At 29.4% G+C, this 60,948-nt stretch overlaps 2 protein-coding genes across 5 annotated transcripts; both read right to left on the bottom strand.

Moving 5' to 3' along the window:
* Positions 1 to 2,695: 2,695 nt before the first annotated feature.
* LOC122272281 (glucose-6-phosphatase catalytic subunit 1) lies at positions 2,696 to 17,502 on the bottom strand. 4 transcript variants are annotated; one of them, XM_043055744.3, is made up of 7 exons: positions 17,318 to 17,502; positions 13,549 to 13,627; positions 11,772 to 11,936; positions 9,572 to 9,687; positions 9,199 to 9,292; positions 7,610 to 7,731; positions 2,696 to 4,748 (listed from the first exon to the last, which is right to left on the bottom strand). In XM_043055744.3, exons 2-7 carry the CDS (start codon positions 13,623 to 13,625, stop codon positions 4,249 to 4,251), a joined length of 1,074 nt encoding a protein of 357 aa, XP_042911678.2. In that variant the 5' UTR covers positions 13,626 to 13,627; positions 17,318 to 17,502; the 3' UTR covers positions 2,696 to 4,248. The 4 variants fall into 4 exon arrangements, with proteins under 4 accessions (XP_042911678.2, XP_042911676.3, XP_042911677.2 ...); XM_043055742.3 differs by lacking the exon at positions 17,318 to 17,502 and adding an exon at positions 13,945 to 14,021; XM_043055743.3 differs by lacking the exon at positions 17,318 to 17,502 and adding an exon at positions 13,859 to 13,984.
* A 4,130-nt stretch (positions 17,503 to 21,632) lies between these two features.
* LOC107445146 (glucose-6-phosphatase catalytic subunit 1) lies at positions 21,633 to 35,500 on the bottom strand. The gene is made up of 7 exons (XM_043055745.3): positions 35,323 to 35,500; positions 31,487 to 31,565; positions 30,214 to 30,378; positions 28,958 to 29,073; positions 27,821 to 27,914; positions 27,017 to 27,138; positions 21,633 to 23,664 (listed from the first exon to the last, which is right to left on the bottom strand). Exons 2-7 carry the CDS (start codon positions 31,561 to 31,563, stop codon positions 23,165 to 23,167), a joined length of 1,074 nt encoding a protein of 357 aa, XP_042911679.1. The 5' UTR covers positions 31,564 to 31,565; positions 35,323 to 35,500; the 3' UTR covers positions 21,633 to 23,164.
* Between the last annotated feature and the right edge of the window lie 25,448 nt (positions 35,501 to 60,948).

The raw sequence follows: 60,948 nt of genomic DNA, 5'->3' as shown, positions 1-60,948 counted from the left end.
ATCAATATGCGTATGAAGTCTTGATAGAAATCTGACTTTCTGTGCCTTAAAGTAAATGAAATTCAAAAATACTATATCGCGATGCAAAACTGACGATATATCACGATATATAATTTCTAATATCGCCCAGTCCTACTCTTCATTATCTTCGACATATAGAGAGGAATTTTACATCATATATGTAAGAGTTTAATAACCACTTCGTTTACTGTAAAACAAATCCGTGTTGTATGTTTTTTTACTATTTTCTTTGATTAAGCAAAATTTGACGAATATTTAATTAACTATAATTAGTTACATGCGTTTCTTAAAATAATAAATTACTCTGATGTTTACTTGAAATAATAAAACAAATAATTCAGCATTGTGAGCATTGTTTGTGTAAAGTATAGTGCATAGTACAGAGTAAATGCTAAGTATAGTGTTAAGCTTTTAGTTATTCTAAAGGGTTATTAGGGCATTCTTAATTTAAAATAAACACAAAACAGTACATGATATTAATGTGATTTTTTTCTAATTTAATTCTTGTCTTCTGTATGACATTATTACTTAAAAATGATTTCAAGTAAACGCCCAACTCTGCATTTTTTTCGTTTGCTTTTAAATTAATCTCCAAATTTTTGGGATCTTTTCCACATAAATCAACAGTTATTTACCAAAGTATATAATGTTGATATTTTAAGATTATCGAGTATTAGTAATTATTTAGGAGGTCTTTATTGTTACCTAACTAAACTAAACTCAGTGGCTCGACAGCCCATACTGGGCCAAGGCTTACTGTGCCGATCTCAGTTTTCTTGACATTGGGCTCTGGAGTGCAGGAGCAGATGTTCCGGTTAGGTGGTCAGCCGAATGCGAAACCCCCAGTGCTTAGTTCCCAAGCAAGCTTGGTACTCATTTATCGACCCACTGAAGGGATGAAAGGCTGAGTCAACTTTGCCCTACCCGAAGATCGAACCCAGGACCTGTGGCACAGGAGCGCAAGGCGTTACCACTCAGCAAGTCTTTGTGGACAATAAATTCAATTCATTGTCTAAAATGAAGCCCGAATAAGTTCATTAGCTTTCGTAATTACAAAAATGTCTATATGCTGCGTATTGCAAATATTTTACTTTCTATGACGATTTTTCAAACAATGCAAAACATAAATGTCAATTTTGGGCGAGAATCAAAGAAAAAACAGGGTTGTTATAGTGTTCAAAAAATATTCGGTATTATCCCAATATGCGATTTAACTGTGCAATAGACATTTATATTTAATAGTTGAGTTTTTTTTCTTTTAGTTTTGCTCTTTAAGTTTCAATGCCCTTAATACATTTGCCTGCGATAAACTGCACTGATGTATTTTTTAGGTTAAGTACCAGTGTTTAGTATATGATGTTTTTAAGCACTGATGTTTATAAGAGTAAATGCAACCAACCGATATACACAACACTGATGTTTTTTAAGGTATAAGGATAAAGGTTTCTTAAGGTAAGTACCACGGTTCGGTATACTCTACCATACTATACTATAGTAGTAAAACTATACTACAGTAGCCGTACTCTACCATACTATACTATTGATCCGTAAAAAGATTAGATCGCATATTGGGACAATACTAAATATAAAGTAGTAATTTGATCACATTTTGTTACTACTTTCTTATAGCAATATCTGTTTTTAAGAATATCACTAATAAGATTATACTTCTAGTGAGTTAACATTATTTGCTATTCCTTTGGTAGAATTTTTTCGAGCTATCTGCGAAGAAACTCTCTAGCACTAATATATTTCTTCAAGATACTTTTAATAATAACAAACATATATGGTAGTAATTTAAAATAACAACCGCGCTGTGTTTACAAAAAAGAACTATATAATTAATTTTTTTTTAAAATTGAACATGTAATAATTTGCTGTTCTAATATTATGAGTGATATTCTCGCATTTTGTTGTGGGGGGGGGGGAGAAGCCCAATTTATTTCCTTCTTCGCATTTTGTAAATAATCATCACAATAAAGAAAATTATTAAACATCATGAAATTCGTAGTAGGAATTTGCCGGAAAAAAAGGACGAAATGATGCGAATCGGACTCCTCAAATGCATGTTTCTTTTCAAGATTAGGTTGTTGTAATGAATAATATGGTAAAAAAAAAATATCGGATTTGAAAACTATGGCAAAATTAATAGCAATAACTGCCAAAAATACCGTAGAATTATTGCTTTGATAAGTAAATACACAAATGCACGATTCGAATTGTCCATACTGTTTGAAATATATCGGGATAGTTTAAATCCACGTGAAAATCAATATCAATAACTGCAAAAAATGCGATCGAAACATTACATCGATTTACGATACTATCGGTGTAAATTGAGCGCGTCAAAAGGTGATTATCTAAATACGTGATTGAAATAGTGAGTGTAAATTTCTTTAGAAGAGGAAAGTAATTTTTTTTTTAAACTTATCAAATGAAAACTCTTTCTGCAACATTGTGCAAGAGTGTCACCGTGTCACTGTGATTTTGCCTCGGACAAAGAAATTTAAGCAACGTTAAGAATTAATCAATGTTCCATTGACATAAATGAAAACTTATTAAATTCATTTTCATTTTGCACAATACCCTTACTCTCTCCTTTAAAGCTCTCTTAATAAACTAAAATGTAACTTTTCAAAACACACAGTTTCTTCATTGAATAAATACATTTACAAAAGTTTCCAATATTTATTTACAGTTTAATAAACAGCACTTTTTTTTATATGTATCCTTGGTATAACAAGAAACATAAGAAAAATGCTTAAATAATATTTACTCTATATTACACAAATACAAAAATGATTTTTCTTTCAATTGACAAACTCATAATCATTTTGATATCGATATTCATCTAATTGTTTAAAAAACTCTGACATTTTCCTGGACATATTTCAAACATTACCAGAAGTAAAATTATAAAAATTTATGAAAATAAATTTTTCCTTAACTATGTTTCAGAATGTCTTGAAAATTGAGATGAATTTATAAATCCTTACTTTTTTTGATTCATTATTAAAATAATTTATTCACAAAACGAAAATTTTATAGTAGTTCATGACAATTTTGAAATTAATGAGTGTGTGTGTCTATTATTAAATTTTAAAACCACAAAATATTTTAACTTTATGAAAGAAGCGTACCATTTCATTTAAAATTAGGGTTGCTTATACAACCTGAGGCCATAAAGAAGCTATAACTCACAAATTATACAAATTGTACCTTAGCACTGACAGTTTCATACATTACAAACAATTAGAAATATGTACAATATTTACATAGATACAAAAAAAGATAAGTAAATAATTGTGCGATGCGGAAACAACTTTCCTTATACTCATGCTGAATGCTTATACTCACACAATTTTAAGTCTACTCAATAAGTACTTAAGCAAACATAAGAAATTTTAGATATTGAATATAAAGTAAATCCATCAACTCTTATATGAACTATGAAATACGACCGAATATACCAACTAAACTGGCCTTTTGTCTTATTATTATGGGTTTGATTCAAAGATAAAATGCTAATAAAAGTTAAAATGTACTTTTTTTACACTAAAATTTAAAAAAAATCAATGTATGCACACACAATTTAAGAGTAACACCAGTTCCCACTCTGATCATTAGAGCTTGAAGAGTTTTAAATAAGTTACCGATTCATTTACCATTACAAAAAAGTAAATTTTCACTTGTAATACGTTATGTTAGATTCTTTAAATTTACCCTGTGAGAAATTTTGGTAAGCGGGAAAATCCAATGTACTGCTACCTTAAAACATTCCAAAATTAACTATATCATCTAGTTCTTTAATCTAATTACGATACTGTGGGGTTCAATTTAGGCGGAAATATGGTTCAGCTTAACATTTTATTAAAGTTTTAGCAACTTCACACAATATTATAGTTCAAAGTATCAATATTATGGTTTAAAGTTATATTGATTTTTTTAGCGAAACGTTCAAGTTATTCAGTATTCTTAGTCGTTGCTTCCAATAATAACTGTTCACATTAGGTAATGTTTATGGTTATGTGAACTGACTAAAAACAATTAAAAAACACCTAGACATCCTTACACTAGAAATAATAGAACAGAAAGAAAAACTAAAAACGAAACAAATAATAACATTCATGAACTAAATAAAGAAACAAAAATAAAATAATTTCAACAATGCCTTCCTTCTTTTAGGAACTTTACATCACTAATTAAAGAACGAAAAGTTTCAAAACTCTATTGCGACTTAAGCTTCTTGGTGGAAAATTTGGCAACAATATTAGGTACGATGGCAACCATTATATATGATAGAAAAGAATTTAGAAGGAAAGCTTGAACGTGAAGCAAGAGCATGCTGCCCGGAATCAGGCTAACCTTTTCTGATAGTTTGCAAACGCCGACAGAGAGTATGGCACAGGCGATTTTCATGACTAATGAAAACTTTCGCTTAGAATTGTCTTCAAAGCTGTTGCTGTTAAATCCAAAACCCATACCAAACATAAAACCACAATAGCGCATCATTGAGAAAAATGGCGATGTATCTAGAAGGACATATTCTCGTTTCACACACCATTTGATGGCTCTGTCCACTGACCACATAGGATTAACACCAATGGCTAGAAGGAATGCGTACATAGAAAGTGCACTGCCCAGGATACCGGCCGTAATAAGGCAGTAATGGAAGATGTTCAGTCGTCGTTGGTCTATGTTGTCAAGGCTCATTGCTACTAAGCATCCTGTAAAACAATAAAACTATTTAAATACGCATATAAAACATCACATATAAAACACACAAACTAAAAACGTCACAATTTAAATACACTGCTTAAACACTTTAAAAACAAGAAAACAAATTTTAAATAGAAAAATTATAGAATTCCATCTTGATTTTTATGAAACTCTATTCCATAAAAATTATAGAATTCCATTCTATATTTGCACGAAGTTTCAGTTTGGCAAATTTCATCAGTATGAAGAACACAAATAGGAATGCAGTAAGACTTGTTGTCAACTTGCGGTGCATTGCTTTAGCAATCAACTAAGACAGATGGTCAACTTATTAAGGAGGTTAAGACATTTTTTTCAAACATTTCTAACATCATGCTATTTTTATATGCCTCTTGCTTTTTCTTTATTTTTTTACGTTTTTCGAATTAAAATAAAGATGAAGATAATAAAAAGTTTTTCAACTGACTTTAATTTTTCATTTGTAACGTGTAATATTAGCTGTAAAAAGTACATACATTCCCGTGCGCCAATACTTTTCACCATAATTTAATCTGGAATTTTTCAGTCTATCACAATCTTTCTAATTTTACTATCATTATTTAGCTATTACATCAACTAAATTGTCACTGCTATTGTGTCATTGATAATAGTATAGTGTAGCGAAACAGATCATTTTTATTCATTTTTATTAGCATTACAATGTTTACTTGTGTACAAGTAAAAGAGATTTTTTTTTTTGTTTCGTTGAAGCTATTTCATTATTTGGTTCGATATTCAAATTGTAGTTTTTTTTAAATTTGGTATACAAAACAATGTTATTAAAACTTGTGCATCATTTCGGAATGTTAACATAAGAAAACTTAAATATGTAGCAATGATTAACTAATCGTTAAGACTTGTAATGATTAACTAATCGTTGATAACACAGAGGAACAAATTTTTTGTTGCCTATATACAAATGCTTGATCTTGTCTAAATCGGGTGTGGGGATTTCAAATCTGAAATTAGTGTTGCTCCTGAAGCTGCAGATTTTTTTGAATGACATTTTTAATCTATTTTTTGTCAAAATGTACAATTATAAAAACTTTTATAGAACAGGGAGTCACGTAAATTTTGTGACAAATTTCTAGGGGAGTTCAGGCATACGTAAGGATTAAAACTGCATAAAAACCTATATTTGTTAATGCCGCCGCATGCGGGTAGAGGTGCTTCCCTATTATGACCAGTTCAAAAGTCTTCGAAGAAACAGTTTATGATATGAAAGAGTCCCTAGTGGCCCGTATGACGACATTTCTGAGCATGAGTTCCTATGTAGTTCTAATTCTGACGATGAGTTCTAACTCCCCTAGAATCTTGTTGCAATATTTTTGTGATCCATTGTTCTATGTTTTTTTTTTATCTTTTACATTTCGACAAAAAGAGTATAAATGTCATTAAAAAGAAACTGTATGTTAGAAAAAGAAACCGATTGCAGACTTAAAATCAGCAATGTGAAAGTACACAAGAGCCCTTAAAAACTATACTGCAACTGAAGTAAAAAAAAAAAAAATTTTTTTGTCCATGGTGTAATTTTTAAACACAACAACAAATTTCTAATCTCATTCATACCTGAAAACCAATTATCACTTTTAAAATCCCTTTGGTGTTAACAATCAAATTTCATTCATGGCCTTATCAGTATTTACTTCATTCCTCTTAACATCAAATATATATATATATATATATATATATATATATATATATATATATATATATATATATATATATATATATATATATATATATATATATATATATATTATCGATAATATCTGATTCTGATTACTAGGATGCTTTACTTATCAATTAGGACGAGTAGGACAGTTGCGCGTTTTTATTTCGAAATTTATTGCCTCAAATTCGACTGATAAATGATGCTAAGAAGTCATTGAAAATATGTGGAACGATAAAACCTGTGCATAAATACAGGTGAGATACGGAAATTATGTTTCCCAAAAGCATGCTTCAGATATTTTGATTAGATAATGAGTATCGAATTTAAAATAGTTTTTATAATTTTTACGATACCATTTGTTGATTATTTGTTAGAACAGTAATTGTTTTATCTTATTGGTATATGTGATACAAAATTATTTATTAAACTTGTAAATGTTCTAAGAGATGTTAACGTAGTTACGGCCTGGAATTTAAAGAAAAAGAACGTGTGCAATGCATTTTATTTTTGCTGAAGATGGAGTTTCGAAATCTTAACAGAGAAAGTTGTAGTTTACAATTATTCACCATTGTTCCTGCTCTGAGAAGGAAAAAAAGTATGGTCAAAACTACCAGAATATGGTAAAATTTATCATGTTTCTGGCTTTATGGGAACACCAAAAAGTCCAGTAATTTTTACCAAATCGCTTTGGAAATAATTTCGTAAGAATTAACAATAAAATATGTGATAAAATTGGGTAAATTTTGTAAAATTTGGCCAATTTTATCATGATACATTAGAGCATGGAATATAAACCACTTTTTCGGTTAAATTTACTAAGTTTTGTATTTCTTACTATATATGTGGCTATAAGAACTATAATTTTAAAAATAAGAATTTTTAATTAGAAGGAAAATTATCAAATGAACGGTCCAAGTATTGTGTATTTTGGTTCTATTAACCAGTATTACGAAAGTTTATCCTGAATTTCCTTAGTTTATATTATTTTCAATTAATCTATATAGAATCAAAGAAAAAATTGATCGTAAATAGGAAACTTGTTCACTCAATAAGTAAATGGAATCGAATATATGATACCACTTACACTTCTTTAAAACAAGTTACAGAATCTGCAAACATAAGTCACACGTTAGGTATTAATTACATGTAACTTACCAACAGCCATTCCAATGAAACACTGATGAGGAAAATGAGCTGCAATGAACACGCGAGAAGCACTGACTGTCATGCAAAGAAGGAAGTAGGCAATCCAACAGATTTTGGGAACCAAGTTCTTGCTGGAAAAGGCACACAAAAAATGCGCATTAGACAGAGACAACAAAAACTATGTCTAACGCATTTTAAGAAATAAAATACATATGAAGAAATATGCTAGGTAAAAATAAATTATTTGTAACGATCAATCAATCCTTTGCGGAACAGCAAATTCTATTTGGTCAAAAGTATCTGGACACTCCTCAATGGTATGTATTTAGAGCGTCCTGAACCACATATTAATATTTTGTTGGGTTGCAGGCAAACGATGACAGCTTGCACACGTCTGGGGAGACTTTCCACAAGTTTTTGATAGGTGGCTATATGAATTGACTCCCAGGCTTCCATCACAGTTGACGTGAGGAGGGTCGATTCAGCTGGCTGGCTGCGTAATCTGCGTTCTAATTCGTCCCAAAGGTGTTCTATGGGATTTAGATTGGGGCTCTGAGAAAGCCAATCCAGTTTTTGAACACCCATTCCGTCAAACTAAGTCTGTGCAAGCCTCCATGTGTGTATGGAACAGTTATCCGGCTGGAAGAGATATGGGCCGAAATATTGCCATATAGTTGAGAGTGCAGCAATCTCCATAATGTCAACATACATCTCAGAGATGATGTTTCCAGTCACAGGAACTAAAGGACCCAGGATAAACCAGGAGAAGCACCCCCACACCATTATGCTTCTACCACTATAACAACCGAGTGTCCGGATACTTTTGGCCACATAGTGTATATGAAAAGCAGAAGTCTGAAAATATGGAATCTAATTTTTTCTGGGTGGGAATTTTTCTCACGACTCATAGTTTTCAGAATAATCTGCTGGTTTCTCAGATGAAAATACAATTCTAGTGGCAAGAGTTTTAAAAAGAGTCCTAAAACTTACCATCTTACATAAGCGTTAATAGGAAAACAGTGCAACGAGATAAAAAAAAATTAAGAGATGAGAGACAATTTTTGAAAGTCTTAGAGTTAGTTGTCTCTTGTTCAGATTGGTTTTTTTATTTGAAGAGATATAGTACATACTATATAATACTATATACTATATATACTATATACTATATATACTATATATACTATATACTATATATACTATATATACTATATACTATATATACTATATACTATATATACTATATATACTATATACTATATATACTATATACTAACTAATATGCGGGTTAGTATATACTACTATATACCCATTACGAGAATTGGAAATTACATTAACTTTGTTGATATGTGGTTGATGTTTCAAATCTATACTGTTTTATAAAAACTGTTTCATAAATACAGCTTGATTTCGTACAGGGAGAATATTAAGTTTGATCATAAATTAATTTTGAAGGTAATATCACGTGTCTATTTATTCTTTTAAACGGCATTTTAGTCAAAGCAGTACATACATCACAAAATGAATCTCTAAAATTTAATTGTAAAATTAAGTTTCGTAGGTATAAGAAAAACATATTTTAATAAAAACAAAAGACTCACCTGTTTTTCTTCATGAAACCAAACTTTTTGAGGTATGAATCAAAAATCACATACCAAACAGCAGCTGTCATCATGCAGTGGCCAGAAGGGCTTCCTATATAATTTCAATAATTAAATTTTAACATCTTGTTACTAACAACTGTAAATATTCGCAGCTCGTTATAAATATGTCATACGTTATATGAATGCTATCATAAATGTTCTTCGTATATGCTCTCACTTTGAATCATACTGACACTACTAAAGTTCAAAATCATCAAAATTTCGTAACTTATAGTAAAACAAAAGTTTGAAATTTATTTTAATTTGTAAAGAATAAAAAATAAATATAAAAATTAGAGACATAGTTACTTAGAAATAAAGTTCTACGTACCTGGGCCAGTCTCACATGTCATATGAAACTGCTGAATGTTAGGAAATTTAATTCCCGTCCGATTGTAAACTTGTGTTTCATGGATCCACCAATAAGGTCGTTCTCCATGAACAGTCCTGCAACAAATGCAGGTTTAAGAATTTACATAAAAATTTAAATAAATAAATCGAATATGTATGCATTTTAAGACCAGGTTTTAAAAATGAGGAAATAGTACTTTTGCATTCTTGAAGAAAATGAAACTATTGGGGCAGCAAAAAGTGGGCAAGGTTTCTTGCGATCGCTTCCAAAAATATGGTTCATTCATATCTGTTTTTACAAGACATGTTTTTATATTAATACTTTATCGTAAGCATAAACATGTTACATCTGATTAGAGCCCCTGAATTAGACTAATACTGTTAGATAATAATTAGAATACTGTTAAACCATCAGAGACACAAAAATCACTTTTAGCTGATAAACTAGTAAAAGATATTACGACCAGAAGTGGTCGGGTGATTAAGAAACCTATTAGATATTTAGATGACTGGAAAGAAAAAAAACATTTATTTTTAGGCTTATTGGTTTCAATGCTTATTTTGGAAATGTTTCTTTTTGTTCTTAGATATACTATATAATGCATTTAGTAATTTTATATGTAGTTAAAATTTATAATTATTGCTTGTTTACGCATTTTTAGGAAATGTTCTAGTTGATTAAATAATATTTAATCAAGGTGGGAGGATGTCTCGTAATAACGCTTGTAATGACGTCATCCTTCATAATCTGTAATATTTTATTCATTAGTTTAATACTTATATGAATCCGAATGGCAACAGTTTATCAGTTTATGTTTTGTGGAGAATGTTAAGAATAGAAGTGGATCACTTCATAACTTGTAAATATTGTAATAAAGGTTTATAGAAAATTAGTAAGAGTTTTACGATGCATTAGACATTGCATGACTTGTTTTTATATTAATATTTTATCGTAAGCCTAAACATGTTACATCTGATCAGAAGCTTATCTCGTATTGTCGTGTAATAACGCTTGTAATGACGTCATCCTTCATGATCTGTAATATTTTATTCATTAGCTTAATACTTATATGAATTCGAATGGTATCAGTTTATGTTTTATGGAAAATGTTAAGAATAGAAGTGGATCACTTCATAACTTGTAAATATTGCAATAAAGGTTTATAGAAAATTAGTAAGAGTTTTACGATGCATTAGACATTGCATGACTTGTTTCCATATTAATATTTTATCGGAAGCATAAACATGTTACATCTGATCAGAAACTCAAGATTTCATGCTAAGAATTTTTTTTTTTTAAATTACGTTTATCAATTGCTCTCTCGAGCATGAGAACTCTTGCAGTCCAATATAACAAAGAAATATCTCCAGGGGCGGAGAGCGTCTTGAAACTAGAAGAATTACGGGCCTCCTGGAGGGCAGAGCAGTTCCATAGATGCCCGCCATTCATGTGGGCCCTATTTGCACGTAGAGTATAGTTAGGAGAGTCAGAAAGACCAACAGGGTGCAAGTGAAAGTGTTAAGAAATTATAAAAACTACTTATTATTTATATTCTTTACTATACTTAAAAAGCATAATTTTTCTAGTAATTACCTTTTCAAATTTTAAAAAAAAAGTGAATGCATTTATATTTTAACGTTTGTACTCAGGACTAATTCTTATAATATTATTTATATTTTATAATAAAAAAAATTTTCCTTTATAATGGTACTAATGGTACAACAAAGTGTGAAATATATATTCAAATAATTTTATGAAATATGCTTTAAGGAAATTTAATGGAAATTTACTGCTTGAGACAGTATAACGAGCCCCATTTTTATAGTTATTTATGAGGGAATATTTTAAAAATAGTTTTGGGAGAAACAACACAATTATATACCATGCATGTCATAAGATATATCTGTGTCTTGTGCTACGTGCATGGACACTAGCAAAGTACCTATTAAGTCACAAAAACTTGTAACACTTTGATGTTATGGGGAAAAACAAGTTTTTATCAATATATAGCCCAAGCTCGTGAAAAAAACACGTCAGCTTTGGAAGAAATGTTTTTATTGCAATATTTCCTTAAGCCCATTATTGGTGAAATTTCAATACTGAATTTTGAGTTAGTCATCGTACAGATTAGAGGTAACGATAAAAAAAACTTTTTCGAAAAAAAAAACTGTCTCCTTACCATTTGAGCATCTGGTTAACCCATTCACATAACACAGTTACCCACATGATTTTCTTTCCCACTTTCCAGTCCAAAGCGAAGAAAAGGGGGGAAAACACTAAAAACGCATATCGGGGATCAAAAAGATTCGAAATCATGAAGAACACATCACTTTGTTGAAGAAATCTACAAGAAAAAAATCAGTCATTAAGAACTCAAACTAGAAATCAAACTTACAAATTTTATAAAACGAATTAAGAACGTCATGCTGTTCAATTTCCATAATTTATTCAGTATTTTTCGCTAATTCATTCATCGATTTAAAATAAGTTTAAATATTGCGTTGAATCATTTTAGGTTTAATTGTAAAATTAAACTTGTTAATGATAATTTAAACTAGAAGGTATATGTATAAATATAATATTATGCATTTTCATGGCTAAAGAAATTTTTGTCAAACATCATTCATTAGTATAAAAATATACTATCTGATCAACAGTATCTGGATACCCGATGGCATGGACTTAGAGTGTCCTGAGGCACATATTAATATGATGTTGGTGAGGATAATCGACATGGCTGGCTACGTAATTTGCTCTCTAATTCGTCCCAATGGTGTCTTACGCGATTTAGATCAGGGCTCTGAGAAGGCCAGTCTAGTTTCTGAACACCCATTTCGTCAAATCACGTCTGTTCAAGCTTCGATGTGTGAATGGAGCTGCTGGAAGAGAAATGGGCCGAAATATCGCCATAGAGTTGGGAGTGCAGCATTGTTCAGAATGTCCACATAAATCTCAGGGTTCATGTTTCCAACCACAGGAACTAACGAACCCTGGCTGAACCACGAGAAGCAACCCCACACCATTATGCTTCCGCCACCATAACAACCGGGTGTCTGGATACTTTTGATTGGATTATTTATTTGAGTGTATTATTTTTGTCTAAAAATCGATTCTCAATAGCTTTAATCAACTATTCAAGTTATCTTTAAAAAGTCTCCTTTTTCTTAAGGAGGGAAATTTCACCGTCCCGCCCACATTCGGGCATACGGAAGAGATGTCTCGCCGTCACGACAGCACCTACGAGGGCCGCCATCCGGACACCAGCACAGTGCCCAGCTGATCGACCAGATCGGCCAGCTCCACCCGTGTCATTTATTGAAACTTTAAATTTACGAAGATTACAAAAGATGGCAACACATATGTAAACTTATTCCGAGAGCGCCGCCTTATAGTGCAATTTGCCGACGGCACTCCCTTATAGTGAGCAACAACAGTGAAAACGATGATCTAACGGGAAGTGGAAGCAAACAAGGAGTGGGTCGTGAATCACAAAGATGATTGAAACCACAATTACATTGCTTAGGAGCAAGTAAGCAATAAATAGATACCGTTAAGGAAATGACAAAATTTGTACACTGAGAACAAGTGTAAACATAAACAGGACTTAACCCTGAAAATGGTTAAATTTGTACACAAATTACAATACAAAATTAAGGCCGAAACAAGCAATAAAATCGAACACTGCCCCATCCATACAAAACCAGACAGTGGTGATGCAGATTTTACATGACATTTGCACAAATGAACTATTATACAGTGTTCCTTTTTTTAAAATAAAAAAAAGAAGAATGAAACATGCTTTCTGAAAAATAAAATGTAGGAAAGATTTAATCTTAACGGTTATATGATAAAATTCTTAATGTAATTTAATACATTCAAATTTTTTGTACAGAAACGTTATTGTTAAAACGTTCTGGATTTTAAAATTTAAAAAATAAAATAGTAAAGCAATTTACCTTGCTTGTAATCCTTCTATTACTGGCACGCTATTTTCATATACTATGGCCATCGCCCCCTGGAGAATGGCTGCCATGACTAAAAATAAATGAAATATGTAATACAACAACCTAATGGTTAATTACGAACGTTGCATAAATCTACTATGTCAAATTTTAAAAATTAATAGTATTCCAATCTATTCTGGAAAATTATATAAACATTTAATTTTAAAAAAAACGAAGTCAAAACATATGAATATTTTTTCTTATTTTGAAAGCCATATAGTTTTCTGCTGTCTATAATTATTCAGATAGATCGTCTAATCACCATCAGCTTAATTATTGATAACTTATTTTAAAATTCCAAGATTAACAAAGAATTACGAGTTAATATTAAGAGAGTGAAAAGGCGACCTATATTTGTAAAAACATTGCCCAATGTTTTGTCCATAAAATATGAGATTGTTTGTTCTATTATACGTAACATGAATCGGACACGTGACTCGTTTATGCATAACGTGATCAGTGACATCAGCCTCGAAAAAATTCCGTGTGTCATACTGCGCAATCTCAATGCAAGAACAAAAAGAATACACGTGCTGGAATATCCGCTGTTGATCTTGAATTTTCTCTCGACATGATAATCTTTACTGTAGCGTTCCTTTTTCTCGGAGGAAAAAAAAAAGCAAACATTTTGGTGATATTTTAAACGCTTTTGCATTCTTTTTATTTAATTCTCAAATGAAGGTGTGCGGACAATTTATAAATGTTGTGGATATGCATTAGATACATAAAATTTCCTGTTTATTACACATCTTTAGATAAATTAAATATATTTAGAGGTATTGCATACATTTATTTACATTGCATAGGTTCATACATATTATATATGCTAATACAAATGATATAGAAAATTGCTTACATTTAAAAATGCAACACCGATCTTGCAGTACAGAAGTAAATGCTCGAAAATGGCTTAAAGTCATAAAGGCCATGTTCACAATTTTCTTTTAATTTCAGGGCAAAATTGCGAGAGAAAGTTTATATTTTGTTTAATTAAACTAAACTAGTTGCAAGTAGTAAACTTAAAGTAATCATATTAATTTTAAATAGCGAATAAATCTTAGGCTATCTTGTTTATTGAATAAAATAAGAATTTCTCGTCACCTTTAATTTTTCAGTGGTTTTAATTAAGAACAACCTTAATAATCAAAGTGCCTCAAATTTTCTAGAAAATCAATTTTATTATTTGAAAACCAAATTATATTTAGTATAATATATAAATGCTATAAATATACTGTCTCGTTCGCAACACAAATCACATTGAGCAGAAATTATCTTTATATTAAGATTGTGACATGAGATAGTGTGTTAAGATTGTAATTGTGTGAAATTTAGAGAGCTAAATATCTATCAAAACTTACTGTAGTATCTAATAATATGAAAAGTACGAACAATTCAATGTTAATTAGTAAAACTAAACGGCTATCAATATAATAAAAGTACGACTTATAAAAGCAGAGGGACAAAATAAGAGTATTATTATCACTATATAAAGTACATATGATTTTTCAATGAACCTCTTTATCATTCAAATTATTAAGTAAAATATATAGTTAGTTAAATAGTTAATTTTAGTTAAATATATATAGAAAAATGTTAACAACAGAATTGTGTTATTCTAGATTAATAAAATAATTTTTGATTTTTTTTCATTAATCATAGCTATTTTATATTAACTTTCGTGATTTCTTCTTTTTTAAATATTGAAAAAAAAATAGAAATAGAAAATAGTACGTAAATTTGAAACAAATTTTACTCTAGTTAATGAATAATAGGAGAGGAATCATGTTAATAGACAAACTGTATTGAAATGTAGAAAAATTTCAAAAAAAGTTAAGAATTCCTCTTACTATTTTTTTAAATGCTTATTCCTTATCTACTAATATCTCATCTATACTTTTTAGTGTGAGTTTAATTGTTTCTACTGTTTTTAATAAATCTGGCATTAATTTAATGATGAAACACATTATTAATTTTATAAAAAATAGGCTGCTAAAACTCGATTTATTAGTCTTTTTGTTGAATTACAAAAAGAAAATATATAACTTACAGCTATGAAAGACATGAATTAAGAACTAAATTATAAATTATTCAATCGATAAATGTTTTAAAATTAATAAATAATTCTTTTTAATGGTTGTATTTATAAAAAATGTATGTTTCATCTAAATTTTACTCTTTTTTTCGTATCTACATATTTGAAAGCACATAACCTTGTCTAATAAATATTTTTGAAAATATCTTTTATAATGTTAAATCAAAAATTGCTAAAATATTTCTGTATGCTTGAACTAAAAGCTGAAAATTTCATGGTTAACTGTTATAGTGATGAATGACCAAATAATTTTTTATACATTTTGCCAAAAGTTGAATGAACTACTGTATAAATATTTTTATATATTTTTTCTGAATAAAGAATATTTAAGGAATAACAATTAAGATGACAAATGGTTAAATAATTTTTTCAATATCTTGTGAGATGGAAAATATAATATGAATATAGCATAAATATTGCTTTATGTTTGAACTAAACAGTGAATAATTAAAGAATAACCTTATTAATGAAAAAAAGGTTAATTAATTTTTAAATATTTCGTTAAATGTCGAATTAAAATGTATAAATATCGCTATTAGTTTGATCTAATTATGGGTATTAAAGAATAACTTTATTGATGATAAAACATTAAGCAATTTTTTTTAAAATATCTTGTAAAATGTTGAATAAATAACTGCATAAGTATTACTATATATTTAAACTAAATAAAAAGCAATTAAAGGATAATTCACAATGAGGAATGGTTGAATAATTTTTAATATTCTTGTAAAATAACTAATTAAAAACAGCACAAATATTTCGATACGTTTGAACGAAACGGAGAATATTTTAAAGATAGCCTTAAAGGAGGAATGAATAAAACAATTTTAATTTTACAATAACGCGAGGTTAAAAAATTTTTCTAATTTTTTGCAAAATCTTCAATAAATAACTGAATAAGTATAATATTACTATATGTTAGAATTAAATAAAAAATATTAAATATTTTTCATGATGATGAGGGAAAAAATAATTTCTTAAATATCTTGTAAAATATTCAAGTAATAACGGCATAAATAATTCTATACTTTTGAACAAAACGGCAACTATTTTAAAGATAAGTTTAAAGACGAATGATCAAACAATTTTAAGTTTACAATGATAAGTGGGTGAATAATTTTTTAAATATCTTTCAAAATGTTAAATAAATAACTGCATAAGTTTCGTTTGAACTAAATGAAAAATAGGATAATTCATGACAAAAAGTTAAATAATTTCTTAAATATCTTGTAAAATATAGAATTTAATAACACCATAAATATTTATATACGTTTGAACAAGACGAAGAATATTTATTTGAAAGAAAACCTTAAGGAACGAATGGTTAAAAAATATGTAAGCTTACAATGACGTGTGGTTAAATAATTTTTTAAAAATCTTGTAAAATTTAAAACAAATAACTGCATAATTATATCTATATGTTTGAAAAAAAAATGCAGAAGGTTTAAAGAACAATCTTTATAATAAAATTCTTGATCAAGTAAAGAAAATAAAGCCATTACGAAAATCGTTTTCATTTATACTTTTCGTAAGCAGTGGTTTAAGTAAGAATAAAAATTTAATTACTGTTGTATAGAAATTATTTATTAAAAATTGTAATTAATTATTAATATAAAGAAGTATATTTACCGGCTTTAAAGAAGCAAAAACTGATGATGAGTAAATAACAGGAAATTCGTTTGATAAACCTTCTCTTTAATTGAGTTAACTCTCAACCTTTATAGCATCCGGTAAGAAGATGGTGAAATTTTTAGATATTTTTACACGAGATGGTTGGGATAGCTGTTTACGATATCCACAACTTATTGCTTGTCATTTTTTTTCTTCTTTCCCCTTCGATCAGATAATGGCTTTTCTTCCTTCATTTTATTATTCTTTTCACTTCTTTCGCTCTGATTAGGTTTGTTTGTTATTCGAAGAAAGATCTTTCTTACCATTTTGCTTTCTTTATTAATTGATTTTATTCCGCTGTTATTAAATTGCAACATAAAGCGGTGATGCTTTTTACTCAATTAATTTTAGTTTTTTTTTTTTTTCAAATGGGCATTTGAGTGATTTTTTTTTTTTTTTTTTTTTTTTTGAATTAGAAATAAAGCCTAATATTTCATGCATGATTCATTTAATTCAATTCGTTATTAAAACTAGTTGCATTACTTACGAATTTAATATATATATATATATATATATATATATATATATATATATATATATATATATATATATATATATATATATATATATATATATATATATATATATATATATATATATATATATACATGTAGTATACATGTAAATCATATGCATGTCCAATGTATACATGTACATAATATGTTCATGTTCAATGCATGTATCCAAATATGTGTACCACATTTGTGTATGATTGTACGTATTTATGTTTTACATACACACATACATACATTCGACATACATAAATTGTACAGATGTACATACATACTTTCGACATGCATTACATATGCACACGTAATAACTTCCTTAATTAACTCACTAATTCCATACTCTTTTTAAAACAATTTTACTATCCTGAAAAATTATTCCAATAATATTGCAACTATACGCTTCTTTAAAAAATTCACACTTCTCAGTTTTCAAAATTTAACATTGAACAAAGTATTATTTTTTACCCATTGTTGACTTTGATGATATTATACTATTTCTATCTCTTTGCAAGATGTAAGTAATTAAGAAAATAAAAGTACAAAATGAATAGTTGCATAATTTTGTAAAATTTTTGTCAGATAAGATATTTTTCATTGGGTAAATATGTGCGAAAATATTCCATAATATTCCAGACTAAATACTGCAGGTGCAATCTTCGTAAAATATTTTTAACCTTATCTGCTTCTGAAGATGAGAGTAAATATTTTTGAAAAACAATTGAGAATAAAATTTATCTGATTGTGAAGACATGAATTTTGTGTGGTGAAAAATAAACTTTAGTTGAATCTCAATTTTTTTGAAATTTATTTGCTTAATCTGGAACTGCCCCACCGGGTGCATTCAGGAATTATTAATCTTTGAGAAGTATATTTTCGATACAAAGGAGTTAAATGAGATTCTCAACATACTACGGTTAATTAGAATTTTAAAAAATATAATTTTTTTTTGTAACATCGCTCTACCTAAATGGGAGTACCTATGTGGTAGCATTTGTAATAAATTTAGAGTAACTGGCAATAATTTAGAGTATAAATTAACCGGAATCTCAGAAGAAAAAATAGTTTTGTCCCATTACACTAATTTCAATTTTTGCATATTTCGCCACACTTGTGGACTTTTTTTTCCACTCATTTATCTAAAGATAATTCGAAGTAAAAATTTACTTTTTATAATTTTTTACTGTTCAATTTTCCAATGGTCAAAAAATTTTGAATTGTAAGATATACAAGTTCCTACATCAATTTAATCTTCGCAATTTTAAATAACAAACTTCTAAATTTGGAAGGGATCGTTCGAATAGTTCATTGAGAAATGAAAAATTTTAAAAAGTCTTGATTTCTTTGAAAGGGCGGAATACGCAAAAAACGAAAATAGCACTAAAAGGGGCTCGAATTTGCGTTCGCTCTATCATCTAAACTATTGGTAAATATTTTCCATATTGCGGTTACCCAAATCAGTCAAAAACATGTATATTCATGCCGAGAAATTACGGTGTTAACTTGATTTTGTAACTTAAAATATCATATGCTCCAATTAATTAGGCATATTTAAGGTTGGACTTTCAAAGGTTGGGCACTATAATAAAACTTGGTGCATAGTTGTCACCACCATTTTTTGCGTTGAGGTAAACTGAATACATTAAGTACAGAATTGTAGTTATTGTGAGAAAAATAACAATTGTTTGAAAGAATTAGTGCAAATATTACTAAAATTGTTTTGTAAACAAAATGTTTTTGCAATAAACCCATAAATTGATTCTAATGCGTATGAAAATCTGTGTTGTCAGTAAACAAATGATAAAAAGTGAATAAATAAATAAATCAAACTATAACAGTGAAAAGTGAATAAAAAACATGGATATATGAACTGCAAAAAGTTTAGATTGCCTCAACGCAAACACCGGTGGCAACTACACTCTATAAGAAAAAAGTCGACGCACCAAGAAGGAATTGTCCGATTGAAACGAAAATTGGTAGATAGGAAGACAATGTACAGAATAGTAAATGATTGAAATTTCAGAACAATTGAATAATTTATTGCAGAGTTACAGTAACAAGTTCAATATGGTGTTGAGCTAGCCTGAATACAAGCTGCCACACCGCTTGGCATAGACTGATAAAGCTCACGGATGGTCTCTTGCGGTATTTCCTGCCAAATTCGATCCAATTGTCGAACGAGGTCATCAACATTCCGTGCCAGATGCAATCGCCTTCCCATCATGTCCCAGACATGCTCGATGGGAGAGAGAACTGGTGATCTGGCAGGCCAAGGAAGAGTTTGACAAGCTAGCAGATAGTTCATAGCAACACGTGCCGTATGTGATGTAGTCTGGCATTGTCCTGCTGAAAAACCAGCCCAGGGCGCTGCAAAAGGAACGGTAGCAAAACAGGTCTTAGGGTGTCGTCGACGTACCGCTGAGCAGTAAGTGTACCTCCAATGACGACCAAAGGGGTCCGGCTGTCAAAGGAAATGGCACCCCAGACCATAATGCCCCGTTGAGGGCTGGTGTGGAGTGCAATAGTGAAGGCAGGATCCCCCCTCTGCCCTGTGCGTCTCCAAACACGTCTTCGATGATCGTCAGGACACAGTTGGAAGCGGGATTCGTCGCTAAAGACTATACGTCCCCAGTCGGCATCATTCCCGCCATATCTGTTCAAAACATTCATGCAGACGAAATTTCAAAGCAATCGGATGATTGCTTCTTGGTGCGTCGATTTTTTTGTTATAGAGTGTATATAAACCAATTTTATTTTTTTCTAAGGATTGAGTCGTAATACGTAGACTTAATACGTAACTTAATACATAAAATTTACTTTTTATAATTTTTTATTGTTCAATTTACTAATGGTCGAAAAATTTTGAATTGTAAGATACACAAATTCTTACATCAAATTAATCTTCGTAATTTTAGATAACAAACTTCTAAATTTGGAGGGGATCGGTCAAATAGTTCATTGAGAAATAAAAATTTAAAAAAGTCTTGATTTCTTTGAAAGGGCGGAATACGCAAAAAGCGAAAATAACTTTAAAAGGGGCTCCAATTTGCGTTCGCTCTTTTATCTACTCGGTTCTTTCACTCAGCACATTCTAGAAATTCCTCTAAAAATTTAAATTCAAGGCTTTTCTTGATTGCTATATTAAATTCCGTGCATTTTTAGCCAGAGCTTTTTATACTGCTTAAGAAAATTACGCAAAATATCGCAGTTTATTATTGTAATAATGTTAATATTAATTTTGGTCCAATGTATTAATGTTCACCAACGCTGCAGCTCTTGGGCTTATGAAAATATTGAATAGTTATGAACTATACATTTATTTTAATAATTTTCATCCAGGTAGATAAATATTTTTAAATCAGCGAAAATCAATATCAGCAACTGCCGAAAATACAATCGGTAACTACATCGATTTGCGATACTATCGGTGTAAATTGAGTGCGTCAAAAAGTGATTATCTAAGTGCATGATTCAAATAGTGCGTGTAAATTTCTGTAGAAAAGGAAAGTAATTCTTTTTTACTTTTTTTTTTCACTTTTCGAGAGAAAAATCTTTCTGCAACATTCTGCGACAGTGTCGCTGTGATTTTGCCACGGGCTTTGCTATTTAACAAAATTAGGAATTAATCAATGTTCCATAGACATAAATGAAAACTTATTAAATTCATTTTCATTTTGCACAATGCCCTTACTCTCTCCTTAAAAGTTATCTTAATAAACTAAAATGTAACTTTTCAAAACACGCAGGTTCTTCATTGAATAAAAACATTTACAAAAGTTTTCAATATTTATTTACAATTCAATAGGCAGCACTTTTTTTGATATGTACCCTTGGTATAACAAGAAACATAAAAAAATGCTTAAATAATATTTACACTATATTACACAAATACAAAAATGATTTTTCTCTCAATTGACTAACTCATAATCATTTTTGTACAGATACTCATCTAATTTTTAAAAAAATCTGACATTTTCCTGGACATATCAAACATTACCAGAAATAAAATTATAAAAATTTAAGAACATAAATTTTGCATTAATTATGCTTTAGAATGTCCTCAAAATTGAGATGAATTTATAAATCTTTATTTTTTTGAATTCATTATTAAAATAATTCATTCACAAAACGAATATTTTATAGTAGTTTATGACAGTTTTGAAATTAATGACTATTATTAAATTTCAAAACCATAAAATAGTTTAACTTATGACAAAAGTGCACCGTTTCATTTAAAATCAGGATTGCTTATGCAACCTGAAGCCATAACTCACAAATAACATAAAATGTACCTTTGAAGGACAGCACTGACAATTTCATACGTTACAAACAATAAGAAATATGTACAATATTTACATAGATACAAAAAAAAATAAGTAAATAATTGTGCGATACGGAAGCAACTTTCCTTATACTCATACTGAATGCTTATACTCACACAATTTACTAACTAAGTACTTAAGCAAACATAAGAAATTTTAAATATTCAATATAAAGTAAATCCATCAAATTTTACATGAACTATAAAATACGACAGAATATACAAACTAAACTGGCCGTTTGTCTTATTATTATGGGTTTGATTCAAAGATAAAATGCTAATAGAAGTTAAAATGTACTTTTTTTACACTAAAATAAGAAAAATTAATGTATTCACAATTTAAGAGTAACGCCAGTTCAGGCTCTGGTCATTTGAGCGTGTGTAGTTTTAAATAAAATCCTTGCTTCTATCAACATTATAAAAAAGTTAATTTTCATTTGTAATACATTATGTCAGTTTCTATAAATTTACACTGTGATAAATTTTGGAAAGCGGGAAACTCCAATGTACTGCTATCTTAAAACTTTCCAAAATTAACTATATCATCAAGTTCTTGAATCTAATTACGATACTATGGGGCTCAATTTAGGCAGAAATATGGTTCAGTTTAACATTTTATTAAAGTTTTAGCAACTTCACGTGATATTACAGTTCAAAGTATCAATATTACGGTTAAAAGTTAAATCGATTTTTTGCAAAACATTAAAGTAATTTAGTATTCTTAGTCGTTGTTTCAGATTATAACTGTTCGAGTTAGCCTATGTTTATGGTTATGTGAACTGACTAAAAACAATTAAAAAAACACCTAGACATCCTCACACTTCTAATAATCGAACAGAAAAAAGAAACTGAAAACGAAACAAATAATAACATTCATGAACTAAATGAAAAAATAAAAATGGCGCAGATAATTTCAACATTGTCTTCCTTCTTTTAGGAACTTTACATCACTAATTAAAAACGAAAAGTTTCAAAATTCTACTGAGACTTAAGCTTCTTGGTGGAAAATTTGGCAACAATAAAAGGTACGGTGGCAACCATTACATATGATAGAAAAGCATTTAGAAGGAAAGCTTGAACGTAAAACATCAGCATGCTGCCCGGAATCAGGCTAACCTTCTCAGATAGTTTGCAAACGCCGACAGAAAGTATGGCACAAGCGATTTTCATGACTAATGAAAACTTTCGCTTAGAATTCTGTTCAAAGCTGTTGCTGTTAAATCCAAAACCCATTCCAAACATAAAACCACAGTAGCGCATCATTGAGAAAAATGGCGAGGTATCTAGATGGACATATTCTCGTTTGGCACACCATTTGATTGCTCTGTCCACTGACCACATAGGATTCACACCAATGGCTATGAGGAATGCGTACATTGAAAGGGCACTGCCCAGGATACCGGCGGTAATAAGGCAGTAATGGAAGATGTTCAGTCGTCGTTGGTCTATGTTGTCAAGCCACATTGCTACTAAGCATCCTGTAAACAAATAAAACTATTTAAATACACAGATAAAACATCACAAATAAAACACACTAACTAAAAACGTCACAATTTAAATACACTGCTAAAACATTTTAAAAACAAGAAAACAAAGTTTCAATAAAAAAAATTATAGAATTACATTCTATAATTTTTCCATTCTATAACTGCATGAAGTTTCAGTATGGTAAATTTCATCAGTATGAAGAACACAAATAGGAATGCAGTGAAACTTGTTGTCAACTTTGCAGTGCATTGCTTTGCCAGTCAATTAAGATAGGTGGTCAACTTATTGAGGAAGTTGAGACATTTTTTTCTAACATCATGTTATTTTTATATACCTCTTGCTATTTCTTTACTTTTTACATTTTTCAAATTGAAATAAAGATAATAAAAAGTTTTTAAACTGACTTTAATTTTTCATTTGCAACATGCTATATTTACTGTAAAAGTACAGACATGCTGTGTGCTAATACTTTTCACCGTAATTTAATCTGGATTTTTTTTTAATCTATCACAGTCCTTCTAATTTTAGTATAATTTTCTTTATCTATTACATCAAATAAATTATCATTACAATCGGGGCATTGATAATAGTATAGTGTAGCAAAACCGATCATTTTTATTCATTTTTTTTTTAGTATTACGATGTTTACTCGTATATAATTAAAAGAGATTTTTTTTGTTTCGTTAAAGCTATTTCATTATTTAATTCGATATTCAAATTGTAGTTTTTTTTAAATTTGGTATGCAAAACAATGTTATTAAAACTTGTGCATTATTTCTGAATGTAAACTTAAGAACACTTCATTATGTAGCAATGATTTACTAATCGTTACTAACAGAAGAACAAGTTTTTTGCTACCATTATAATGCTTCATCTTGTCTAATTCGGGTGTGGGGGTTTCAAATCTGAAACTAGTTTTTCTCCTAAAGCTACTTATTTTTATAAATGACATTTGTAATCTATTTTTTGTCCAAATGTGCGAATATAAGAACGCTATTTGGAACAGAGAGTCTTGGAAATGTTGGGATAAATTTCAAGATCAGTTCGGGGCTATCTTAAGGATTTAAACTGCATAGATATCTATACTTGTGAATGTCGTTGTTCGTGGGTAGAGGTGATTCTCTATTATGACCAGCTCAAAAGCTCTCGAAGAAACAGTTTAGGATATAAAAGGGCCCCTAGTGGCGTATGACGACATTTCTGAGCATGAGTCCCTATGTAGTTTTAATCCTGACAATGTGCTTAAACTCCCTTAGAGGCTTGTTGCAATATTTTTGCGACCCACTGTTCTATATAATGTTTTTTTATCTTGTACATTTCGACAAAAAGAGTATAAATCTCATTAAAAAAAACTGTAGCTCGGAGGAAGAAACCGATTGCAGCTTTGAAATCAAAAATGTGAAAATATTCAATAGCCCTTAAAAATTCTCCTGCAACGAAAGGCAGGAAAAAAATGTATTGTAAAAAAATTTTTTATATGTAATTTTTAAAGAAAACAACAAATATGTAATCTCATTCACACCTGAAAACCCATTATCATTTTTAAAATCCCCTTCTTGTTAACAATCAAGTTTCATTCATGGCCTTATCAGTATTTACTTCATTCCTCTTAACATAAAAAATAAAAATAAAATAGGTTATCCATAATATCTGATTCCGATAACTAGGATACTTATCAATTAGGACGAGTACGACAGTTGCGCGTTTTTATTTCGAAATTTATTGCCTCAAATTCGACTGATTAAATGATGCTAAGAAGTCATTGAAAATTTGTGGGAAGATAAAGCCTGTGCATAACAGGTGAGATGCGGAAATTATGTTTCCCAAAAGCATGCTTCAAATATTTTGATTAGATAATAGGCATCGAATTTAAAATTGCTTTTAAAATTTGTACGATACATTTTGTTGATTATTTGTTAGAATCGTAATTGTTTTATCATTCATTTGTGATATGAAATTATTTGTCAGAACTCTGATTGTTTATAGTTCATAAGTGATATAAAATTATTTATTAGAATTGTAAATCTTCTAAGAGATGTTAAATTGGCAACAAAATAAAAACGGTCATAATAGGATCAATAGTAATTTAGATACATATTTTCTTATTTAATTTTCTAAAGGTTAATTTTTAATTGTATGAAATTATACCTCGGTTTGCACGTTGATGATATGCACATTATACTTTATAAAGACACTTGATTTAGAGGTATACAATATTCACTTGATTTAATTTAATATGATCAGAAAAACCATAGTGGACTTGAAATAGTTCAGCAATTTCTTAACAGAGTTTGAGAAATAAGTTTAAAGAAAAAGAACGTGACCAATGCATTTTATCTTTGCCAAAGATCGAGTTTCAAAATCTTAACAGAGAAAGTCGTAGCTCACAATTATTCAACATTGTCCCTGCTCTGAGAACTACCGGAATATGGTAAAATTTATCATGTTTCTGACTTTATAAGAACATCAAAAATTCCAGTAATTTTTACCGGAGCGCTTTGGTAATGATTTCGATAAAATTAACAATTAAATAAGATTTTATAATATGTGATAAAATTGGGTAAATTTAGTAAAATTTTATCATGATACCTTGCCTTAGAGCATGGAATATGAACCATTTTTTCGGTTAAATTTACTAAGTTTTGTATTTTTTACTATATGTGTAGTTATAAGAACTATAACTTTAAAAAACAGAATTTTTGATTAGAAGGAAAATTATCAAATGAATGGTTTAAGTACCATGTATTTTGATTTCATTAACCAAAATTATGCTGTTTTTTTTTACCATAAATGTCATTACTATAAGGAGCGGTAATTTTACCAGATTTGTTTGCTCCATGTCTGTTTTCACAACGCTATGCCGCAGTGTATACTGATTCTGGTGGTAACCACCATGATCACCAAGTTTGAAACCCCTCCGTTTCTTTGCGTGGAATTTCGCAAAAGATCGTAATTACAAAGCTCCAAATCGTTGTCTTGAGTTGATATTCTCAATGATAAATTAGCTCAATCCCGTTTTCCTTTGAAAGTTATGTAAAATTTCAAATATTCGTTTTTGAATGCACAAAAATTAACCTAGCATGACCCAAGTGCTTCGTCATAACTATATATTTAATCTTGTAGTAAGAAAGTTTATCACATTATATGAAATTTCCTCATTTTATATTATTTTACAGATCAATCAATCTACATAGAATCAAAAAAATTTATCCTAAATAGCAAACTTGTACACTTATTGAGTAAATGGAATCGAATATATGATAAAGCTAACATTTCTTGAAAACAAGCTATAGAATCTGCAAACATAAGTCACACGTTAGGTATTAATTACATGTAACTTACCAACAGCCATTCCAATGAAACACTGATGAGGAAAATGAGCTGCAATGAACACGCGAGAAGCACTGACTGTCATGCAAAGAAGAAAGTAGGCAATCCAACAGATTTTGGTAACCAAGTTCTTGCTGGAAAAGGCACACAAAAAATGTGCATTAGACAAAGACAACAAAAACTATGTCTTACGTATTTTAAGAAATAAAATAAAATTTAGATCAGATGAAAAAATATGCTATGTTAAAATATATTATTTATAACGATCAATCAACCCTTTGATGAACAGCAAATTTTAGTTGCAAGCTTTAGTCAAGTCACGCATTAGCAACTGTGACCTCAGTCAGTGTATTCTTTTTGACATCTCTTTGTTGCTAAAAATTGCAGAACGTTTAGAAGTAAATAGATTTACATTTCTCACGGTTTGTAACATTTTTACATTAACTGCTACCAAGCTGGCAACAATGCACCAGGAATGTTTAATATCTACTGAAAATATGGAATCTAATTTTTTCTGGGTGAGAATTTTTCTCACAACTCATAGTTTCCAGAATAATCAGCCGGTTTCTCAGATAAAAATGCAATTCTAGTGGTAAGAGTCCTAAAAAGAGTGCTCTATAACTTACCAGCTTACATAAGCATTAATAGAAAAGCTGTCGAACGAGATTTGATTACAAATGAATTTTGAAAGAAATATCACGTGTCTTGTTATTCTTATAAACGGCATTTTAGTCAAAGCAGTCTCGAAAATTTGAATGTAAAATAAAATTTTGAAGGTATAAACAAAGCATATTTTAATAAAAGGAAAAGACTCACCTGTTTTTCTTGATGAAACCAAACTTCTTTAGGTATGAATCAAGAATCACATACCAAACAGCAGCTGTCACCATAGAGTGGCCAGAAGGGCTTCCTATATAATTTCAATAGTTAAATTTTAACATCCAGTTACTAACAACTGTAAATATTCGTAACTCGTTATGAATATGTCATACATTATGAATTACATACATTATGTATTATGAATGTTATCATATCATAAATGTTTAAAATTTAAGATTAAGTTTTCAATATTTTTAATATCATTTTAAAAAGTTCCTACTTTATTACTATGTATTTCATTCCCACCCAACATAATTGATCTTAACATAAAATAACAAATAATGTTTGCAGTATACGAAAAAATGTTTGTATTCCTGTTTGTGATCTTTTTCTTTATGACATAAATATTTCGAAAAAATTTCAAATTATTTCAAGGGCTGCAAAGAATTTTGTATCGCAATCTATCTATTAGAAAGAAAACTAATCTATTGAAAAATGTTTGAAAATGGATGGGTAAAAATAGAATAATAGTATTTTTTAAACACTTAATAACGATATTTTAATTAATATTATTTAATATTTTTTAACACTTAATCTCTCGAAAGGATAAATTACATCAATACTCTTTACTCAAATGCACTCAGGCAGAATTTGGACCGAAAAAATTCTTCGAAAAAAAAATTTTGCGTCAGCTATTAAAAAATCTCAAAAAGATATTTTCCATCTAAAATTGAATATTTTCAAGAAATCATAATAAAAATTTTCATATTCGACCCATTTTTATTATTATTTTTATTACTCTTTTATGCTGTTAACATTATTGCATTTTTGAGAGCACGTGAAATCAATGATATACTTTCGGAAGATTTATTTCCGAAATATAACTGAGATTTTTGTGCTATATGCGCTGGCAAAAAAAAGTATGAACAAAACTATCAGAATAGGGAAACTCTATGAAAACACCAAAAAAAGTCGGTAATTCTTATTGAAGCGCTTTGGTACAAATTTTGTCAAAATTAACAATAATCTATGCTTTTATAATACGTGATAAAATTTGGATGATTAATTTGCAAAGAATAAAATAGAAATATGAAAATTAGAAACATAGTTGCTTAGAAATAAAGTTCTACGTACCTGGACCAGTCTCACATGTCATATGAAACTGCTGAATGTCTGGAAACGTAATTCCCGTCCTATTGTAAACTTGTGTTTCGTGGATCCACCAATAAGGTCGTTCTCCATGAAGGGCCCTGTAACGAATTCAAGTTAAAAAATTTACATAAAAAATTAAATAACTAAATCACATATGTGGACATTTTAAGACTAGATTGTAAAAATGAGGTAGTAGTACTTTTGCATAATTCCTAGGGGAAAAATTTAAGCTATTCGGGTAACAAAAAGTGAGCAAGGTTTTTTGCGATTGCTTCCAAAAAAATGGTTCATTCATATTTGTTTTTACAAAACTTGTTGTTATATTAATATTTTATCGCAAGCATAAACATGTTGAATCAAATCAGAAGATCAGAATTTAATTTTAGAAATTATAAAAACTTCTTATTAATGTTCTTTACTATACTTAAAAAGCATAATTTTTCTAGAAAATACCCTTTTAAATTTAAAAAAGAAACAAAGTGAATGCATTTATATTACAACATTTGTACTTAGTATTAATTCTTATAATATTATTTATATTTTATAATAAAAAAATCAGCCTTTGTAATGGTACAACAAAGTCCGAAATATATATTCAAATAATTTTATGAAACATGCTTTGAGGAAAGTAAGTAGCAATTTACGACTTGAGGCAGTATAATGAGCCACATTTTTATAATTGCTTAAGAGAGAATTTTTTTTAAATATTGTTTGGAGAAACAGCACAATTGCCATCAATGAAATAAGATATATCTGTGTCTTGTGCTGTTATCTGGATACTAGCAAAGTACATATTAGGGCACAAAAACTTGTAACAGTTTTATGTTGTGGGGAAAAAACCTTAATTTTGGAAAACATATTTTTATCAATATATTGCTCCAAGCTCGTTATCAGAGTAATTTCAATGCTGAATTTTGAATTAGTCATCGTACGGATTAATAGATTCACACAAAAAAAAGAAAAAAAAACTTTAGCTTTGGAGGAAATGTTTTTATTACTATATTGCTTCAGGCCCTTTATTGGTGAATTTTGAATTAGTCATCGTATGGATTAACGGATTCACAATTTTTAAAAAAAAAAAAAATCTTAACTTTGGAAGGAATGTTTTTATTGCTATATTGCTTCAAACATTTTATTGGTGAAATTTCAATACTGAATTTTGAATTAGTCATCGTACGGATTAACGGTAACGATAAAAAAAACTGTTTTGAAAGAAAAAAAAGAAACTGTCTCCTTACCATTTGAGCATCTGGTTAACCCATTCAGCTATCACAGTTACCCACATGATTTTCTTTCCCACTTTCCAGTCCATAGAGAAGAAAAGGGGAGAATACACTAAAAACGCATATCGGGGATCAAAAAGATTCGAAATCATGAAGAACACATCACTTTGTTGAAGAAATCTACAAGAAAAAAATAAGTCATTAAGAACTCAAATTAGAATTTAAATTTACTAATTTTATAAAATGAGTTAAGAACGACATGCTGTTCAATTTCCATGATTTATTTAGTATTATTTGCTAATTAACGATCATCAATTTAAAATAAGTTTAAATATTACGTTGATTTAGTTTGGATTTATTTGTAAAATTAAACTAGTTAATGAGAATTTAAACTAGAAGATATATGTATAAATACAATATTATTTTCATGGCTAAAGAAATTTTTGTCAAACATCATTCATTAGTATAATACACTATCTGGTTAAAAGTATCTGGACACGCAATGGTATGGACTAAGGGAGTCCTGGGGCACATATTAATATGATGTTGGTCCTCCTTTTGCATCGATGACAGCCTGCAAGACTTTCCACCAGTGTTTGATAGGTGGCCATAAAAATTTACCTCCAGGCTTCCATCATAGCTGAAGCAAAGAATGTGAAAGCTGAAGTGAGTGCTTGCAGTGAGGATGGTCGATTTTGCTAGCTGCGTAATCTGAGCTCTAATTCGTCCCAAAGGTGCTCTACGGGACTTAGATCAGGGCTCTGAGAAGGCCAATCCAGTTTTTGAGCACCCATTTCGTCAAAAAACGTCTGTTCAAGCCTTGATGTGTGAATGGAGCAGTTATTCTTCTGGAAGAGAAATGGCCTTCCCCGAAATATTGCCATAGAATGCATTGTCCAAAAATGCCCACATACATCTCAGAGTTCATGTTTCCAACCACAAGAATTAACGAACGCAGGCTAAACCACAAGAAACACCACCACACCATTATACTTCCATCATAACAACCTGATGTCCGGATTTTTTTGACCAGATAGTGTATTATCGTTGTCTAAAAATCTATTCTCAATAGTTTCTACTAACTATTCAAGTTATCTTTAAAAAGTCTTTTTTTCATAAAGAAAAAAAATATAAAGAAACATGCTTTTTTAAAAACAAAACGAAGGAAAGATTTACGATTATCGATTATATGATAAAATTCTTAATGCAATTTAAATACATTCAAATTTATTGCAAAAAATAAAACGCTTTAATTATAAAATGAAAAAAAAGCAGTAAATCAATTTACCTTGCTTGTAATCCTTCGATTACTTGCACGCTATTTTCATATACTAAGTCCATCGCCCCCTGGAGAATGGCTGCCATGACTAAAAAAATTTAAAATATGTAATACAACAACCTAATAGTTAATTACGAACGTTGCATAAATCTACTACGTCGCAGTTTAAAAATTAATAGTATTCCAATCTATTATTATGCAAGCATTTAATTTTAAAAAAAGATGTCAAAACATAGGAATATTTTTTTATTTTAAAAAACCTTATAGTGTTTTTTTTGTCTGTAATTATTTAGATGGATTGTCTAATTACAATTACCTGTGTTATTGATAATTTATCTTAAAATTACAAGATTAACAGAGAATTACGAGTTAATATTAAGAGAGTAAAAAAACGACCTATATTTATAAAGACATTGCCCAATGTTTTGGTCTTAAAATATGAGATTGCTTGTTCTGTTATGCAAAACGTGACTCGGGCACGAAAGTGACATCAACCTCGCAAAAATTCCGTGTGTCAGTACTCCGCAATCTGAAATTATGCAAGAACATAAAGGCGAACAAACGTGCTAGGAGATACGTTGTTGATCCTGAATTTTCTCTCGACATGATAATCTTAACTACTGCGTTCCTTTTTCTTGAAAGAAAAAAAAAGCAAACATTTTGGCGATATAGTAAACGTTTCTGCATTTTTTTATTTATTTAATTCTAAAATGAAGGTGTGCGGACAATTTATAAAAGTTGTGGCATTAACTTTTAAACGCATTAGATGCATAAAGTTTCATGTTTATTGCAGATCTTTAAATAAATTAAATATGTTTAGAGATATTGCATATATTTATTGCCTATGTTCATACATATTATATATGCCGATACAAATAACATATAAAATTGCATGCATTTAAAAAGGGAACACCCATCTTGTCGCACTGAAGTAAATGCTCGAAAATGGAGTAAAGTCATTAAGGCCTTCTTCACAATTTTCTTTTAAATTCAGGGCAAAATTGTAAGAGAAAGTTTATACTTTGTTTCATTAAATTAAACTGGTTGTAAGTAGTAAATTTAATGTAATCATATTAATTTAAAATAGCGGAGAAATATTAAGCAATCTTGCTTATTAAATCAAAAAGAATAAGAATTTCTCGTCACCTTAATTTTTCAGTTGTTTTAATTAAGGACAACCTTAATAAACAAGGTGCCACAAATATAACTTTAGGAATGTATCGGTATGAAAAATCAATTATTATTTTCTAAAAAATCAATATTTTTATTTGAAACCCCAATTATATTTAGAATGATATATAAATGCTAGAAAAATACTGTCTCACTCGCAACAAAAATCACATTGAACAGAAATTATCTTATTAAGATTGTAACATAAGATTGTGTGTTAAGATTGGGATTGTGTGGAATTTAGAGAGCTAAATATCTATCAAAACTTACTGTAGTATGTAACAATATGAAAAGTACGAACAATACAAAGTGAATAAGTAAAACTAAACGCCTATACATATAAACAAAGTACGATTTACAAAAGAAGAGGGACAAAATAAGAGTATTATTATCACTATAAGAAATACATATGATTTTTCAATAAACGTCTTTATCATTCAATATATTTAGTAAAATATATAATTAGTTAAATAGTTAAATATATATAGAAATATTTTAACAGCAGAATTGTGTTACACTAGATAAATAAAATAGTTTTTGCTTTATTTTCATTAATGATAGCTATTTTGGATAAACTCTCGTGATTTCTTCTTTTCAAAATATTAAAAAATAGAAATAGAAAATACAATGGAAATTCGAAACAAATTTTATTCTAGTTAATGAATATTAAGAGGTGAATCATGTTAATAGACGAACTGTATTAAAATATAGAAAAATTTATAGTTAAAAAAATTAAAAAAATTCCTTTTAACAGTTAAAAAATTCCTCTTATTTGAAAAAGATACCTTTTCCATATCTGCAACTATATATCATGCATATTTTTTTTAGTATGAGTTTAATTATTTCTACTGTTTTTAATAAATCTGGCATTAATTTAATGAAAAAAACATAGTTTTAATTTTATAAAAAATAAATAGCTAAAACTCGATTTATTAGTCTTGGTGAAGTGCAAAACGAATATATAACATACAGCTATAAAAAAACATAAATTAAAAACTAAATAATAAAATATTCAATCTACAAATATGTAAAAATTAATAAATAATTCTTTTAATTGTAGTATTTATAAAAAAAATTTGTTTCATCCAACTTTTACTCTTTTTTCTTTCTTACTGACCTTGAAGCACATAACCTTATCTAATAAGCATTTTTGTAAATATATTTTGTAATGTTAAAATAATAATATTGCAACTATATTTTGTAATGCTAAAATATTTCTGTATGTTTGAACTAAATGTTGAAAATTTCATGGTTAACTGTTATAGTGATGAATGATAAAATAATTTTCTAAACATTTTGTTGAAAGTTTAATTAACTACTGAATAAAGAATACTTTAGGAATAACAATTAAGATGACGAATGGTTAAATAATTTTTTAAATATCTCATAAAATGGTGAATATAATATGAATATAGTAAGAATATAGCATAAATATTGCTATATGTTTGAACTAAACGAAGAATATTTCAAGCATAATTTTATGAATGAAAAATGGTTAATTATTTTTTTAAACATTTTGTAAAATGACGAATTAAAATGCATAAATATCGCTAGATGTTTGATCTAAATTACGAGTATTAAGGAATAACTTTAATGATGATAAACGATTAAGTACTTTTTGTGAAATATTCTGTAAAATGTTGAATAAATAACTGCATAAGTATTACTATATATTTAAGCTAAATAAAAAAAATTAAAGAATAATTCATCATGAGGAATGGTTGAATAACTTTTAATACTCTTATAAAATAGCTAATTAATTACAGCATAAATATTTCTATACGTTTGAACAAAACGGAGAATATTTAAAAGATAACCTTAAAAGACGAATGCGCGTTTAGTAAATGTAACATTAAAAAAATGTTACATTTACTATAACGCGAGGTTAAAAAAATTTTATAAGTGTTTTGCAAAATTATGAATAAATAAGTATTGTTGTATGTTAGAACTAAATAAAAAAAAATTAGCATTTTTCATGCTGGTGAGAGGATTAATACTTTCTTAAAGTAATAACAGCATAAATATCTCTATGCGTTTGAACAAAACGAAGAATATTTTAAAGATAACCTTAAGGACGAACGATTAAAAAATTTTAAGTTAGCAATGATAAATGATTAAATACTTTTTTAAATGTCTTGCGAAATGTTAAACAAATAACAGCATAAGTTACGTTTCAACTAAATGAAAAAAGGATAATTCATGATGACGAAAAGTTAAATAACTTCTTAAATATCTTGCAAAATATTGAATTAATAACAGCATAAATATTTATATACGTTTGAACAAAACGAAGAATATTTATTTTAAAAGATAACCTTAAAGAACGAATGGTTAAAAAAAAATTAAGCTTACAATGACGAATGGTAAAATAACTTTTTAAAAATCTTGTAAAACTTTAAATTAATAACTGCATAAATATAACTAAATGTTTTAAATAAATGCAGAATATTTAAAGAACAATCTTTATAATAAAATTCTTGCACAGGTAAAATAAATAAAGCCATTGAAAAATATTTAAAATACGATAATCGTTTTCATTTATACTTTTCGCAAGCAATGATAAAAAATAAGCATAAAAAATTAATTACTGTTGCATAGAAATTATTTTTAAAAATTTTAAATAATTATATTATTAAAAATTGTAATTAATTATTAATATAAAGAAGTATATTTACCGGGTTTAAAGAAGCAACCACTGATGATGAGCAAATAACAGGAAATTGGTTTGATAAACCTTCTCTTTAATTGAGTTAACTCTTAACCGCTTTAGCATCCGGTAAGAAGATGGGTAAAATGTCCATACCGGATAATTTTCAGATATTTATACCCGAGATGGCTGGGACAGCTGTTTACGATATCCACAACTTATTACGTCAGTTTCTTTTATTTTTCATTTTTCCCCTCCGATCAGATAACCGCTCTTCTTCCTTTATTTTATTATTCTTTTCACTTCGCTCTGATTAGAGTTGTTTGTTATTCGAAGAAAGGTCTTTCTTACCATTTTGCTTTCTTTATTAATTGATTTTATTCCGTTGTAATTAAATTGCAACATAAAGCGGCGATGTTTTTGACTCAATTAATTTTAGTTTTTTTTTTTGTTGTTGTTTCAAATGGGCATTTGAGTGATATTTTTATTGGAAATAAAGCCTAATATTTCATGCATCATACATTTCATTCAATTCGCTATTAAACCTGATCACACTACTTACAAATCTAAAAATTGTCTGGTTAAGTCTTTTTTTTTAATTACAAAACGTAATGTATTAAATTAACTTTCAGACGATACACAAGCGAAATTTTTTGAGTAAAATTTATAATTTCCCTTTTGTATCTTTTCATCGCTTGAAAAAAAATCCTTATATTTCATTCATAGTCATGCAAATTAATTCTTTATTCATAGTACTTGCTTAACTTACAAATTTAAAAAAGGTCTTCGTGAAAAATTATATATTTCTATTTAATGTTTAATTTATGTGCCTTTTTATATTTTAATAAAAAACGAGCAATTTTACAACAAATGTTTAAGAAAACGATTCTACATCTAACGCAGTTTCGAAATCGTTTTCGTATTCATAATTTAAGCTTTTGATCTGAAAGAAGTAAAATAAAATACTCAAATTCATTCTTTTTAGTTACAGTTATTTCACAAAAATATATTGTAAGTTGTGTTTAACAAATACAAATTTTGATATAATATTTCATTTTCATAAAAAATTCACATTTTTTTTCATGAAAATGTGTCTGTTTTTGCTCTTAAGGTATACATATATTTCTTTAGTTTGGATTTTTAATGATATAGAACAATATGCAAAGATATTACTACTAAACTTCATATTCTCATTCTACTGTTAAAATTCCAATTGGTAAGTAAAATTAATTTTATTACAAGAATTAAGTTAGAAATGAGAACTATAATTTATTATATATTGATTTTTCTCTTCTTGTTTGAAACTATTGTCATTTGATCATTCAAGACCAAGAAGTATGTGTGTGCGTGTTTCTTTTAAAAAATTTGTTTCAAAACATTATAATTTGTAAAGAGATATCATTTTAATCTAAATAACATTTTAAATAGGCAAACTATCATTTTAAAAACATATTATTCCATATTTAGTGCAAGTTATCGTTCATAATATTGTTTATTACTATATTATGTTAGGAACAATATATCAAACTAAAATTGAAGTTGATTTAAGTGAAAATTGGATATGAAGGATACGAAAAACGACAGTGTTTTCTGAAATAGTTAGTTCATTTAAGTATTATTGGTATTTTCAAAATAATTTATAACTGTAATTAAATTATCCATTCATATATTTAATTGTCAGTTTCAGACATAACTAATAAGAAGTTCGACATAAACTAATAAGAAGTTAATGTAAAGAGCTGCCAGCACGGAGAAAAATAATTCTGGTAAAATTACAAGAATGTATGTTTATAACATTTTTAATAATAATAATAATTTAAAAAAAGCACAACATAATTTTGTTTCATAAAATCCGAAATATACAGTATTTAAACAATTAATTTGGTAATTTTCTTATTAATAAGGTAACGGTATACCGGAAATTCTGGTTTTCAAAATTGTTGTTCTTATTTCCACACATTTAGTAAAAAAAAACTAAACCGAATAAATGGTTTTTATGCAAGCTCTAAGGTATAAAATTACCAAAATTTATTACTTGCTATGAAACCTTATTTTATTGTTAATTTTACCAAAATCATTACCAAAGTGCTTCAGTAGAAATTACCGAGCTTTTTTGTGTTCTATTAAACTCGAAACTCGATTAATTTTACCATATTCTGGTAGTTTTGACCATATTCTTTTTCAAAGTGGAGTGCTTTCTATATTTAATTAACTTCAACAATTGTATGATTTTTTAAATTTTTACAATTTTCTTATTCATTTATCTACATTAAATGTTCGAATTGTAATATTTAAAACACATTAGGATATAAAGTGTGTATTATAATGTTTATAATATTTTAATTGACATTAAATTATGTATGATGTAAATCTACTTCAATACTTCAAAGTAAAACTAAAATTTCCTTGAAAATAAAAATTAGACACTGGTGTTTTCTATTAAATAGAAGTCATTTGTTTTATTAGTATGATTTTCATACATTTTATAACTTTACTCAAACGCATATATCTTTTATTGCTATTTTAGTAAGATATATTATATATTCAATAACAAGGAACTGGTACACTGAGAAAAATATTCTGGTAAAATCACCTCACTGTATGATAATGACATTTTTGGTAAAAGTAACCATAGTTCTGGAATTAAAACCCAAAATATACGGTGTTTAAACTATTCATTTAGTAATTTTTCTATTTATATTGTAACGATTTATCTGAAATTCTGTTTTTTAAATTTATAGATCTTATTTCCACATTTTTGGTAAAAAAATTTCACATTTTTCGTAAAAAAATTTCACATTTTTAGTAAAAAAATGTTCTAAAGTATTATGATAAAATTACCAAATTTCACCTCATTTTCAAATTTTATGGTATATAATAAAATCATATTTTATAGTTAATATTACCAAAAACATTACTAAAGAGCTTCGATAAAAATTGCCGACCTTTTTGGTTTTCCTATAGGGCCTGAAACACGGTAAATTTTGCCATATTCTGGTAGTTTTGACCATACTTTTTCTCAGTGTAAGTTCTCTGTATTTTCTAAAATACTTATTTTTTCCTAAATTTTGCCATTATTCTTTCAAAATATTATAACTTTCTTATTAGTTTATATATTTTATTATTAGATTTAGATGCAATATAAATTAAAAGCAGCCAGTGCAACGAACTGGAACTTGTCATAAGATAGTTGCTTAAACAGCTGTGTTATTGTTAGTACCAGTGTCTATTAACTTTGTTTTATACTCATATTTCTGCGCCACATTTCCTATGTATGTCAGGAAAATATTTACAACTTTATTTGTCCTAGAAATAAAATACTACGCAGCTTTTCATCCCGGAAATATGATTGCAACTGGTTTATTTCTTTCATAACTGAATACATCATGTTATATATGTATTTCTAACATAAATTGTTCATAACTTGCAAACAAAACCTAAAAATCGTGTAGTAGCATAAATTAAATTAATCAAAATCATACATATTTAATCAAAAAGACATTGGCTAAAAGTAAGCTATGAAATCCATTTTTTAATGAGTTTCTCTATTAATATTGAAACGTAAACCACTTGAAGACTTGCATAAAAGCATAGGTTCTTAACCTATGCTATAGACCACGCAACAAACTTGGGTGATTTTGCTCTCCAAATGGGTTGGAGGATTTTCTCAAACAAATAACAGGAATATTTACGCGGTACACGAACTTAGTTGCTAAAAATATAATTACATGTTGAACTGTGATATCATTTCAAAGTGTAAACTTTTAAAGCACTAAATCAAACCTAGTTTATTACTATCGAAGTTGACATTAAATTTTGATCTTGCTAACACAAGAAATTTGCTTGAAGCTATAACTCTGGCGTATTATCCCATTATGTTTTGAGAGAACACCCAACTTTTTGCAATCAATAAATTAAAATATTTCCAAAAAGCAAAAAAAAGTAATAGTTTTAGCAATAATGCAAAGTCGTTCCAATCTTACATCAAATTTAAAATTTATAACTTTGAATTAATCTTTTGATTAGAAACTATAACTGAACTTAGATAACTCTTTCAGTCGTGTTCTAATTCTTTTTATTGAGATAAGATATATTAACGAAAATTTAACGTAAATTATGTTGCTCATACTTTGATCGCAAGAGGCTATATTATGCAAACTAAAATTATCTTTTCTCACTTTTGATCTACTGATAAAGCTGGAAAAAAAATATGATAAAATGCAAAGTCTGGAGCCGAAGGTTAAGTATCTGTAACTTAATACTTATACACTAAGATCATAAAACTTCGTTTAATCTAGAAAATATTTTAGATCATCTTAATTCTCTTCCTCAACTGTAATTCATACACTTTCGGAAAAATCGTTGCAATGTTGATCCAAAATATCACATAAATGAATTGCAGCCTTAAAAATTTTCAGATTTTTTGTTCCGTAACATGTTTTGGTAAAAATGGATTTTATGGTAAAAAGTATCGGCACCCTGAGTGCCGGTACTTTTTAGTGTAGTTTGATTCAAAACTTTTTACAGTGAACAGAATTCGTGTGAACCAACTATCGCTGGGATTTGAATCGGAATCCAATCATATAGAGGCGAGTGATCTCCATTAGGCTCCTCGCGCTCTATTTTAAGTTTAAGACTATTTCATTTTTAGAATAATATGGCATAACTAAGAATTTTATTAAGGCAGCAAGAAATTCGAATGATGTTATAGTTCAACGACGACCGAAATTTCCAACTGGGTTGAGCACATTAGTTATTTTTCTTTTCATCAACTCCAGAAAGCATTCGTATAAATAATTTTTTTTAACCATTATGGTATAAAAGAGAACTATCTGGGCAGCTTTGGCACCTTAAGTCATAAAAGCAATGATATAGTTGCTACTTGCTTGCATATTTCGTATGACTAGCTTAAATTTGTAATGACTGTTCCATCCAAAAAGGACATATTAACGAGTTTAAAATGTCTGCTTAAGGTCTTTAACAACATTACTATTGAATTTAGATAAGAAGTGTAAAAATTTAAATCCAACTGGAATCTAAATTCATAAACAGACGTTAAAATGAACTTATTATCCTATATTTGTCCTTGAGCGTAGTTCATGGTCATTGCGGAAGTAAAAAAGGAGATAAACAAATTTTCAAAGTCACTGTAAGTAAAAACAGATAGACTTAAGGAAATCAAGTGTTTTTCAAATTATCTCTCGTTCAATGGGCAATAAAATAATATTATTGAAGAGATCCAATGCGTTTTCAATAAAAAAAAGAACAAAGAGTTGCTGTTAGTGATTAAAGGTCTCTAAAAATTTTAACTTACTTAAAATTTAAAAATTTTACCCAGGAACCTAGTAATAGATCAAGTTCGCTAAAATCAAAAAAAAAAATTTTTTTTTCGTTGTAATTAGTTAATATTTTCGGTTAAGTTTACAAGATCTGAATAGTATGCATCAATTGCAAATTATAGGCAGACATTGTTCTTAAAATTAAAATACTGACACTTTAAAATTTATTTTCTGGAAATCTATTAGCACATTGCTTATTTCTGCCGAGTTATTCCTAAATGAAGTACTATTTCAATATTGTTGCAAAATGCTTATAACTCTCAATGTGTTTTAACTTATGCCGGGTCATTTACGATGAAGAAATTACATAGTATTTTTAAGAATTATTCTTATTTTTGTACTCTAGAAATTCTAAAAATAAGTTTTCTTTATTAAAAACTGTATGCTTTGATTTATTATACTTTTTTCATAGGGCGCATGAAAATAATTTTTTAGATGCAACCTTACGTGTTTTCTCATAAATGTAAAAGAGCGATTTTCATAAACTAAATAAATATCGAATTTTTAAATTGAGCCTTGGCTGCTCAGGGGAGAGAGCGTTGGCCTTCTAATAAGGTGAACTGGGTTCGAATCCCAACGTTGGCTAGTCGATACGAATTCCTCATCCGACTTGCACCGACCACACCCTTGCCGTCAGGCAAACCATGGGAGGTTTTCGTGGTTTTCATCTCCATGTAACGCAAATGCGGGTTAGTGCCCTCAAAAAGTTCTCCACGAAGGCAAATTTCTCCCCATACTTGATCCATGACTTCCTTTGTCTTCTGAATTGGGTTGAGTTGAAAATTACAAGGCTATGGCGTTGAAAATTCGTAGTCGTAAACTAAGAAAATGGGTAGGCTGTTCAACGACGGTTATAAAAAAAAAACCCTTTTAAACTGTTAATAATTTTTAAAAAAAACTTTTTTGAGAAATGATTTAGGTATTTAACAGCTAGTTTCAAAAAAAACAAAAAACTACAATACATGTTTTATTGATGCAATACATCTATAGATACAATACTACAATACATGTATTTGAAGTTTTTGTATTTCTCAGTATTAAAAAAGATTTAAAGCCTCTGCCATCGTCGTTTTAGGTGTTTTTGTTACGTTTTGTTTTTGCACAAAAAACTATTTAACTTAAAAACTTGAAATTAAGAAAAATATAGAAAAGGTACAGAGTGTACGGAGGTATAAAAAATCAATATTTGATAATTGGTTCGAAAATTATTAAATGTTTATTTTGTAAAAAATACCCTGCTTCCCCTCTGCAGCCATAGGTACAGCCCTGAAAGAGGTAGTTTTATCAGTCAGCTAAACATGAGTTATTTATTTATTTATTTTTTTTGAAATTGTTCGAAAGTTATTGCAATTTTAAAATACTTTTCCTACGAATTATTTTTCTCTATTTTTGTCTTAAGTAATAACTGTTTAATCATTGTTGTAGAATATTGCAAAAAAAAAATTGGAGAGATTAGAGGTGCCAGATATAACATCTTCAAGTTTATATTGAAATTTTTTTAAAAAATAGGAAATACTTAATTTAAAAGTTCAAGAAAAATAAATAAAGATAAAGATTTCAGTACCAAAACAAAATTTATACGAAACATAAATTTGCAAGCAATAAAAATAAGTTTTACAAATAATTTAAAATCATCGAAGTGGGAAAATTTATTTCATCTTATGTACATTACATTAAAAATTGTGAATGCAAACTTTTCTAATGTGAATGTAAAAATTATTGATGTTAAACAACATAAATTTTTTTTCATTTAAAGTCAACACTTCGTAAAATTTAGAAATATGTGTCTAATCTATACACTTAAAAAATACAAGAATGAACCAAAATTAATTGTAAATCTGAAGGAAAATTTAGTACAAAGATTAGTTTCATAAACTGAGGTTACAAAAAGTTTCTGATTACAGAACATTTAAAAAGTAGCTGATATCAAAAGATAAATAATCCGGATACACATCTTTGATAGATTATCATTGATACAATGTTTTAATTCGAAACAATATTTTAATTATAAGATCTAAGCACACTTCAGTCCTATGATAAGGAAAAATTTTTTAATTATTAATAATTTAAAAAAAAAAAAAAATTTGCTTCGAAACTTTATTTGTCTAATGTGAGCCCAAGCTTGTATGGAACGAAAATCTTAACTCTCTCTGTTATTTTTCAATCGATGAATATGTTCCATCCCTTAATGGGTCACTGTTTAATTTTTTTTAGATTAGAGCTAATTAGAGCTTAGATTAGAGCTGATTTAGTAGTTAAGCCCTAATTTAGTTAGATTTAGTCGTAAAAACCTGTAACACACTTTTAACTGGATTCTATTTTATTTTAAAAAGTTGTGGTAATAATCAAACGCCTGGAAGGTACAATTAGTCAATATTAAATTGAATAATATCTATCATTGAATAAAACGGTTATGGTTTATAATATCTAATCATACGATTTAAAGAAAAAAACATTATACAAAAAAGGTCTCAAAAGTCACTATTCCAAAGGGTAAACCCTTTTCCTCGGAGTTTGAACTGGTGCAAGAGATAAGACTCAGATCTATAACCCACAATAAAAGTCTCTTTAAAATATTTCTTGGACGTTTATCAAAGAATCAACCCAGAGAAATGTCTTATCACATCGCTTTCTTTCCATATCTTTTTTTTTGCTGTTTTTTTAATATAAAGCAGCACTAGAAGATGATATAAAAAAAAATTATGTTGCAGTGATGAACTAACACGTGTCCTAAAAACTATGAGTTGAGACCACTAGCCACTAGATAACTTTTTGGTTCAAAGTTTTTATTTACATTTCATAAATAATAGCGAAAAAAACTTTTTTTGATGCTAACTTTTAATCGAATCAAACGAAAAATACAAAAATCATTTAACAAGCATTAAAAATGCGATTTCCAGACAAATTAATTACCTCTCTAATTCCATATTCTTTTTTTTTAAATGCTATTATCCTGAAAAAGTATTTCCAATAATATTGCAAGTATACGCTTCTTTAAAAAATCACTTCTCTGTTTCCAAAATTTTAAAAAGAACATTGAACAAGTTGCAATACAATAAGGAACATTGTATTGTTTTTAACCCATTGTTGACTCACATGATATTATACTACTCCAATCTCTATGCAAGATGTACGTAATTACGAAAATATGAGTACAAAATGAATAGTTACATAATTTTGTAAAATTTTTGTCAGATGAATTACTTTTCATTGTGTAAATATGTTCGAAAATATTCCATTATATTCCAGACTAAATACTGCTGGTACAATCTTCGTAAAATCTTTTTTACCTTATCTGCTTTTGAAGATGAGAGTAAATATTTTTGAAAAACAATTGAGAATAAAATTTATCTGATTATGAAAACATGAATGTTGTGCGGTGAAAAATAAAGTTCAAAATCTCAATTTTTTGAAAGTTTATTTGCTTATTTTGAAAGTCGCCGGGAGCATCCAGGAATTATTAGTCTTTGAAAAATATATTTTCGATACAAAGTAGTTAAATGAGATTCTCAACATACGGTTAATTAGAATTTTTAAGAAAATCTGCATTTTTTGTAGCATTGCACTACCAAATGAGTGTACCTACGTGGTAGTATTTGAAATAAATTTAGAGTGACTGGCAGTAATTTAGAGAATAAATTAACCGGAATCTTAGAAATGAAAAAAATAGTTTTGTCCCGTTATACTAATTTCAATTTTTTTGCATATTTCGCCTCACCTGGGGACTTTTTTCCCCTCATTTATCCAAAGATAATTCCAAGTAACTTTTCATAATTTTTTTTCATTTTTTATTGTTCAATTTACTAATGGTCGAAAAATTTTGAATTGTATACACAAGTTTTTACATGAATTTAATCTTCGTAATTTTAAATAACAAACTTCTAAATTTGGAGGGGATTGGTCGAATAGTTCATTGAGAAATAAAAATTTGAAACAATTTTGATTTCTTTGAAAGGCGGAATACGCAAAAAGCGAAAATAACATTAAAAAGGCTTCAAAATTGCGTTCGCTCTTTTATCTAAACTATTCGTATAATATTTTCCATATTGCGCTTACCCCTATCTGCTCAAGACATGTATGTTTATGCCGAGAAAGTACAGTGTTAACCTGATTTTTTAGCTTAAAATATCATCTGCTCTAATTAAATAGCATATTTAAGGTTAGACCCTACACTGTAAAAAAATTGGTGCACAGTCACATTTTTTGCGTTGAGGTAAACTGAATACATTTAGTGCAGAATTGTAGTTATTGTGAAAAAAATTCTACAAAATTGACAAAATAACAATTGTTTGAAAGAATTAGTACAAATATATTACTAAAATTGTTTTTTAAACGAAATGTTTTTGCAATGAAACCATAAATCGATTCTAATGCGCATGTAAAAATGCGTTGTCAGTAAACAAATGATAAAAAGTGAATAAATAAATAAATTTAAACTATAACAAGTAAAAATTAATAAAAAATATGAATATATGCTCTGCAAAAAGTTTAGTTTACCTCAACACCAAAAATGGTGGCAACTATAAACCTTTTTTCCTTTTTTTCTTTTTTTTGTAAGGATTGAGTCGTAATACATGAACTCTGTTCTTTCGATCTGCACATTCAAGAAATTCTTCTAAAAATTTAAATTTAAGACTGTTCCTGATTGCTAGATTAAATATCGTAGATATTTAGCCAGAGCTTTTTATACTGCTTAATATCGCAGTATGAAGGAGAGTCACAGTTTTTAAAGGAAAAAGCATTCTTGGTCTAATTTATTAATGTTTATAATTGTAATAATCTTAATATTAATGCTGCTCTAATGTATTATGTTAACCAACGCTGGAATTTTTGGGATAATAAAACTATTCAAAACTTGTGAACTATATATTTATTTAAATAATTTTTATCTAAGTGGATAAATATTTTCAAGTAGGCGAATAATTAAAAATTTTAATACTCTTTTTAAATATCTATACTATTTGTGTAGCTTCAAATCCAGACAATTGTTTTTAGAAAGGTAATTAGGTTCACTTTAAACAAAGTTTAAGTTTAAATTTTTTTAAATAAAACTTTCATGAAGTTTTAACCTTTAATAAATACACCTTTAAAATTGAAAACATGTCTAAAATTAGCGTTTATTTCCAACCTCATTTCTCATTCTATTTATTTAAAAATTTGTTAGCATGTGTATACTTGCTGCAGTCTAAGTTTCAAGATATATGTTTTTGATTGGGTTTATAGTTTTTGGTTAATTTGACTTTTAAATTCTAACTTTTAAAGTTCAAAAAATCACACTTTTGTTAAAAAAAAAATTTTTTTAAATCCTGCGGTCAACAGAATTTCAGAGATAATATACAAACACATGAATTCTAAATCTGACAGAAATTGAAGGAGTTATTATATTTACTATTTTTAACTATCAAACATCATCACTCGCTTAGTGAGTGCCGTATAATTTGTTTTATAAAATATTTCATAAAATAGCAACAATAAATGTTTGTCATTGACTAAGAAAAACATGTTTGTTTTCTAAAACTTATACTGGTGTGGCACACTAAGGCCTTATCTACTTCTTTGTTTTTTAAATTTAAAGTAATATTTTTCAGTTTTCAACTTTTTCTAATGCATGAAAATGAATCTTATGAAAACGATATTCGTATTTAATTGTACAGGGTGTCAAACATTTTCAAGAAGTAATTTTTATTAAAAAAAAAAGGGAGTTTTAATTAAAAATGGAGAAATTTTATTGCAAATTGAGTTATTTTTCTAAGATCATTTCGCATAAATGGGGCTGAATTTCGCTGTTACAGTGCTCTATTTCCTAGATGTAGATGATTATGGGCTATTTTTTATGAACTTTAACGATAAATACAATTTCCAATGTATTAAATTATGTGATAAAGATGGTCGATTGAGAAAGCATGAAATTACACGATCTGACCAATCAACAATGCTCAGAATAATGTTCAACGATGAATACGCGTTTTATAATTTGATAAATATTATAATTTGAGAGCACTGTAAAAACTTCTCTATAATGCAACGGTAAAAAGTGACGGCACTTTTTTACCGTAAAACCCATTTTTACCGGAACATGTTACGGAACAAAAAATCTGATATTCCGTGATTTTCACAGTAATAATTTCCGTAAAATCACGGAATCATTCTATATAAATACTACTGTAAAAATTATGGCATAATATTTTATGATAAAAATGGATTTTACGGATGAAGTGCCGGTATTTTATACCGTAATTTGATCCAATTTTTTTTTAGTGATGTTGAAAATTTAATGAACTAGATAGCACTTCCTTACAAATATTCCGATTAAACAAAAAACGGAATGTAAACAATATTCAATCGGAAACGGAATATATGACAACTTAAAGATATGTTTGTTTTTATTTTGACAGTGAATCCTCAAGGTCTCTGCATCCTTTAAAAAAAATACAATGCGTTTCCACGAGACCGGCAGGCTGCAATCACGTGAATTTTTAAAACATGGAAATGCAATAACCCTAAGTGATAAAACAGCTCTTACTGACAAGTTTTTAATTAAAATTGTAACAAATATCTTTTTTTTTCCAAAAATTTCTTATAATAAAGAGCATTTTGATTATTGTTTCCTTATTTCTTGCTGAAATAAAGTTTGAATGCGTAATTTTGTTTTATGGAGTTTTTTTAGCAGATTTTTCATGTCTATGTAATAATTACACATAATCTTTAGGAAATTCCATAATGTAGTTTTTACGGCCGTTTGAACCATTTATATTCAGGAGCTTTTTCTAAAATACATCACAAACTCACATAATTGTTTTGACAAATATTTTACATAAATAATTTTTATTTATTCCTTTGTTTAAAATTTTACAAACTGTACCATCTGTCAAGGGTACGACCATAATCAAGTTTAACCCTTTGACGCAGATGACACATTGGTGTCCCTATATTATATATATAAGTTCAAAATGAAGATAAAACAAATGAAAATTACAGACATATGAAAAAAAAGGGGGGGAAGAAAAATAATAATAATAAAAATAACAAACAACTGGGGGGAAAAAAAGTAATAATCCGAAAGGAAAAAAAGGATAAAATTTTTTTAAAAAATCCGGAATGAAACTTATTGTTTTTCTTAATTTTCTTCGTGTTTTTTTGTATTTATTTATTTTACTATATATATATATATATATATAACAGTTACTAAAAAAATGTGTTTCATTCATATTAAAAAATTATCAATAATTGATATTGTAAATTAAAAAAATTACAATGCTGAATAACTTTCTATTAGATCTAAATAACTGCAAATAAGTGCTAAGTTGAAAAATTATTGTTAGGAAATTAGCCGTGTTTGAAAAATTTTACCTTTAACGCAGTAAAAAACACCAGTGTTTTATGCTGTATTTCATAACCATAAATTATTAAAATGTTAAATATAATATTTTTTCCTTATTTTGACCTAAATTAATACAAAATAATGAAAAAAAAGTCTGTATACCTAACAAAGAATATGGTATATTTTATGCTATGTAGACTAAAGCAAAGAATCTTCCTCAGAGGAAGGTTTTTTGTTTATAGGAATGAAACTGTAGTATGTCCATTAATGTACTTTCTATGTACTTCATTTGTGCATTTTTTACGTTTGTTTTTGCTTTAGTCTGAAAAATACGTTTAATAAAAATTATGCGTCAAAGGGTTAAGGAGTATTATAATAGTACGGCAACTTAGAGCTTTATTGAGTAAATGATACAAATGCTACAAGGATGAAGCAAATTCGAACAATAGAACGATTTTACATGCTTTCAAAAGTGTATAATTGTCCCAAAATAGCTCTTAATTTCTAAAACAAATTTTTAATTGCTTAAAAACTTATATTGCATCCAGTTTTACATTATTGTAATTGCTTCTTTTGCCCATTCTGCTACGTTTAACAGATTGTTAAGAAAATTTTAAACAATTATTTTTATTTACAAAAGCAAAAGAAAATAAAAGACCGTACAAAATTTATAGAAACAAAAAATTGAATAGAAGGATAACAATCATCATAATTTCCAGTATTAATTAGAGCTAAAAATTAAATAAATAAAAATTTAATTAAGCAAAAAATTGTTTTTACGTAAAAGAAGAAAATATTCAAAAAGTTATATTTCATTACAATGAGTAGCGTAATTTTAAACCAATAACATAAATTACAAAGACGCCTTCATTTTCTCTAATCTTACATGAGCAGTACGTATTAAATAACAGAAAAGTTAATTGCGATAATTTTGAAAAGATAAAAGTAAAAAAAGTTATAAATACGTAAAAGTTACAATAATTATGAAATTATCTCATTATTAATTTTCATTTTTTTTTGAATCATTAAAACACATTGCAGATATCACAAAATATTGTTTATCTTGAAAATCTGATCTGAAAATAAATATTTACGACACTCTTTTTTGACGTTCTAACAAACACTTTAAATTCTGAGAAATTATTTTTCGCTTCACATTTTCTAATAGAAAAACAACTCAATATCAAGGCTGATTGGTCTCTCACTGGATGTTGGGGATATACCTCCCTGTTCAGAAATTGTTACATCATGAATTAGACGCTAATGACATCATCCTTATGATGTATTAGATTGTGTGACTGACGCACCACACTTCAAGGCGTCTGAAAATTTAAAACAAAAAACACTAAGACTATAAGGTCAAATAACAATTTAACGAAAGAAAAATATGCTATGTCTTCTAAGTCGTAAGAAAAAGAGATCGAAAAACACAAGTTGTTTCTAAGCGCTTTGATAAATTTTTCGAAGGAATAATAACTTGGCGTTAGCTTCGGAAATATTAAAAGACATGTAAATTTGAAATTAATTGCGCACTAATAGCGAAAATATTTTTCTTCTGTGAGGTGATTACATCTATATTTTTTTTTATATTTTTTTATTATTATTCCTAAAGCAAAAGCCATTTCTCTACATTTACATTTTCTTTTAAAAAATATTTTAAGTTGCAAAAAAAAAAAACAAAAAAAAACTCATGTATTACAACGAGATGTTCTTTTTTTGTCAACTGAAAATTTGTAAGTGATTTAAAAAGAAAGTTAAAAAAAATAATTTGTTATTTCATTTTCGTGATTACTATTTTTGTCATCTTTTTTTATAATAATTCTGAAAGCAAAAGCCATTTCGTTAATCTCTTTATTTATATTTACTTTTTAAAAATATTTTAAATTGCAAAAAAAGAAAAACAAATGTATTACAATGAGGTATTTTTTTTGTCAACTAAAAATTTGTAAGCAATTAAAAAAGAAAGAAAAACTTTTTTTTGTATTATTATTTAATTGTCTTAAGACAACTGCATCTTTTTATTTATTTTGCCTCCAATTTTCTGTAAAAAGTATTTTAAAGCCAATTTCTTTAAATTTTGTCCAAAATATAAAGAACAATGCGGTACACTTAGTTATTTCGAAATGTTTCTGAACAATTCAAACTAGAAATTCGAAAGCAATTTCAAAAATTCATTATTTTTAGAAATTGGTTTATCAAAAAATTTTATTTTTTTGTCTCTTTAATATTTCTTCTGTCTCTTTAATATTCTAAGTGGGACACTTCTATGGTTATAAATTGCTTTCAGCATTAGCCTGTGCGAAAGATAATTTTAATATATTGATAATAGAAAAGAAGATTACTATAATTGTAACACATTTTAATAGAAACTAAGATGGTTATTATTTTAACTATATCTAACAGGAAATCAAATAACAGGAATTTAATATGGATGGAGAAATTTCTTAGGCTTTGCAACAATACATGTAATTTTCTTAAGAAGTTATAAAAGCCATAACTAATCTTCTTAATTTGTTGCACAAAAGCTGTTTTGAAGTTAATTTTTTTACTACTTTAAATACAACAAATGTTTGGATTTTCAAAATGAGAAAATTGAGGGACAAAATTGCAAAGATGAAGATGTAGCTATAAATTTGTGAAGAATAAGTTTGAAGAAATCTCAAATAATGGAATTGAGAAACTAAATAATAGTATTAATAATAAGCTAAATATTAAAACTGGGGCGGAATAGCCTGGTTGGTAGGGCGCTGGATTTACGTTTGTGAAAATGGGAGTTCGTATCCAGACGGCTGGAGAATTCCCCTGTAGTAAATGGTGACTGGTGCATTTTAAATCTGTTAGGTCTCAAAGTCCTCCATTTACGCACTAAAAAAATTATATCTATGTGAGTATTGAATTGGAGATTGATCGCTCTATAGTTCAGGTCAAAATTACGATCTGTGTATGCATGAATGGATGTGTGAATGGGTTCGCCCTATAAACGGGTGTGACGTATGGGTGTGGCAGAAGTCGAATTCTTGACCATAGATGGCACCTTAATGGCTGATGACAACGACAAATATTAAAGCTGAGTAAAGCTAAGACTGCTTCACGAAAAACTTAATAATGTTAGCACTAAAAAAATAAGTAATACTAAAATTAAACGATCAATAAACTAAATAATATAAGGACTTAAAAATCAAGTATTATTGAAGTTGATTGATGAATAATCTAAATAATATTAGGATTTTAAAATTAAGCGATATAATGATAAAGTGATGCAAGTAAATAATTATAGGATTTATTTATTCATTAACTAAAATATATTGCTAACCTAAACCTGAGGTTCAGTGTTCAAGTATTTTTATTATTTTATCTAATAACAGCTAACCATAGGAAAAATAAAGTATATTTATCTATATTTAAGATAAAAGCCAATTATGAATCATCGAGTTGTGCTACTTAATGTGTTGTTTATTTGTTTGTTTTTCTCTCTCTGAAGAGTTTTATAAAAATATTATTTAGGTGAAATCGATTTTTTTTTTTTTTTTTTGTGAAAAACACTGATAACTAGCATGGCGTGACCTTATTTTTTCGATTTTTTCTGGAAACTAGTTCAAAATCCCTTCAAATTCCCATCCTTTTTTATTTACTTAAATAGTTATGTTTTTATTTGGAAACATTTTCATGCGTTTACACTTCTCAACCGTTTGTTCTTATATTTGAGCTGAAACAACGTAATTATATTTATACTTTTGGTTTGTAATTTTACTTTAAAAGGCCATTTTTTTAACCTATCAATCTTCTACAATTTGCGTCATCAGCTTAACTTGACAGCAGACTTTTTAGTAGATATGCCCTTCCGATTCTATTTTCTCATTCTAATGACCTGTTAATTCCCTTCTGAACAAAATTGAATTTGAACAAACCTTATTGAACGACAGAAAACAGATACATTCAAAAAAATTAAAATAAACTCACATAAAAAGAGAGATAAAAAAGGAGGAGATTTGCAAGCAGTTTTTCGAAATATGAAAAACCTGTGGTTCCCCCTTTACAGTAATGCAATTTAAGAAGCGAAATTAAGATGTAGCTTAGAAATAAAAAGACAGATCCTTGCGATGGCTAGTTGATACGAATTTTGCATCCAGCTCGCACCGACCACAGTTTAAAATATTATCAGTGGTTGACGGATCTTGGGTTAGAATCCCCTTCCGCCAGTCTAAGAGTGGAAGCTTTTAATGGTTTCCCTCCCCAATAAACCCAAATGTGGGTTAATTCCATCAGAAAGTCCTTCACTGAGGAAAATTTCTCTTAATACTTTATCCAGGGGTTCCATTGTCTTCTGTATTGGGTTCAAAATTACAAGGTTGCGGAATAGAACCTTGGTAGACTGAAAATTGGGTTGGTTGTTCAACGACGGTTATAAAAAAATATATTTGTAACAACAATTAATCATTACAAAAATTATTTATGTGAATCATTTTAAAAACATATAAAAAATATCCTAACAGATAGGATTACCATTGTTCTGATGTTTAAAAAAATGCACTAAGCAGACGTTTATGTACTATATATCAGTACCTTCGACCTCAGCGCTAAAGCTACTTATGCATATTTTTTCTTCTTTGAACATGTGATTTATTATTACGTTGTTATAATTTTAATTTGTCTATCAAAAAAAAAAATTTTTTTTTTTTCATTTTTGAAATTTGTTTATGTATTTTTTATACCATGTTATAAAGCACGTTTTGTAGTCCTAATAAATATGCTGTTTATTAAATCTATTTTTTTTTCTCTCCCAAATTGCCTTTGTTGAATTTTTGCACATTAAAAAGTTAATATTCTTATTTTGCTTTTAATTATAACTAGTCAATTAGTAAAGAAACGAATAAAATCTGGAACAAATGATAAAAATAAATATAATATCTCGCTTAATTCCTTTCATTAACTTTAAGACGTTAAAAATCATAATTATCTACACAAATTTAAAAAAAAAAAAAAAAAAAAAAGAAATTTCATAAGCAACCATGACTTTTTAACACAGCTTAGATTTCAATTAAAGCAATTAAAATCATCGTAGGAAATATAAAATTTACGTACATCAAACACTCTACAAATCATAATTTTTCCAGGACCAAGTCATATATACATTTTTAAGGTGAGGTGAAATTAATATCATAACTCAATAACCCGTTTTCCAGCTGCAATAAAGGCATTATAATAAGCACAATAGTTAATTAATCATGATGCTATCACGTGAGTAACATGAGGTTAACATAACGCCTAGCATGTGGCACAAAATGTTCGGTCACGTGATAATTTCATGCATTACCCTACATGAATGACCGCATAAGTGATACAATAATATAGAATATGCATATGCCATGCAATCGTTGCCCTGCTAATGCAGTTAATACAAGACTATGAAATTAATTGCAAGGCTTTTGAAGTTCAAGCTCAAGGTTAAACATCCCGTTCCATTTCTAAATTCCTAATTTATTATATATGACAAGTACTCAATTATTTATTAAATATAACGCCATTCAATTTCAACAAAATTTCTGGCTGGTTGCATCGATGTCCTTGAGAAGACCTTACAATCTGAAAGTTCTTATTCATAAATTAAACAAAATGATAATTAATATCTAACAAATTGTAGCAAAAAATATTTACTTCATAAAATGGAAAGCGTAAGAGCATCTGCGACTAAATGGCTAAAAATCAGTTCCCCCCCCCCCTCTCCATTTCAATGTTTTTTCATTAACTAATACCCAAAATCGTTAAGGGATCATAGTACCCACAAAAGTTTTTTTTTATTTTATTTTTTAATAAAAGTAAAAAATATACAAGTTTTTGGCATTTTTATATGTACACTTAATTGTTAATCAATAGTTTATTTTCAAAACTTTAGAATTATTGTTTTGTTTATAGTGAAATTTTATCCCATTCCCATATCTTATCCCATTTTAAATTTTTTTATTATAAAAATTTTATTGAAAATTTACCTAATGACAAACAAATTTATATTTATAGTTGTTTTGATATTTTGATGTATATAACTCATGTGTAAAAAATTTAACTGTTTGCAATAAAATCAAATCAAGATATCCCCTTGCAGTTTTATTTCAGTGATTAAATATTGTTTCTTCCGATTTCTTTTTCTTCGTCTAATTCCAATGGTATAGAACTTGTCAAAATGTAACAAATGAAAATGAAGAATTTTATTTTTCATATTATAAAAATGAAAAATAAGTTCATCAATGTAATCAGATCGACCTGCATTCCATCGCCTATGTTTTTATAAAATAACCGTAAAAAATCCGAAGATAATTGTATTTTGATGATATACTTCTGAATAATTTGACAAAAGAGAAAAAAACATGAAATACACGAAATTATTTCCACTTAAAAATGTTTGTAAAACTTCTTTATTAAATATGTAAAAGAGAGAGAAAAGTAAACAAAAAAATTCGAAGTTTTCGACCGATAAATTTCAAACTTCTTTTTTTCGACAACCAAATAAATAATTAAATAAAAATTCATTTCAAATAACTAAGTTGCAACCTTTTAGGCGAAATAATGGGTAGCCGCAAGGGAACAAAGGTTTCAAATTCATACCGAGACACTTGTACGAAGATCATGTCGCCGTTTATCACTAGAAGCGATGTTGCAGTATTTTCTTGTCATTATTAAAAATAAAATAAAAAATTTAAGTCAAATAATTTTATTAATATAACTGCTTTAGTAATAGATATTATATGCTGAGTTAGCAATACAAATAGTTCTACAATATACCAAAACAAAAAATTATTAATTTAAATGCGTACTCAATACTAATTTAATCTATAGACCCTTTAATCAAGCGACCCTCGAGAATTCCTTAAACCCTTTTTGAAGTATTCATCGTTCATCGGAAATAGAGGTGATGAGGAATCTGTAGATGTAGGCTCTAGAAATCTACACTGGTTATCATAAATTAAGGAAAATTCACAAAAATCGCGATAACTCAAGAAATTACACATGGAATTTTATGAAACTTACCCACAATATACAACACATAGTAAGGTATTAAACAACATAAAAAGAAATTATCAGACATTAATAGTAGTATAGAAATTAGCACATGTATAAAATAAACAAATTGGAAGTATCGGTTTGCAATAGAAAAAGTACCTTTAATATGGAATATGATTGCCTCTAGAAGCAATACAGCACAAACAGCGATGTGTGATGCTTTCAATTATGCGGTCTATCAGTTCAATAGGAAGTGAGAGCCATTGCTCTTGTAAAGCAGTTGCAAGCGTGGCAAGGGTCTGAGGGGGCGGATTGATGGCAGATACACGCCTCCCTAGAGCATCCCAAACGTGCTCGATAGGATTCAAGTCCGGGGATCGAGCTGGCCACTCCATGCGAGTAATTGTTTCCTGTTGAAGATAATCATCAACAATGCGAGCTCTGTGTGGTCTTGCATTATCGTCCTGTAACAGGAAGCAATCACCAATTGCCCCGGCATATGGGCGCACATAAGCATCAAGGATGTTGTCTCGATAAACCTGAGCATTCACGGTTCCCCTTGGAAAGACATGGAGGTATGTGCGCCCTCCTAAGGATATGCCTCCCCAAACACAGACACTGCCTCTTCCGTATGCATCTCTTTCACGGATGTTTGATGGATGATAACGGGTCCCAGGTTCTCTCCATATCAAATAACGTCTACTGTCACTTTCTAGACTAAACCTGGACTCATCCGTAAAGAGAACAGGCCTCCATTGATCTGACGTCCAGTGGACATGTTGTCGGGCCCACTGCAAACGGTCTCTCCTATGGCGTGATGTGAGCGGCACGCAAATGGCTGGTCGTCTCGCATACAGACCACCTTCGTGGAGCCTTCTGCGCACAGTTGACGTTGACACCAACCTTCCGGTGGCTGCAGCAAGAGAGGATCTAAGATGTGTCGGAGTAGCGGTTCTATTCCTGCGTGCACTTAATGTCAAATATCGGTCATCGGCACTGGTCGTAACAGTTGGCCGTCCTTGACTGAACCTCCTAGATGCCGAATCTGTGGTTTGAAATTGCCTCCAAAGTCTATGAACCACAGATGGACTCACATTTAGCCATCTGGCCACTTCTGATTGACTCTGCCCTGCCTCTAGTCTCCCGATGGCTCTCCATCGTAGTTCTTCAGGCAAATGATGCCTAGAGGTCATTATTACGAATTGGCTATCTCAGATTTTCAATGTCGCAATCACAGTAAAATTTGTGTGCTTTCTCTCAAACTTGGACTTTTATGCTCCAGGCAGATGACGTAAGCCGAGTGCAGCGCCACTAATTTGCATATTGCAATTTTACTCAGCTACTCTTAGTGGACAACATATGCAAATTTTGCACGGTTTGGCTTACTTTTGAAAGAGTTATCGCTATTTTTGTGATTTTTCCTTAATTTATGATAACCAGTGTAGTTCATATTTATCTCGTTATATCATGGTTACTCATAATACCTGGAGTCTCACCTTTGCTACCAAGTGACCTAGGTTTTACAATTAATTTATCTCTAAATTAAATGCCCGTGAAATGTCACTATATAATAAACTAGGCTAGCTCTCTATGTTATTTTTCAAACATTTTAATTAATATAAAAAATACAAACACAACACTAACAAATATCAAACAACATTTTTGTACTACATATACACATCTACTTGTAAACAAAACGTTCTACAGAAAAATCCGAGAGGATCATGGGTGAAGTTTTCCCTAGCTCCCTCTTTCGGGCAAACCAGGCATTACATCCTCCCCCTCTGTTTTAATTAGCGTCTCGCTTTTAAAACAGCATTTTTCTTCGGTCTTCCTCTTTTTCGCAGAGGAGCAATTGGAGTAGTCTCCATTTCAACGAACGGTCTTAATGCCGAAACATGGTAAGTTCCTATAGGTGTGTTAGGATTGTCCAAACTGGCCACCTCGTATGAAACTGGTGATCGTTGAGTTAGGATCACATAAGGGCCGTCGCGTTTTGGCATAAATTTTGCTGTTTTTTTGTTGTGAGCTCTGCTAATTGGATGTAAAGCAACCCAAATTTTTTGGCCAGGAGTAAAATACAGTTTTTTACGGTTCCGGTCATAATAAGTCTTTCTCTGGTCCTGTTTCATTTCAACGCGTTCCTTAACAGTCTTAGTGATTGAGGCCAATCTCTTCAAGTACGGCGTAATTTCCGGAACAAAGTTATCATTGTCCAGAACAGCTTTTAGATCGTAGGCTACATCATCAATTGTCCTCAATTCACGCCCAAACTGCAAATATGCAGCAGTATATCCAGTTGTATCTGATTTAGAAGAATTAAGAGCGAAACGAATGCTTGGTAGTTTTTCAGACCAAGAATCATGTGAATCTCCCACAAGGATAGCAAGACGAGGTTTTAAGTCTCGATTTTTTCTTTCGACTGGATTTGCTTGTGGATGGTAAAGTGGAGTTAGGATTTGATCAATGTCCAGTGTACAACAAACCTGTTGCAGCACAGCACTAACAAATTGTGGGCCATTATCACTAATTAATTTCCTTGGGATTCCGTACCTCAGGAAAACTTCTTCAATAAGTTTAGTTGCACACTCATGTGCAGTGGCTGAGACAAGAGAAAACAGTTCCACCCATTTAGTTGCGCAATCTTCAATAATAAAGATCCACTTGTGGCCTTCTTTACTTTCTGGTAACGGTCCAAATAAATCTATACTCAAAGTCTCGAATCGTTGAGCGTACGCCGGAGTTCTTAGGAGTCCAGAAGGTTTTTGATTGGTTGCTTTGAAACGACAGCATTCAGGACATTTCTTGACATAATTTTCAATATAAGATCTCATGCCGGTCCAATAGTATCTCTGAGAAATACGTTGGTAAGTTCCTTTCTCTCCAAAATGACCAGCAGTAGGAGAATCGTGATGCAATTTCATGATAGTTTCTCTTTCTTGGGAAGGTATTACAAGTTGAGCTTCTTCTGCATCGGAGTCTGGGGCATATCTATAGAGTATCCCTTGATTCATCAAATATCCTTTATCTGACCAGTTCACAAAATCTTCATCCTTCTTATTATTTTCAAAACATTCGATTATTTTCTTAATATTTTCATCCTTTAGCTGAGCATCACGAATGCTAGCAGGACTTCTAGATGGCATATCTACGCTCACAAAATTACAGATTTCTGTATTGTTTACTTTAGTATCACAGACAGGTCGAGACAACATATCAGCTACTACATTCGATTTTCCAGGAAAATATTCGATCTTTAGGTTATAAGATTGAATTTTCAAAGACCAGCGGGCTAATCTTCCAGACGGTGACTTTAGATTCATCAACCACTTTAATGGTTGATGGTCTGTCGCTACAGTGATTTCTTGGCCTTCTATATAACCGCGGAATTTATCAAGCGCCCACACGACAGCTAATACTTCTCTTTCTGTGGTTGAGTAATTTCTTTCAGCTGCTGTGAGAAGTCGACTGGCATATTCTATAGGATGTTCATTTGTCTTATCCTCTCCTTGTAAAAGCACTGCTCCTAAGGCATAGTTACTAGCATCAGTTCTTAAGATGAATGGTTTCTTACAATCAGCTTGTTTCAATACTGGAGGAGTAACAAGACATTTCTTGAGAGTTTCAAAAGCTTGTTGTTCTGCTTTTCCCCAATTCCAACTGGTTCTCTTCTTTGTTAGATTACTGAGTGGCCGCGAAATATCAGCAAAGTTCGGGATAAAACGTCGATACCACAAGCAAGATTGTAAAAAGGATTGCACTTGCTTTACATTTTTCGGTTGGGGTATATTGTTTATAGCTTCCACTTTAGCAGGATCAAGTTCTAATCCCTTAGGCGTTATCCAGTGTCCCAAGTACTTTACTTTTTCACAAGCAAAGTGACATTTCTCTCGTTTAGCATTCAGTTTAAATTCGATGAGCCTCTCAAACACTGCTTGAAGATCGGAGAGATGGTTCTCAAAAGTGTTCGACAAAACAAAGATGTCATCAAGATAAGATAAAGCTAATATATCCTTCAAGCCTCTTCTGAAACGATCAATCAACCTTTGGAATGTGGCTGGAGCATTTCGCAGACCAAACGGCATCCTTAAGTACCGGAAAGTTCCATAGGGACAAACAAATGCTGTTTTATCCTGATCTGGTGGATAAACTGCAATTTGGTGATAACCAGATCTAAGGTCTAATGTTGACATATAAGGTGTATGCTTAGCCTCATGCAATAATTCATCCATTAATGGTAAAGGATATGTATCTGGTACAGTGAGGGAATTAAGTTTGCGGTAATCAATACATAACCTCATGCTACCATCCGGTTTAGGCACAAGAACCACAGGTGAAGCGTACGGCGACTCGCATTCTTCAATGACACCTTGAGCCAAAAGATTGTCTAGTTCTTTCCTGAGAATTTTCTTTTTAACAGGCGTCATTCTGTATGGTGGCGTTGCAACAGGAGGATTATTTCCCGTCTCAATACGATGTTCGGCGAATGGAGTAACTTCTTCCCCTAGTTGAAAGCATCTTTCATACTTTTTAAGAAGAGCATTAATTTGATTTCTTTGATCAGGCGTAAGACCTTTTCCTTCATCTTTACTCAAAGTAAATGGGTTAATTTCAACCTTCGCTACAGGAATGCGTTCAGTGGATTCGCAATCCTCAACTAGTGAATACCTTTTCTTAGGATTATCACCAAAATACCAAGACTTGGTTGATGCTGCTAATACTATATTAGCCTTGTTTAAAAAATTTATACCCATCAAGGTTCTGTTACCTTTAGCTTCAGGTAAAACTATAAATTCTGTTTCAATAATTCTACCTTCAATAGTTACTGGCAGTACAGCTGACAAAGTTTCTCTAGATTGGGTCACACCATCAGCTAATGTAACATTATGAGTGTGCTTTTTCAATGCTACTTGATTTTCCTTGAATAATTCAAACATGCGCTCACCTGCAATACAACGGTTTGCTCCTGTGTCTGCACAGACATACACCTCCTTATTGCAGATCGTAATAGGTATATTCGGAGTTGACCCGGTCGAAGTATTACAACTATAGAGCATTACCTTTCTTGCTTCAACAGTTTCTTTCTGTTCTACAACGGAACAATTAGGGCATTTCTCTCTTATAAACCCTGGTTTTCCACAACCATAACAAGATATCTTCGATTCTTTATTCGAAGAAAACTCGTTTCTTTTTACTGCATAATTAGGCTTATTTAATTTCGAGTAACTATCCTGAGATAAGATTTCTCTCTTACTTTTAACAGCCGTATCCTTCCTTACATAAGTGGATCTAAGGTTGTCGTAGGCGTCAAGCTTATCAGCTAAAGTATCTGGCGAGTTTAATTGTTCCCACTCATCCAACAGATGTTCCTTGCAATCAGGAGGAACTCTTCTTTTTATTTGATCCGCAATGATCAGATTCTGAAGATCCTTAAAAGTGGTAACATTCAGCTCATTCAACCAATTCTCGAAATAAGCTCTCAGTTCAAAATAATGATCACGCCAGGTGCTTTCTTTTTGCTTGCGATGAGCAAAAAATAATTGCCTAAATTTCTCGGAACTCAATTTGAAACGCTTGAGAAGCAAATCTTTTACATAGTTAAGACTCACGGGCTATGAGGGTAGAAATCGAACTTGGTATCAGACTTAACAGGTGGGAAACCCAAAGTTGCTCAGGCACTTTTGCTAACTTTAGCTGCCTTTCCAGCAATATCAGAAATAGGGTAATATCATCAGTTTCGGCTTTAAATGGAGGCAGTAACTTTTGAATATCTACTCTGGTCTCAGAATGAGATGTCGGATGTACTACGCTTCCAGTCTCCGCACCTTTAGGTTCTGTAGCTTGCAGTTTGAGTTTTTCCAACTCAAAATTCATTTCCATCTTTTGTTTTTCTAACTCGAATTCTTGTTGTCTACGTTTCTCTTCCAATTCGGTTTCTGCCTTACGTTGTTCTTCCTCACGTAATTCAACTATATTTTTGACCAGTGAATTTACGAAG

Source organism: Parasteatoda tepidariorum, chromosome 6 (assembly GCF_982258835.1).
Source record: "Parasteatoda tepidariorum strain Cologne lab strain chromosome 6, Ptep-v5.0, whole genome shotgun sequence".
Lineage (NCBI taxonomy): Eukaryota > Metazoa > Arthropoda > Arachnida > Araneae > Theridiidae > Parasteatoda > Parasteatoda tepidariorum.
Note: the sequence above shows the minus strand (reverse complement) of the source record. Positions and strands in the feature narration are given on the sequence as shown.

Coding starts and splice junctions, on each gene's coding strand:
- LOC122272281 (XM_043055742.3), bottom strand. CDS start 14,017: ATGTTACGTATAATAGAACAAACAATCTCATATTTTATGGACAAAACA. Junction 11,937..13,548: donor ATAGAAGGATTACAAGCAAG/GTAAATTGCTTT, acceptor TTTTTCTTGTAG/ATTTCTTCAACAAAGTGATG. Junction 7,732..9,198: donor GGTTTCATGAAGAAAAACAG/GTGAGTCTTTTG, acceptor TGCCTTTTCCAG/CAAGAACTTGGTTCCCAAAA.
- LOC107445146 (XM_043055745.3), bottom strand. CDS start 31,563: ATGGCAGCCATTCTCCAGGGGGCGATGGACTTAGTATATGAAAATAGC. Junction 30,379..31,486: donor ATCGAAGGATTACAAGCAAG/GTAAATTGATTT, acceptor TTTTTCTTGTAG/ATTTCTTCAACAAAGTGATG. Junction 27,139..27,820: donor GGTTTCATCAAGAAAAACAG/GTGAGTCTTTTC, acceptor TGCCTTTTCCAG/CAAGAACTTGGTTACCAAAA.